Below are 72089 nucleotides of genomic sequence, written 5' to 3'. Positions count from 1 at the left end.
CCCATTAAATGATAAAAAATGCTGTTAACAAAATGTTGGAAGACGGCCGAAGCATTCATCAAACCAAAGGGCATAACCAAATTCTCGAAATGACCCTCAGGGGTATTGAAGGCCGTCTTCCATTTGTCCCCTTCCCTGACCCTGACTAGGTTGTATGCCCCTCTTGAATCCATCTTAGAAAAAGCTTTAGCACCGGGATCAGAGGAAGCGGATATGGGTCACGAATCGTGATACAGTTCAGCTCCCTGAAATCCAGACAAGGTCTTAAAGAAGCATCTTTTTTCTTAACAAAAAAAACTCAGCAGCAACAGGTGACTTCGAGGGTCAGATGTGTCCCCTTCTCAGGCTCTCAGAGATATAAGTACGCATAGCGACCCTTTCAGGTTGGGAGAGATTGTATAGTGCTGATTTTGGCAGCTTGGCGCCTGGGATGAGATAATTAGGGCAGTCATACTCCCGGTGAGGGGGCAACTCCTGGACACTAGTCTCGGAAAACACATCCGAAAATTCAGAGAGAAAAGATGGCACAGTCTTGGTAGAAACCTCTGAAAGAGATGCCGTGAAGCAATTCTCTCTGCAAAACTCACTCCAACCATTTATTTGCCTTGCTTGCCAATCAATGGTGGGGTTATGTTTAGTGAGCCAGGGTAGCCCCAACACTAGAGGAGTAGGTAATTCGCTTAAGACGAAACATGACATATCCTCAACATGAGCGTCAACCACAGTCAAACGGATATTGTGAACTATGCCCTTTAACGATCTTTGAGAAAGTGGAGCGGAATCAATAGCAAAAACAGGTATATCCTTTTCCAAAGTGCATACTTGGAAACCATGCGTTGTTGCAAATTGATTATAAATGAGATTGACAGCTGCTCCACTATCTCCAAAAATCTCACAATGTTCTTGCTGTCTTGCGCCACCCTGGCAGGTAGGAGAAAACGGGAATTACAAGCAAACGGCAAACGTTCAATTTCCGCATCAACCTTGCCAATAGTAGCAAATGGAAAGGTTTTAGAGTTTTTTTTTGTTTTGTTTTTATTACCCTCAGAAAACTTTATGAATCTCCTAGAGGGGCAAACATTAGCTAAATTATTTATACCCCCACAACAGAAACAAACCCTCCTCTGAGAGCTGAATCCTCTACTATCAGAGGCAAGCAAACTCAGCTGCATAGCCTCCTCCTCAGAGGGGATTGAGACAGACTGAGACCCCTGCGCACTGAATGAGACAGCCCCACTCTCCTTGGGCTGAATATGACAGGAAAGAGTAGTCTCCTCTCTCTCTCTAAAACGCCTGTCAATACGAACAGCTAGAGACATGGCTGACTCTAACGACGCTGGTCTCTTATGAAAAGCGAATGCATCTTTCAATCTTTCCGAAAGACCATGGCAAAATTGACTTCGGAGTGCAGCATCATTCCAACCAGTATCAGCTGCCCATCTCCGAAATTCAGAACAATATATCTCTGCGGAGTGTTTACCCTGGCATAAAAAACGCAGTTTAGATTCAGCCAGAGCAATACGATCCGGGTCATCATATATCTGCCCCAGGGCTACAAAAAATTAATCCACCGATCGGAGGGGCCGTGCCCCCAAGGGCAGCGAAAAGGCCCAAGACTGAGCGTTATCCCTGAGCAGCGAGATGATGATCCCCACCCTCTGCTCCTCATCACCAGAGGAATGGGGAAGTAGGCAAAAATGGAGTTTGCAAGCCTCTCTAAAACGAACAAAATTTTCACTACCCCTGGAGAACGTATCCGGAAACGAGATCTTAGGCTCGGAACAAACTCCATGAACGCCAGCAGAACTGGTCACCTGAAACTGAGACACAGTTTTACGGAGATTTGCTACCTCCAGCGAAAGACCTTGCATGCGGTCAATCAAGGCTGAAACCGGATCCATGCTTAAGACGGTTATGGCGGTTTATAATGTCACTGGTGAAGTTTGCAGATAGCTGGAACTTATGAATAAATGAGCGACTGGCTTGATCCCAAACTAAGGAGCTTATAGGTGAGCCCTATAAAACCCTAAGAGCTCTCCCTGACTGCTATGCACATGCAAGGGTCTCGATGGTAGACGATTGCATGCCCACGTACCTAAGTCTGTGTGACACCTGAAAACCCTATAATAGTGAGGGGACATGACCACCGGCTCCCTGCACTTAATACGGATGGAGTCAGGGTCACCTAGAATCAAGCCAACAAGGAAACACAATAAAGTAAAGGACTTATCTGAGCAAACAGCAGAAGCAGCCTCCAGCAGTGAACACTTTATCCAGGAAGTAGTATAAACTTGAGGCAAAGTGAGGCAGTATGGGAGGGAATATAAAGGAAGGGGATTAGTCTAAATAAGTGACACCTGGCAGAAGGAAAGGAGATGAGAAAGTGAAACCAAAACAAAGAACGAACATCATACAGGAGGTAGAGAAGAACGTCTGCCAGACCTTCTCACAGAACTGGCGGTGACACTTTTCTTCATATATAACACTGCCGCCTCCGCAACAGATAGTCCATGTACAAAACACGTGTTGAAAGGATATCACAAAATGGCGGTATGCATAAAATGGTGGTTCAACTGTTCAAACTTGTTATTCAACATAAAATGGTGGATATATTTCTCTCTTGAGTATCTGTACTCTCACTTTAAGTTATTTAAGCACTTTATGATCTCTCTGAGAGGTATATCTAAGATTTGACCGATAGTTCTACTGATCTGTATGCAATTTGTATGGATTGCTATTTGTATGCTACTTGTAGTTTGCAATTGGTGGAACTGTAAGTAAACACACATATAACTGATTTGGTATACAGTTCTAATCACTATATTAACAGTAGGAATATTATATAACTGTTTTAACTACCTATTTTGGCCTCTTGTTCCCATAAAACTCAGCTCTCAGTGGAGTGAATGTCTCTTCAGCTCAGAATAATGATTCTAGCAGCAGGAGCTGGAGGAATTCCCAGACAGGCTATGTGTGAGGCTGGCTGTGATTGGTGAAAACTCTTGCTGTGTGAGAAGCTGGCTGTGATTGATCTAGACTTCTGCCCAGCAACAACAGATTAACACTATGCTTTCTGTTGTTTCTTCTGTGTCACAGAGCTTACCTTACATTACAAAATGAATCTTAAAGGCATGTTATCTTTTCCTGCTTCTGTGAACACAAAATATAACAGTTATATAACATCCAAAACATGATGTCACAGTAAATAACTCTGCTTTTGTCTCTAACACATAAACATAGGAACTGTATTAAGGCTATTGGCAGGTTTAGCTGTATACACATATAAGCTATACTAGCAACCTAGGACAGGTACTAGCTGGTCAGCTACAGGTCCAGACCTGTGAGGTGTGGAGCACATGTAGTAGCTTCCTCCTCTAACTCTGCTAACACTCTACTAAACTAGACTGAGCTAGGGGTGAATCCAGGATCCACACCTAACTTCCTACAAGGGCTGGGTCAGGATCATTAACCCTGACCAATCCATACAAAGTTATGCTGGGTACAATACAAGATATGAACACATAAAATAATATTATGTAACATTAATAAGCATTATACTGTACAACAAAACAATCTGCAAATACCCGGTTCTTTGGCACTGCATATATAAGAGAATATAACATAGAAACCCCCCAAATGAATTGCATAAAAACCTGTCATTGCGTAAATGCATTATCTGCAGATGTTTCAATGCTGTCAGTAAACGTTAGTTATCCACTGATTTTTATCACATAGCAGAATACACATGTTCTGCAACATGAACATCTATTGCAAAAAGAAGCCAGAACATGAGATTTGATTTAAAGACTCTCTGACCCTGTCCCTGGACATTTCAAGGATCATGCAGGCAGTTCACACTCTTGAAGTAGCTATTAGCACAGATTCCCTGAATGTGTACAAGAGGCAAGTATTGTCTCGTAGCATTGGCATATGCATGTCTTGTCTTTCTAGGTGCTGATTTATTTCCTTATGTTATACAACAATGGCCTTTTATGTTGTTGTTTTGCTGTGTTCCTGCCCAATCATTCTATTTCATTCAGTTTACCCTAATTTGATAAGTTTCTGTTATGTCTTGCAGTATTTTCCTCGCTGCTTCTTACCCTTGGATTGATGCATCCATTAGTGTGCACTAATTTATTATCTTTGATTGAAAAAAGCTTGTGCATCATAATGAAAGTTGAACACATAAGGATTAAAGATTCCCTCTTTGGAATTTTAAAAGCAACAGAAACACATTATTATTAAGACATTCAGACTCCTAATTTACGGTTCAAGGAAAGGGGCAAAGCTTTAAATCATTTAATGCACACGTTGTATTGAGTTAGGGAATGCATTAAGGATAGTATTGGCACACTTAGAAGAAGTCAGGGCTGTTTGAAGCAAAAGAAAAAAATGATATCAAGTGTAGTGTTGAGCGAACACAAACTGTAAAGTTCGGGTCCGTACCGAACTTTGCGAGTTCGGGTACCCGGACCTGAACTTTGCCGGAAAAGTTAAAGTTCGGTGTTCGGGCATTTAATAAAGCTTTCAAAAGGCTGCAGGGCAGCCAATCAACAAGCTTATAAGCTGTGGGCACTTAGAAGCCATCACAGCCATGCCTAGTAATGCATCATGTGACCCAGCCTCTATACAAGCTGGATCACGTGTAGCAGCGCCCATTAGCTCTGAGTAGTGCAGGGACAGGAAGCAGGCAGCTGAAGCGAGGGAGAGTGTTAGGAATCTGGCTATTTGTTTTGTGAGTGACCTATAATGATTTTTTTGTGGGTGCAATACACCAGCTTTGCACCCCTGACACAGAAATATAATAATAAATCTGGCTGTTAATTCTGTGGGTGACCTATAGTGATTTTTTGTGGGTGCAATGCACCATTTTTGTACCCCTGACACAAAAATATAATAGTTAATCCGTCTGTTAGTTCGATGGGTGACTTATACCCATTTTTGGTGTGAGATACACGTGCACTTTATACGTGACAGGGAAATTAATACTGTTAGTTCAGTGGGTGGGTGACATATACCCAGTGGCGTAGCTAGAAATGACTGGGCTCCACAGCAAATTTTTAATGGGGCCCCCTCCCCCAGTAATTTTTTTGCAACCCCTTCCTTTCATGCCGCCCCCATTTTAGTGGCTAGTAAAGATCGCTCTCTCAGACCAGGCCCGGCAGCTGTTCTATCCGTTTTCTACACTGTCTATACTGTCACTGTATATAATTTCATTGTGTAAGGCCTCATGCACACGACCGTTTTTCGGGCCTGCATCCAAACCGCAGATTTTGCGGCTAGGCTGCGGACCCATTCACTTCAATGGGGCCGCAAAAGATGCGGACAGCACTCCGTGGCCCCGCCAAAAAAATATAGCATGTCCTATTTTTGTCAGTTTTGCGGACAAGAATAGGCATTTCTACAATGGGCCGCCTGTTCTGTTCCGCAAATTGTGGAAGGCACACGGGCGGCTTCCGTTTTTTGCGGATCCGCGGTTTGTGGACCTCAAAAACAAAACAGTCGTGTGCATGTAGCCTAATACTGTTGAGTGGGCCCAGACAAAATCTTTTAGTCCTTCTACTCCAGGATGGGCCCCTTCTGGGTCAGGGCCCAAAAGCAGCCGCTTCCCCTGCTTCCCCTATAGCTACACCCCTGGATATACACATTTTTGGTGTATGGTACACTTGCACTGCATACGTGGCAGGGAAATTAATATAGTTAATCCATCTGTTAGTTCGATGGGTGACATATACCCATTTTTGGTGTGAGATACGTGTGCACTTTATACGTAACAGGGAAATTAATATAGTTAATCTGTTAGTTTGGTCGGTGACATATACCCATTTTTGGTGTGAGGTACACCTGTACTGCATATGTGACAGGGAAATTAATATAGTTAATCTGTCTGTTAGTTCGATGGGTGACCTCAAAGAATGAGGAGAGCATCAAATAAGGGACGTGGACCTGGTCGTGGTGCTGCTGATGCTGGTGGAGCTCCTGTTGCAGGAAGAGGACGTGGTTGATCTGTGCCAGCTACAAGCCCAAATGAAACACCTTCCTCAGGTGCACGTAGGTGACAGGACGTTCAGCGTCATTTTGTAGGCCCGAATACCGGTGTACGAATGATGAGGCCAGAACAAGTAGAGGTGGTAGTAGATTGGATGGCTGACAGTGCCTCCAGTTCAGTCACATTGTCTCCCACCCGGTCCCATGCTGAAACCGCTGAGTTGGCACCTGCAGCCCATGGGCATCTATCTTTCACCTCACCCCCTTGCAAATCAATCAAAAAGTCTGAGCCCCAAGTCATGCAGCAGTCTATTATGCTTTTTGATAACTCTGCTGGCAGGGTTTTCCGTGGGCTATCCACCTAGCCCCTGATCCAGAAGGGGAAGAGATTGAGTGCACTGATGCCCAACCAATTATGTTTCAGGATGTGGACATGGGAGGACCACCGCAGCACGTCTCTGATCTGATGATGACAAAACACAGGTGGCAACTGCTGCGGCTTTCTGCCGTGTGCACACCGTCAAGGAGGGCAGGGGTGAAGAGTGGGTGGAGGATGATGTGGAGGATGATGAGGTCCTAGACCCCACATGGAATCAAGGTCATGTGTGTGACGTGCAGTTCGGAGGAAGAGGTGGTGGTCACACAGAGCCAGCCTCACAGCAAAAGAGGGAGCAGGGTGCAAAAGCAGATTGGCCTTCCCTTAGCCAGTATGCCTGCTACTGCCCACCGCACCCAGGGACTGAGCACACCAAAGCCAGCTCCAAGGAGTTCCCTGGCGTGGCAGTTCTTCAGACAATGTGCTGACGACAAGACGCAAGTGGTTTGCACGCTGTGCAATTAGAGCCTGAAGCGAGGAATAAATGCTCTAAACCTGAGCACCACCTGCATGACCAGACATCTACATGCAAAGCACGAGCTGCAGTGGAGTACACACCTGAAAAACCACAAAAGATCTCAGGCTCCTCTTGTTCCCTCTTCTGCTGCGGACTCCGCCTCTTCCTCCCTCTCTGGAGTGACAGTGGCACCTGCCACCCCGCAAACATAGGATGTGGCAGCAACACCCACACCACCATGGTGCACGCCGTAGATTCAGACTCCCTCATGTACAGCTTGAAGAAGGGCACCGAAATTGGGCCCGAAACGTTGCAATAAGTGTTAAGAATGTACCACTGGTGTTGAAACTTGAATGAATAAAAACTGAATTTTTGAACATCAACTCCTTGGCGTGCTGTCTCAAAACTTATTAGGAACGACTTATGCAGATTTCTATGGTGGAAGGAATCAATTGGGGACCCGCACCCATAAAAGCCATTTATTGAATAAGTGCTGTGGCCGTACTTTGTTTGCACCACCTCCACCACCGTCACCCAGCATGTCCACACTGTCCCATGGAAGCGTTCAGCTGTCCATCCCCCAAACACTGGAGAGAAAGAGGAAGTACCCCCCTGCCCACCCGCGATCCCTGGCCCTGAATGCCAGCATTTCAAAATTCCTGGACTTTGAAATGCTGTCATTCCATCTGATGGAGACAGAGACTTTTAAAAATGATGGCGGTGGTTGTCCCACAGTATGTGTTTTCCAGCCTCCACTACTTTTCCAGGCGAGCCATCCCTGCCCTGCACAACCAAGTAGCAGATAAAATCAGGTGTGCACTGCGCAACGCCATCTGTTGCAAGGTCGATATAACTACCGATATGTGGACTAGTAAGCACGGGCAGGGGCGTTATATCTCCCTAACTGCACACTGGGTAAATGCAGTGGCGGCTGGGCCTGAGGCGAATAGAAGTTTGGCACATGTCCTACCGCCACCGAGGATTGCAGGACATTTCTCGTTGCTCCTCCTCCTACTCCGCTTCCTCCTCTACCGCCTCCTCATCCATTCAGCGTAACACCTTCACCACCAACTTCAGCACAGCCAGGGGTAAACGACAGCTGTGGACGGGCTTGGAACAACAGACTGATGAGTGGTTGGGCCGCTGAGCCTCAAGCCTGGCCTGGTGGTGTGCGATAACAGGCCAAATCTTGTAGGAGCTCTGGGGCTAGCCGGTTTGACGCACATCCCTTGCCTGGCGCATGTGCTGAATTTGGTGGTGCAGAGGTTCCTGAAAAATTACCCCGATATGTCACAGCTGCTGCAGAAAGTGCGGGCCGTCTGTGCACGCTTTTGGCGTTCTCACCCTGCTGCTGCTCGCCTGTCTGCGCTGCAGCGTAACTTCGGCCTTCCCGCTCACCACCTCATATGCGACGTACCCACAAGGTGGAACTCCACCTTGCACATGCTGGAGAGACTGTGTGATCAGCAACAGGCGATAGTGGAGTTTCAGCTGCAGCACGCACGGGTGAGTCGCTCTGCAGAACAGCACCACTTCACCACCAACGAGTGGGCCTCCATGCAGGATGTGTGTGCTATATTGAGCTGTTGGCCAGTGCCAATGATGCAGTCCTCAGCATTACTATCCCACTTATATGTCTCCTTGAAAAAACACTTTGGGCAATGATGGAAGAGACGTGGCACAGGAGGAAGAGGAGGAGGAAGAGGGATTATTTCCACAGTTATCAGGCCAACCATTCACAAGTGGCTCGGAGGGTGGGTTCCTGCACCAACAGAGGCCAGGTACACAACTGTCCAGCCAGGGCACAGTTCTGCAAGATGAGGAGGAGGAGGATGATGATGATGAGGAACCGTGTTCACAGCAGGGTGGCACCCAAAGCAGCTTATGGGCATCAATGGAGCGTGGCTGGGGGGATACAGAGGACACAGACGATACACCTACCACAGAGGACAGCTTGTTGTTGCCTCTGGGCAGCTTGGCACACATGAGTGAGTACATGCTGCAGTGCCTGCGCAACAACTGCCAAGTTGCCCACATTCTAACCAGTGCTGATTACTGGATGGCCACCCTGCTGGATCCCCGTTACAAGGACAACGTGCTGTCCTTAATTACGTCACTGAAGCGTGATTGGAAGATGCGAGAGTACAAGCGCACCCTGATAGATGCGCTGCTGATGGCATTCACACCTGACAGCGGGGGCTCAGTGGAAGCACAAGGTGGAGGCAGAGGAGGAGAAGGAAGAAGTCGCCAATGCAGCTGGGGCACCGCCAGCACCTCAGAAGGGAGGGTTAGCATGGCTGAAATGTGGAAAAGCTTTGTCAGCACGCCACAACAACCAGCACCACCAGCTGATACGGAACGTCTCAGCAGGAGGCAGCATTTCAGCAACATGGTGGAGCAGTATATGTGCACACGCCTACACTGATGGGTCTGCCCTATTCAACTTCTGGGTTTCCAAATTGGGCACATGGCCTGAGCTTGCCCTTTATGCCTTGGAGGTGCTGTCCTGCCCTTCAGCAAGTGTATCGTGTGTTCAGCACGGCGGGGGGAAGGGGGGGGGTCACAGACAAGCGCAGCAGCCTGTCCACAGCCAACGTGGACAAGCTCACGTTCATTAAAATGAACCAGGCAAGGATCCCACAGGACTTGTCCGTACCTTGTGCTGAGTAGACAAGTATACTGCCTGCACCCAGCCATTGTTATATTACAGCGCACTTTCTCTGTGCATTCTCTTTTGTATTTCCCAATGTTTTGGAGTCTTCCCAAATTTATGTTAAAAAAAAACTCCACTTTGTCCTCCGCGTCCTAGTTCAAAATTATTATTTTTTATTTTTTTTTATTCTATGTTATTTTAAGTCATTTTCCTATCCACATTTGTTTGCGGGGCAATTGTCCTGCTCTTACCCCCATTTTGCTTCCTTTTGCAGCCCTCTAGCCCTTACTACGACCAAAGTTCAGGTTCCCATTGACTTCAATGGGGTTTGGGTTCGAGTTCGGATCAAGTTCAGGTCACGAAGCCGAACTTTGACCCGAAGTTCGTCCGAACCTGGCAAACCCAAACATCCACGGGTCTGCTCATCCCTAATCTGGTGTATGGCAAAAAAAAAAGAACAAAAATGATCTGGTCATTCAGACTAATAATGATGAAGGATATGTACTTCTGTTCTGCATAAAATACTATAATGAATATTATAATTGGGCTTTCTGTCATGCCCCGCTCTGACTATGTGCGGAGGTCGGCCAGAATAGCAGCACGAGTTTAGTGTTTTGTTTTGGAGCCGTGCTGGATCCGCCTCCCATCAGGTGCACTGGGTGGGGTCATTAGTTTAAATAGCACTCCAGCCCAGTGCTCTGAGCGGATTATAGGAATCACTTTGGTCTTGGAAGCTAGGAAGGAAGGTTGTCTGTTCCAGCTCAGAAAGATAAGTGTGGTTTCAAGTTTGATTGTTTTGTGTCATCTCTCCTATCCAGATTCTGTGCGAGCAGGCTGCTCCTATTTCCCCTCTTCACCATCTCAGGGAATTTAGGGTGTTTCAGCCCAGGCACGGGGACACATCATACCTACCACCAAGGTCTGCATGTGGGCTGAGCAGTGCAGGGAGAGAGGTCAGGGACTAGCTAGGAGGTGACCCTTCCCCTGTCTCTCGCCTAGAGCCTGGTTGGTGGTTTATCTGTTAGTCTGAGTGCACGTCCGCCGTGACACTTTCTTACTTGTGATGATGATGTGATCAACTCACATTGATATTTATTAGTTTTCTTTTCTATGGGGAATGAACAAAGAGGAAATTTAGACCTTGGAACTTCTCATAATTTTTCTACTATATAAAGCTGGTCATACATTTCAGATAGATGTCTTCTGCCTGTTCATTTGGCCAACAGCAATCTCTCCGGATCCCCCTACACATTCACACTCAACTCAACCAAACATGCAAGTGTTGTCAATGGGGAGAGCGGGTGGCGTTGCCAGACACCTCTGACGATGTCTTAAAAAGTTGAAATCTGATTGCCCGATCCATGTTCAAGGAGGAAAGTTTGGAGGCCCAATAGATGGTTGGCTGGTCCTAAAATCCAGGGGTTTTAGCCAATATAAATATAATATATAATGTGTGTCCCCTGCTTAAAGGGGTTGTCTCATCTCAGACAAAGGGTGCATATCGCTAGGATATGTCCGCATTGTCTGATAGATGCGGGCCCCACCAATGGAACCTGCATCTATATCGAGAACGGAGCCCTGAAAGTGTTGGAGGGCGCACTGCACATGCGCAACTGCCCTCCATTCATTCTCTATGGGGCCGCCGAAAATAGCTGAGCGCTGGCTCTGCTATTTCCGTCGGGCCCCTAGAAGTGAATGGGAGCGGTGGCGGTCATGCGCAGTGCGCTCCCATTCACTTTTATGGGGAGAGCACTTGGTGGTGGCCGGACCTGAGTCTCCAGCCACCACTTTGGGGGCTCCGTTCCTGATATATGTGCGGGTCCCAGCGGTGGGACCCACACCTATAAGACAATGGGGGCATATCCTAGCAATATGCCTCCATTGTCTGAAATGAGACAACCCCTTTAACTTGCCTTAGCCCAGCCATCTGTTTCAGTCTTCCTCTGGTATGGTACAGAAATGCTGGAGGGAAACTCATGTTAGAACTGATCCCACATTTTTCTATAGGATCTCGACATCCAGCGCATCATATGCTTATGGCACAGTTATTGGCAGCATACTGCATCTCAACAAGCCTATGTACATATAAAAACTGGGTAGATTATTTAACAAACTACCAAATTTATTATTATAGATGCATCAGATGGCTGGGATGACTTCTATGTACAGAGGCCGACAGCTAGTATCCTCTTTCCCGAGGAACCCGCCTTCTTGAAGTTGCTGCAGGGATCCCCATAATCAATCATCTTGAGCTTCTTGCTGTTGCCTGCCACTGTGTGAGCAGGTAGTATTTGCATGTAGCTGTACAGTGGGCCCCCAGATCTAATTTTACTGGTGGGGCCAAGGCACCCCCCAGTCCAACACTCTCTTCCTCATGTCACCTCTTTGATAGTTTACATTCAACCAAAATCTTGCCCCAAACTTTAATTGCTTATTTTGGTGCATTTTGGTACATTTAAAGTAGACACTTTTCAAAACTGTCTAGTAAGGAACAAAAGGTTATACAATCCAAACTAAATATATGGTGGGATTGCCCTGGAGTAGCCCCTTTGTGGAAAGATGTTTTCTCTCTATATAAACATCTTTACCGGACTACTATATCGCCGTCTCCTCTGATAGCATTGCTCTCTATTTTTCCAGGGCGAATAAAACATGTTAAGAAGGGTATCTTAAGATTTTTTGTACTTGCCATGAGGCAGAATATTCTCCGTAAGTGGAAGTCAACAGAGAGTCTGCAGACTATTACTTGGGCAACTGCTCTGGATGCCCTGGAGCGCCTAGAAGAGTTAAGTGCTGACTCAAGTTTATCCGGCCCGGTCCATACAGTAACTTGGGAGTCTTGGCTCCAGTTCCGTTCCTCTCCGCGCTTCTCGGCTAGAGATGGCCTTGCGGTTCGCCCGGCGGTTGTTTCGCGGCGAACTTTGCGTGTTCGCGATTTGCCGAACATGCGAACATATGGAGAAATTCGCGCCCGCCATATTCTTTTACATTGTGAAGAACTTTGACCTATGACACATCCATCAGGTGGTACAGGACAGCCAATTGAGACATTTCAGCACATGGACATACCCCCTACCTTATAAATAAACTTAATCTGGCTGCCATTTTACATTCAGTGTTTTGCCAGTGTAGAGAGAGGTTGCTGTGTGGAGTGGGGACAGGCTGTAAGGGACACCAAACGCTAGCTAATAGGGCCACAAAAGTCATTTTAAGGACTAGTATAGGTGTGCTATCGATATGTGTGATACACAGAGGGGTGCGATATACTTATAATATACTTTTATAATGAGTCAAAAACACATAGATCTATATAGTGATCACCTGGAAGTCAGGGGCCTAGGGGCTAGGGGCTTACTAGGGCCATTTTTATATAGGGTAAGGTTCCGGACGGGGTCGCTCTTATCAGGGCAGGTGGTCTGTGGTTAGGCTATCAGGGCCAGAATAGCACCCCCCTGTAGGGCAATATCAGGGACAGTTCTTTGCCCACCCTGTCCTTCAATACCACATCATCATCTAGCCCAGGGATGGATGTTTTTTTGCTTTCCCTCCTCGATTCATCGATGTGCACTGGAACCCCCCGGATTGTGGTAGGACATATGGTTTCTAATTTGGTGCCGCCGAGCACCTGATTTAGTGCCGCCGAGCACTTGTTATTGCCTACCACATCTATGCTTTTTGGTTAACTTTAATAATTTCATTTATTTTCATTTTTGAGGGATATCTTTTCCATTCACACGTCCGCAAAATGGGTCTGCATCCATTCCGCAATTTTGTGGAACGGGTACAGACCCATTCATTTTCAATGGGGCCGGAATGTGCTGTCCGCATCCGCGGATCCGTACTTCCGCATCTGTGCTTCTTTTTCCGCAAAAAATAGAACATGTCCTATTCTTGTCTGCAATTGCAGACAAGATTAGGCATTTTCTATTATAGTGCCGGCGATGTGCGGTCCAGAAATTGCGGAATGCACATTGCAAATTGCGGATCCGCAAAACACTTACGGACGTGTGAATGGACCCTCATAGTAAAATTATTAAAGGTTACGTTTTATCTTTATCTATATTCTAATGGATTGCCTTCCTTGTACAATGTTATAATATACTTTCTATGTTAGAAAGTATATTATAGTGCATTTGTATTGTGCGGCAGTTGTGTGCGGTTCTGCTGCGATACTGCAGGTATATAGAGGGACGAGCGTTATTGGAACAAATAATTTCTACTGGTGTGATATACCAGTCACCCCCCAAAAAAACTGATTGAAGCGGGGTGTTATATACCAATATACTTTCTTTATAGTGCATTTGGGTACTGTCTAGTGCATTTGCACATGCGCGTACGCGAAAATTATATTGCCGATATTTCGCATTGAAAACAAAAATGAATGGAGATCGCAAATTCGAATAATACATCTGGTATGTCAGTGTCCATGTTGTGGGACTATTTGTGCACTTCTAGTAATTATTTCTTGGCTGCAAATATGAGCTGAAGGTTTTTCAGGTTCGCCTGCAATTAAAATAAATGGGACCCGCCGCGAACTTGCGGTTCGCGAACATTTGATCGCGTTCGCGTTCGCGGACCGCCCCGGCAGATGTTCGTCCATCACTACCTGTCACCACCAAAACACATTTTAAACTGACATTACCTTACAGTAGCCACCAGTGTGTTCCTAATCATGTTTTTCATTCCTCCACTGGTTGTTGTACACTTTATAAAAATGCTGTTTTAATCTGTGTTTTCGCTATCCTCCAGAGTCAATTTGAAGTCAAGGGGGCAGCGGACTTCTTGCTTCAAGTCAAGCTAAGGACGCCCCTTACCCGTCCTCCCTTCACTGTGATTGGCATCCTGCTGTGAGGCTGGGATCGTGCAAGTCTCACGCATGCGCGGTGCGCTTCTTGTCACTGCGCGATCCCGTCTCCGTTTCCCGCACTCAGCCAGCCGCTTTGCTCTCTCTGCGCATGCGCCGGCTTTTCCATCGTGCGCGCGCGCCTGGGCAGACAGAGAAAAGCGGACGGCTGAGTGTGGGAGCCGGAGACAGGATCGCGCAGTGACAAGGAGCGCACCGCACATGTGCGAGACTTGCACGATCCCAGCCTCACAGCAGGATGTCAATCACAGTGAAGGGAGGACGGGTAAGGGGCGTCCTTATCTTGACTTGGAGCAAGGAGGCTGCTGCCCCCTTGACTTCAAGCTAATTCTGAGGATAGCAAAAACACAGATTAAAACAGCGTTTTTATAAAGTATACAACAACAAGTGGAGGAATGAAAAACATGATTAGGAACACACTGGGGGCTACTGTAAGGTAATGATGTCGGTTTAAAATGTGTTTTGGAGGTGGCAGGTTCCTTTTAAGGATCAATGTTGTACATATCTATTATATGGCACCCATAGCCTGCCAAGGGTCACTACAACACCTCATTGGGAATCTGTGACAAAGAACATTCATGGCATATTAATATCACTTGTGTCCAGCAGTTGCTTTATGCCGGAGCTGCAAACAATGCATGATGAAGTTGTGCACCTTGTGTAAAGAGCAGGTGCATCCATAGCTGAACATAGCCAGATAGATAAGCAATGCATGCAACTTTTTTCTGTCTGGTACAGGGAGACATCCCACCTCATTAGCGAATGTTGTAACTGCTCCCATGAAAAAGCATGGGATACAGTCAGGTATCAGTTTCACTCTGACGTTTCTGTGTCACACTTTTGGACTAGTGATTCAAGGGAAATAGCAAAGATTTCTGTAACATTCAGAAATACTATTGTATAAGGCTAAATTCACATATATCTGTTGTGCCTGGCCAGTTGTTTTATGCTGGAGTCGGACACAACTGATAGATGTGAAATGCTCTTCAGTGCACAGATCTGGTGTCTGTATACTGATTGCGCAAGACAGGAAAACTGAACATGCAGCGCGCTTCTGTCCGGCGCTATTTGACATCCGGCATCACAACTGATGCACCGGGTGTATAAAAACTATCCCATAGAAAACTATGGGATCAGTTCTGGCTCAGCGTTTTCTTCTTCACTGAGCCGGATAGCTGGACATATGTGCAGGGGGCCTAAGAATGATAGATATTCTTTTTATCAAATCTCATATTATATACTGTTGTATGCAGTAGATTTAGAATAGTTCTTGTTGCTAAAAGTAAAGTTCTATATACACTAAATAAAAAAATAAACTGTACATGTGGCTACATGTGAGTCTTGATGCTTTAAACAGATGCACATACATAGGACCACACACGACCCAACATGCTGTGACATGGGAACAAGAGAAAATTATATTATATATTTGAAAGCTTCAATTTGCATTTGGTGCCCATATAACTTTATTCCAACACAGCAGAAATCCATCTACTTGTGCTTATCCTGAACTATAGCATGTAATATAGTCCAGAGCTGAAGTCACAATTCTGGGGGCTGCAGAGCTGAGATCTCCCAGCTTTCCTTGTGACTCCATGTGTACACACTGAAGACACTTTGTCTGCAGCTGAAAAATCCCTTCCATGCATTTGCATGAGGTTGTGTTTTCAGCATGCACATGGATTCCTACAAAGCCCGATCAGATTGATTGTACAAGCCGCAGAAATTTTTGCCGCAAAACTCCAGCGTATGAATACTGTATTCCCAAAGTATAGTTTTGACACCAGTTACTGTGTTATCTAATGTTGGAAGAATTAACATTATAGTGGTTCAGCTACTAGTTTGTTGACTGTTCTCAATAACATAGATTGTAAGCTCTTGTGAGCAGGGCTGAGGGCCTGAGTGGTTCAGTTGTATGTTAGCCACTTACGTTGTGATTAGTGTTGAGCGCGAATATTCGAATTGCGAATTTTAATCGCGAATATCGCCACTTTGAAAATTCACAAATATTTAGAATATAGTGCTATATATTCGTATTCGCAAATAGTGTTGATCGCAAATATTCTAATCGCAAATTTTTCGTGAATATTGGCACTTGGCAACATCATTAGCAACCAATAGGAAAGTTGCCTAGCCCTAAGTGTTGATCGCAAATTTTTATCGTGAATATTTTACATTGCCAATTTTCGCAATCAAGTAAATAATAACTGGAGATCACAAATTCTCGAATTTGCAAATTTATGGCGAATATTCGGCCAAAAATTCGCGAAATATCGCAAATTCAAATATTGCCTATGCCGCTCATCACCAGTTGTGATGTCTTTGGTTTCGTATAGAGATGAGCAAATTTCATATTTAGAAATTCGTTCACGCTTCATTTACTGGTAAAAGCTGAATTGCATTATGAATTCCGTTACCACGGACCATAACGCAATTACTATGACGGAATGCATAACGGAATGCCTTTAGAGGGATTCTGTTATTCATTCCGTTATAATAGAAGTCTATGGCCTGCATAACGGATCCGTCCGGAAAGGAATCCCCTGCTTAATGGAAACGGGACGGATCCGTTTTGCAGCCCATAGACTTCTATTATGACGGAATGAATAACGGAATGTCTCTAAAGGCATTATGTCATAGAGCTGCGTTATGGTCCGTGGTAACAGAATCCATAACGCAATTCATCTTCTACCAGTAAACGAAGCGTGAACGAATTTCATAACCTGAAATTTGCTCATCTCTAGTTTTGTACATGAACCCGCTGAATTTGTAAAGCGCTGCGGAATATGGTGGCGCTATATAATAATAATAATAATTATTATTATTATAATAATAACATCCCACAGAATTATGAATGCTGCTCTGGATTATAGGTTATGACTTAGGATCAGTACAAGATAAGTAATTTAATGCATTTACAAAGTGACTTCTTATACAGATATGAATTGTGTATATATCAGTGAACTGTACCATGGTTAGGAGAGGTGGTCTTTAATGCTATAACACCATAGGATAAAATCAATAAATAGCATTACAACAAGTTATGCTGTTCTCCATTTGTGTTTCCACATTCACAATGAAATGTCCAAATAATGTAACCCCTTATATTTACAGTGGCAGTCCTGAGCCACCTTGAGAGCATGGGAATATCAGTATCATGAATCTTTCACTATCTGAGAACTGTTCTACATTAGTGATCAGATGGTATTGCAAGATAAATGATAAATCATTTCTATACTAGTATATGGAAACTGCTGCACTGATCATATGTACCATACACAGTAGTAGCATAGCAGCAGTCTGTATATAAGATACACAGACTGCTATACTGTACTGCATATCCATCAGTGCAGCAGTGTCTATATCCTATTATATACTCCTAGTTGTTCTTATACAATATAATAGAGAATTCTGCATTCAGAATTCTGCTGGCTTTAGAACTGAAATCTCTCAGCATTCACAGCTCTGTTACTGTCTGCCCAAAGCTGGCTGTTTATTAGCATTCTGTTAAGTCTTAAAAAAATAACATGCTTTTCAAATGTAAAAAGTGAATGAGATTTTGACACATGTCATCAGGCTGCTGCCTGTTTTTCTGCAGGATACAAAGAATCTCCCAGTGCAATACAGGAGCTCCTCTGTAGGAAGTGATATGGACACTCATCCCTGTATAATCCGTAGTTAATGACATCAAAATGTGATATATATACAGATATCATTTACAGACATACCAAGAGAATATTGGATTGAGGTTTATTGTCTGTATGAAATGTTCATTTAGTTATAGTTTCAACAGAACCAGTTTTATAAGGATTGGCTTTGGGTAGAAAAGTGGAGAAATGTTCCATACTTATAGTATGCCACCTGCCTAAATGAGTACATGCTTATAAATCAGGAAGAATGGGCAGGCTTTATTCTAATATTACCTGTATATGCTTGTTAAGGGCAGATCATCCCCACACCATTTACTCTGTCTTCACTCTGTGCTCAGAGGTTCTCACTCAGCACACCAGGGCTCATAATATATTTTTATTAATATAAATATGCAAAATTGTATTCAGAATGTTATTTTATTGGGATTATGGACAGTGACATTGGTTGTTAGTTACATCTATGGTCATTGTTTGAAGCAGATGCCAAAATATACATTTTCAGTTTGTACATATTTTCACTGAAACACTTAGCGATTATCGCAGATAGATGTAAGAACATAAGGAACTAATTCAGAAGATTGTACAAAAATAACGATATTTGCTCATGTGCATAGGATTTAGAACACCCTTACTATGATTCTGGCTCTTCAGATTAGTTGTCAAGGCTGTGTATGTACAGGCTATAGACGATATTCTATCTAAATAACCAAAAAGATGACATTTTGCCTCCCAATTTATGTGAGGCTGTTGGAAGCAGGGGTATAGATTTTTCTCTGCCCTGTGGATACATTGTAAATGTATCCCTCTTAAGTTTTGGATGTCCTAGGAAAGATTGGTTGAATATTTTTTGATATGTAAACCACCAGTGTGGTTTGGAAGCACTGTATTTAGTAAATACAATTTTCTGCATTTTATTAAAGAAGCTGGACAAGTGATCCTATGTGAAGGAAGTGTTGTGCCCTGCTTTACATGTCTCATCCACTCATACAGGAGCAGGGAGGTCTCTGACTTCTAGCAGATCTACAACCTGTGGCCAATGTATGGAATTGCAGTCTTGCACATTGCACCTCTCGACTGGCAGTGTTTCAACTACTGGGGGGCCAATGTTACATCGATTCGTAAAAAATCTAGTTGTTTCCCAATATAATTATTAATGCATCGATTTTTTTTTTTTAAATATATATATATTTGATATTTTATTCATTAAATATATTATAGAACTCAGCCTCCGTGTATACCATGCTAAATATCTAGGTTATGGCAAAGGCTAATAGTTACTATACCGCCTCCTCTTTTATTTTTTTTTATAAAATGAAAGGATATTCTAAACCTTAAAATCCTAACAGTGACTAGAAATAAGCTTCCAGGGTAATATTGTTTTAATATTTAGTTTTTTGAATAAAATTGATGGATCCTGCCTGAACATAATAGATTTAGTAGCAAATAAAATAGCGATTTTCTATACCTCCTGGCTGTCCGATTTTGCAGGAACTGCAGTAGATATGCGGTGCTGATGATGATGAGGGATTAGTAAGGATTCATGGATTAATAAGGACACAAGAAAATAAATCATTTAATGTATTTTCCCACCTGAGAAAATCAGCCACTATTATAATAATATAGATCCCCCCCAGCAATCAATGTCCAGATATGTGATATGTAATCTGGTCACCTCATACATTTGGTGGGGGACATATATAATATAGGCCCTCTGTTGTACATCCAGCTTCTTCTCACACATCTTATAGGCATTAAAATTAAATAAAAATCCACAGCATGCCTCCAGATTTTCTGCGAGGGGTGCATGAGGTTTTGTAAAACCCCATTCAATAATAGTGTAAAATGTAGCTTATTATTGGTTTGAACAATACAGCCAAATGCACGACTATACGGATATCTGTATTTGCAGTAAATAAATAATTTTATAGGAATTTTGGACTATATGGGGAAACATGTGTAAACTGTATACAAAACTGTGGAAATATGTGTGACTGTCAGGATGAGATTGTTTTAATAAATATATCATGCAGTCCTATCAATTTAAGCAAAAGCCACACATTGCAGTAAATAGTGGATTTCAATGCTCTAAACCCTGAGCCTGATTGCTGTCAAACCGCCTTAAAACTTAAAGGGGAGATCCATGACTCCACATCCGATAATAAATCCGCCTGGGATCTTGCGGTCTGGCTGTCTGATTCTATGAAAATGAGCAGTATTGAAAGCGTTCTCATCCCTCTAGCAGCGAGCCTCCCATAAATGATGTAAATGGCTCGGAGGTTTTTTTTTCAAGTGAACTGCGTGGATCTGTGAAAATAATATCAGGGTTTTCCGTCAGAATGAGCTTAGCACTGTACTGAGGCGTATCCTAATCCGACCCGACACCTCCAACCATCTGCGGTATCTATCTGCCTTCTTATTTACCAAATCTTCACGAGCAAAAGACAAATTGTTCTTGATACTAAATAAAAGACGCTGGCATACCTCGCTGCTAATGCTGCCTCCGTCCACAGAGAAGAGAGAGGGGGTGGCTTATTCCTTCCATAGCTTCTGCATCAGCAACTCTTCTGTCTTTATAGAATATTATATAAAAACAAACAAACAAACAAACCCCAGATCTGGGAGGCAGAAGGAAAGAATAGTCTTAACAATTGCTTTGGAAATAGCAAGAAGCATAATGCATATCGGATGCAAATAATATTAATAGGCTGGAATCCCTCCCTTCCCCTTTTGTAGGACGGAATGTGGCAATGGAGAGGGAGATGCTTCTGTACTTGTTGTCTTGACATAATCTTAGCAATTGCACTGAGAAGGACGAGCAGAAGTGTGTAAAGGCACATGGGGGAACAGACTACTACATGGCAGCTACCCTCCTGATAAAATCCATTGGCTTCATTGTGCATGTCACCTTCATTGTCACATGCTGCAACAACCAGTGCAATTAGCCAGCTTTTGTTTTAACCTTTCCATGCCAAGGAATCAGCATTTAAGGAAGGGGTTGTTTGTTTGTTATATTTTTTTATTTTATTTTTTTTATTTATTTCTGCCTGCTCCTTTCTGTGCACATTGACCTAGAAATGACTTCTCACCCTCTGCAGCTCTTCTCGGCTTTTCCTGTGCACCATGCAGCCATAGGACTGATAATATTTTTACATGAGTCAATGTGTCAGAAAGTAGGGAGGGGGGTAAGGGGGTAGATAGATATCTTCTAGATCCTGGGCTATGCCAGGTTAACCCTCACAGCCCCATTTGTCCACTGTGCCCATAGAATGGGGCATGGGGGGGGGGGGGGGTGCTTTATTATTTGTCATTCCGGTCCATTGCACTGCACCCTCTCTGCCTGGGTCCTCCAAGAGGATTTATTACAGAGAGGGAGTTTCATCGGTGCAGTCACCTTTCTAATTGGATGCCCGTCGCTCGTCTCTGATGGGAAATGTTCTAGGTGTTTTGTCTATACTCTCCTGCCCATGTGCAATGTGTGCGGGTCACAGACACTGTGCAGGCGGCTCGGATGGGATGCGCTGGGCGCTGTCGAGCCCTGGGAGGTGCTGAAACATCTCCCCTCTCCCTCTCCTTTGATTGGCAAAGGCTGACACTGATTGACAAGGAGCCATGGCAACCGAGCAGCCAATCTGCCAAGTCCAATAGAAAATCGTTTGTTGGCTCAGGGCAGCTTCTTTCCCTTTAACAGCAGATCGGCTGTGTGATACCTTTAGCTTGGCTCTTGGAGTTAGCAAGTGCATCCAAGAGATCATCATCGTCTCTGCGAAAGGGGAGGCTGCGCCTGGTGCGGTGTGTCCTCTTCTTGTCTCGTGTCGGATTCTGCGTCAAAGCCCCATTTCCATAAGCAGCTTCAATGTTTCAGCTGCCCATTTTGAACTTCAGCCCCCAGCAGGTCGCTGGGGTGTGCGAGACCCTGGAAGAGAGCGGGGATATCGAACGATTGGGTCGTTTTCTCTGGTCTTTGCCAGTAGCACCTGCAGCCTGCGAGGCCCTCAATAAAAATGAGTCTGTGCTGCGTGCCAGGGCCATCGTGGCTTTTCACACCGGCAACTTCAGAGAACTCTACCACATTTTGGAAAACCACAAATTCACCAAGGATTCTCACACCAAGCTGCAGGCTCTGTGGTTGGAAGCTCATTACCAAGAAGCTGAAAAACTAAGGGGGAGACCCCTGGGGCCGGTAGACAAGTACAGAGTCAGGAAGAAGTTCCCTCTGCCCAGAACTATTTGGGATGGAGAGCAGAAGACGCACTGCTTTAAGGAACGAACAAGGCATTTACTTAGGGAATGGTATCTACAAGACCCTTACCCAAACCCCAGCAAAAAGAGAGAACTGGCCCAGGCCACCGGACTTACCCCAACACAAGTAGGAAATTGGTTCAAAAACCGAAGGCAAAGAGACCGAGCAGCGGCAGCCAAGAACAGGTATGAACATGACCCCAGACACCTATGTACATGTACTGTATAAATATGTTATTATTGGACCTATTACACTATAGACATTGCATTACACTAAAATATAATAATTGATTTCCAGTATATTATTCTTACTGGTCTTTTTTAGCTACTTCATACATGCAGAATGGTTAAAGTATGTTTATTTTAGTGTTAACAGTATTGATTTATACACTGCGAGCTGGTGCATGCATTTTTCATAGTCATAGTATATATATATATATATATATGTACTTCCTAATTTGATTAGAATCTACTGACGACCAAATCGCATTGCATTTTCTATTACTTAAATACGACTCAGTTGTATAGCTATCTATCGATCTATATTATCTATATCTATTTATCTATCTATATTGTTTTGTATGCGGCTATGTCGGATACATTTTGGTAAAGTGGTTAAGGACTGAAGCTATTTGCTTGAAAAGAGATATGTGATATATACGATAGATAGATGGCTAGATAGATAGATAGATAGATAGATAGATAGATAGATATGAGATAGATGGATGTGAGAGATATTGATATGAGATACATAGATAGATAGATAGATAGATAGATAGATAGATAGATAGATAGATAGATAGATAGATAGATAGATAGATAGATAAATAGATAGATACAGATAGATATTGGATAGATAGATAGATAGATGATCGATAGATAGATAGATATTGGATAGATGGATAGATAGATATTGGATAGATAGATAGATAGATAGATACAAATAGATATTAGATAGATAGATAGATAGATACAGATAGATATTAGATAGATAGATAGATAGATAGATGCAATAACATAGTTAAACATATATTGAATTTGTATTTCCTTACACTTATGTCATTTACTTACAGAATTACACAGTGATCTATTAATCATGTAACATTTCAAATTACATATAAGCCTTAGCAGTGGTAACTAGTAGAGATGTACATGTATATAGTATGTGTATGTATGGAGGTCTCTGGCCGTGTAATCACTTGCTGTGTGCTCTGTGTGCAGCCCTGGTCCATGGCACTGTCTGTTGCAGCCATGTCTGGAGGATTTCCATGGCTCTCATGGCTCTGTGCACAGTGCACTATGGAGATGCTACCTCCTCACATTCGTCTATGAAAAATGCAAGACCCTCTTCTGAACGCTGCGCTCCTCTGTGTCAGGAATAGGACTCTAGCACACGTTATGATCTCCAGGTTATTATTAATCATTGATATCACAATATGCACACCTTATAGAATTTCCTTATAGAATGGGGGGTGTCTGCAGCCCATTCTGTAGGTGCCATCGATTAGCTCTGGTTGTAGGGGGGCACAAAGCAAGTGATGTACAATGAGACTCTGAATGCCTTCTCTGGCTTATGGTGACTGTCCTTTCCTGTTGTGTTTTGTCAGGCTGCAGCAGCAGGTCCTGTCCCAGGGATCTGGACGCTCATTGGGCTCAGACGAGAGAGGGGAACAGTTGGGCTCAGCATCAAGTCCTGCAGCTAGCCTGTCCAGCAAAGCGGCCACCTCTGCCATTTCCATCACATCCAGCGACAGTGAATGTGACATCTGACCTATGGGGCATACTTAACGCAGCAAAAACCAGGAGATTAAACTCAGAACAGTGCCTGACTAAGCAGAACAGCCGTGGCCACAGGGACAACACACTGGGGCTGTCACAACACCAGGGAGTGTCACACTACTCCTTACATTATTGATGAGAACTCACTGTCTAGAAGGAGACTGTAAGGCTTTCTCACCTTCATTTTGGGGACCTTGATGACGCCTCTAAATGCCAAGTTGCCAGGTGTGAACGCCTGCCCCATACACATCCTGTGGGTATTTCATGTTGGGAAAAAAAGACGCTGTTATATTATTATAATTTTTTTTTTTGCTTTGTTTTTTTTTTTTTTTTTTTTTTTTTTATATATTATATGATGGTGACTTATTTAAAGGATTGCCAATGTTAGACCTCCTTTGCTTGTCTGTATGTGCGCAGGTGGCTTGTAGACGCATGTGCACCAAATCTATGGATCTAATGAAGAAGAAGCTAAAATAAAATATGTGCTGAGAATTCTTTCCTACCTTTAGAGCATTATTTCTTCACTTCTACCAATTACGTTTCCCATTGTATGCCAGGGACTGCTTCTAACTAAACAGGTAGAAGCAGAATATCACCTGTATACATGGGGAGAGCCGCGGAACAGTCTGGAGGTTTACAGATATTATCTCGATATCATTTAATATTTGCACCACAAATTTCTCCAATGCATGTTTTTTTTTCTTTGTATGAATAAAAATCCCCCTGAAATGCTGAAATTAAATAGATACACCTGGAAGGAAAAGAAAATCTAATTTATTTTAATTGAAATAGACAAGTAGAAATTATTGATTGGATTTAATTTCCAATTTGATTTTACCATATAATAATAATAATAATAATAATAATAATACAAGTAGATTTTTTATTTTCACTACACCTTGACAGTGGGGTATGGATTTACCTCAGGTAATAATAATAATAATGATAATAATAATAATACATGCCATGCTGTATGATATATGATAATAATAATAATATTATTATTATTATTATTACTATTATTATTATTTTACTCTCTACATAGGTACATGTGTATACTATTTTTCTCTCCATCTTGTGACCATGAATGTTATAATAAGTATTAGAATGATGACAGTGATGTGTATTAATAATCTTGCACATTTTATTATTAGAATATAATGTTCCTTTTTTATTTTTTATTCTATATCATGCTGCTTGCCATTTGTTCATAGATACCTATAACTTAGTATTTCTAATCGCATTTTTCAGTGGACTGTAGGAACAGGTGCCTTTTTATTATTATTTATTTTATTAGATTTTTGCTGCATTTTGTTGCAAAAACGCCAGCAAGCACACTAAGGGTAGGATCACACAAAAAAAGGATTTAAACCCCAGGGTGCCAAATATGCGTCTGTCCTATGAGTAACTATATACTTCTATCTAAACAACTCTCAATTTTGCTTTGAGGCAGATTTTCTTGCAGTTTTTTTTTTAATTTTTTTTAGGCAGATTTTTCAGCCAGAAGTGGATCCAGCAGGAGAGATAAGTATTTTAAGTCTTTTATATTTCTCGATTCCTTTTGAATCTACTTATGGCTGTTGCTGAAAAATCTGCCTAAAGAAAAAAAAAATCTGTGAATCTACCCCCCCCCCAAATAAATAAATAAATAAAAGAAATAAAAATAAAATAAAATTGCCGCAGAAAAACACTACAGAAACAACAGGCGTGACTACAGCCTTTATTCCCATCTGCTCAGTGCTGTGTTGATTTCTATTTTGTTTTTATATATATTATATTATATACAGTGATCCCTCAGGATACAATATTTTTAACATACAATGGTCTTTTCTGACCCATCTTAAATTGAAACTAGACTCCACATACAATGCCTCAGATCCAACCAAACAAGGTCACTTCTCTGGTAAAATATCTGGATTAGTTACTAGTTAGCAGCTATTCCTGACTGTTATATATAAAGACTTGTTTTCTATGTCTTAGTTATCTGCTTATTTTTCTTAAATCTTCATTTTCTCTCATCTTGGAAGACATTTTGGGTCTTTGGAACCGATTACTCAACTTACAATGGTTTCAACATACAACGGTGGTCCTGGAACCAATTAATATTGTAACTTGAGGGACCACTGTACATTATAATACACCTGTCCTTGGGGTGTGAATTCCACTGGCACTTTTATTGGACTGTAGATGCGACAAATGATAGATAAATCCCTCCTGTGTCATGCTATTACAGTGGTAAAGGTTGTTAATATGGGCAGTGCCATGAGCTATCTGTCTGTGGCTGCAGGAATGCTTAGTCAGACGGAAAGACAAAGAGAATATACATCATTCAGTGCAGGATTCCTGCTTTCTGCAGGACCACATTCCTACAACTGTTTACATGGCCGCACCATATGTAGGACCCATGTAGAAGGAATTCCAGACTCAGGTGAAGGCTTCACAATGCATGAATTCTGGCAATTACAATATTTTAACCTGATAATAACCAGATTTCAATTAACCCCCAGGGTGCCAGATATGCGTCTGTCCTATGATTATCTATCTACAACTATCTAAACAACTCTCCATTTTGCTGACAAATCTAAAGGCGATGTGATCTATAGGTAAGAACAAACCCCCATGAAACATGCCATTGCCCTATTGTGGTGCAGCAGGAATATGGCTGTTGACAGTAAACAGTCCTGCAAATAGTCCAAAGGTACTCACAGTGTGTATTGTGCAGCCATTGTGAGTGTGTGTGTGTCTTTTTCACACAAAAAAAAAGAAAGAAAAAAAAATATTGTGTCAAAAGTAATGTGAACAAGAAGGAAGGGAGGGCGATTCCCCCCCCCCCCCCCCCCCCCCCCCTCCTCTATTCAGCTTGAAACATGGTGGAATATTTCCGTTTCTTTTCAATGCTGGGCAGATATGGGCAGACATGAATGGGACGTCTTGTAAGCAGGTCTATGAGGCTGTCAAACTGCTCAGGGTAATAAGCGCTAATGATGGGGTTTGGAGTCCTCTTCTGGACAAAAGGGGGCTCAGAGTGTTTTGTGAGGCTGAATGGCTAATAAGTTTTCAGGGGAAAATGAGTTAGCTGTCAACAGATTGATTTAGCCAAAGCAACAAAAAAAAAAAAAAAGAAAAGAAAGAAAAGGCAGTGTGACAGGTTGAGACCAGCCTGGTCCTATGGCAGCTGGGGACAGCAGAGCCCCCATCCCTCACACAAGTGTGAGCACACAATGGGAAAGGGCATTCACTGTGCAGTGGCTACAGCAGTGGTTACAGTGTACACTGTAAGCTGAATAACGCACAGGAAGGCGATTAGAGGTTTGTGTTCCCCTTTCTGCCAAACACTTCAACTGAGGACATCACTAATTACCTGAAAATGTAGGAAACTCTATAGGAAAGGCTTTGGGGGGGGGGGGGGGGGGGGGGGGGGGGGGGGGGTTAATAGCTCATTTAATATAGTCCATAAAAGTGGATTTTTCAACTATATTGGCTGTCTATCTTACAGTTTATTTATTTATTTTTGACAGTTCAATCTTCCTGGCTGTCTACCTATCTTCCCCTCATCTATCTGTCTTCTATCTATCTATCTATCTATCCATCCATCCCCCCTCTCTTGTCTATCTGTTTGTTTGTCAATCAATCAATCAATCAATCAATCAATCACATATCTATCTATCTATCTATCATTTATCTGGTGTTACTGTACAGGGCACAGAAAGGCGATTAGAGGATTGTGTTAATCTTTCTGCTATCTATCTATCTATCTATCTATCTATCTTATACCTATCGATCTCATATCTATCTATCTCTCATATCTATCTATCTATCTATCTATCTATCTATCTATCTATCTATCTATCTATCTATCTATCTATCAACCACATATCTATCCATCTATCTCATATCTATCTATCTATCTATCTATCTATCTATCTATCTATCTATCTATCTATCTATCTATTATCTATCTATCCATCCACCCCCCCCTTGTCTGTCTGTTTGTCAATCAATCAATTAATCACATATCTATCTATATATCTGTCTATTTATCTATCCATCCACCCCCCCTCTCTTGTCTATCAGTTTTTTTGTCAATCAATCAATCTATCAATCAATCACATATCTATCTATCTATTTATCTATCTATCATTTATCTGGTGTTACTGTACAGGGCACAGAAAGGCGATTAGAGGATTGTGTTAATCTTTCTGCTATCTATCTATCTATCTATCTATCTATCTTATACCTATCGATCTTATATCTATCTATCTCTCATATCTATCTATCTATCAACCACATATCTATCTCCTATCTATCTATCTATCTATCTATCTATCTATCTATCTCTCTCATATATATATATATATATATATATATATATATATATATATATATATATCTCATATCTATCTATCTATCTATCTATCTATCTATCTCATATCTATCTATCTATCTTTCTATCTTTCTATCTATCTATCTATTCATTTATCTTGTGTTACTGTACACAGCACAGAAAGGCAATTAGAGGTTTGTGTTCCCCTTTCTGCCAAACACTTCAACTGAGGACATCACTAATTACCTGAAAATGTAGGAAACTCTAGGAAAGGCTTTGGGGAGGGAGGTTAATAGCTCATTTAGTAACATTCATAATAAAGTGGCTCTTTCAATAATATTTGCTGCTTTTTTCCTGAGATAAAAATATTTGGTTCTCTGTCTGAGTGGAATATTTGCATAGAAAAAAAAATATTTTTTGGGGGAGAATTCTGTCAATCTTCTGGATATTTAGAGAGACAGCTGTTAAGCCTTTATAAATCTGCAGATGATTTGGATCTTAAAAAAAAAAGAAGGGAGCTTTTAATTTTGGACCATTGAGGCATCCAATTACTGCCTGGAAGGATCAGGCCTCCGTTAGCTTTCACCCAGTAGCCACTCACCATAAACACATTAGATACACTTTGTGGATTCTGCTGTGTTAATGGATTAGACATCACCTGTTTGTAATCTTTCAAAGAAATACAGTAAATGGGGGAAAATATATGCCCTGACCTGCACTAATAAGGAGATAAACCTCCATTGTGCTCTCACTGCTCCGGTTCTAAATGATTAGTTTAGGTGGGATTTAAAGCGCAAATTAAACACCTGATGTTGAAAACATTACACAATGAAGAGAAATACATGGTACTTACTGTATGTACCCAACAGGACATGCTGTCATAATTGATTTTTAGGGTTTAACATTAGCGCATGGGCAGCACGGTGTCTCAGTGGTTAGCACTGGTGCCCTGCAGTGCTGGGGTCCTAGGTTCAAATCTGACCAAGGACAACATCTGCATGGAGTTTGTAGGTTCTCCCTGTGTTTGTGTGGGTTTCCTCCGGGTACTCCAGTTTCCTCCCACACTCCAAAGACATACTGATAGAGAACTTAGATTGTGAGCCCCTTTGGGGACAGGTAGATGCTAATGTCTGTAAAGCGCTGCGGAATATGTCAGCGCTATATAAGTGCATAAAATAAATAAATAGTGCAATGGCAAAAGACAATTCTATCTATCTATTTAGTAAATTTCATATATCCAACATAATGCATATTGGACAAATAATTTGTCCAATATATATTGGATATAAGAAATGTAAAAATCTAGACAGATAGGCAGACAGTCAGATAGATAGATAGATAGATATGAAGGATAGATGAATGAATAGATCTATCTATTTATCTATCTATCTATCTATCTATCTATCTATCTATCTATCTTTCCTATATTTATTTATCTTTCTGCACCAGAACCCTTAGTGGATTTTTCCTTTAAAGGGGCTATCCAACCCCTAAAATGCCCGGGCATCTCATACAGGTTATACTTACCCCGCTCCCCGACACTCGCGTTGCTCCTGATGCCCGCACGGCTGCCACTGCATCTCCTCCTTGCACAGATCAAAACATCTGGCGATGGAAGGGGGAAACCAATAACAGGCCGCAATGGGAATGAGCCTTCCTAGCGTCACCCGCGTGAGATGCAGTGGCCACCGTACAGGCATCAGGAGCAATGGGGATGCTGGGGAGCGGGGTAAATATAACCTGTATGTGGTGACGGGGCATTTTGGGGGGCATTTTAGGGGTTGGATAACCCCTTTAATAATTATTAGGAGATAAGACCCTAACCTACTTTTGATTTAATTACCCTACAGCCTAGTCCTGCACTGGCACATAAGCAGTCACCCATTAAGCCCCACTTCACATAAATTGGGGCATCCAGCTCAGTTCCTCTTTGGTCTGGTGCAGAAAACACAGTAGGGAAACTGCAGCGAAAACTAGTTTTCAATGGGACCAGTCACATACATCTGATGCATCACTTATGACACCGGATGTCAAATAGAGTGGGACAGAAAAACTCTGCATGCTACCTTTTCCTGTCCAGCACTATCAGTCTATAGCATTGGATCTGTGCGCTGAAGTGCAGTACACATATATCAGTTGTATCTGGCTCCAGGCCTAAAACAATCGGTTAGGCACAACTGATATATGTGAAGTGGGCATAACTCTATAGATTGCTGTACAATATTACAAAAAGCATGGAAGTGCATATTTACTAAATTCTTGCTACAACCCAAATGCCTTTCTGTGACTGTTTCGTGCTTTGGGCAGTCCATATACTAAAGCCTGACACGTGCAAAATATCAGCGTAGTCTTCATCAAGGCCACTGAATCTTTTGATTAGTTTGCATGGTCATTCTATAGGAATAGTAACCTGAACCTCAACTAATCCTGGTATAGTGATCTGTACATTTATATATCAGTAATCTAAAGTAAAATAGACACCTAACACATAGTGCACCCTATACCAGCAGGATACAGCTGATTTATATAGCTTTATATAGTGTCACTTCTCAAGGTAGGTAAACCCATATGTAAAGTTTAGGCCCCCTTCACTTATGTCCACCGATCTGGCTCAGTTTTCCTCAGTCATGGTAGAAAAAACTCTGGAGAGAAACTGAAACCAGAACCAATCCCACAGTTTTCTATGGGATGGTTCATATACATCCAATGCACCACTCAAGATGCTAGATGTCAAATAGCGCCGGGCAGAAAAATGCTACACTTTTCTACGGAAACAGAAGGCATATGGAGTACCTTCCGTTTTTTTTGCAGATCCATTGAAATGAATGGATCCGAAGTCGATTCGCTCATCCCAAGTCACGATGATAGCCTGTTTTTAATGCACATTCTTTTTAGGGTTGCTTTCTAAATGACTTCCCTTAAAAATGGCCCCTTCAATTGTATGGGAGCCGTCGGTCCATGAAAACGGTCAAAATAGGACATATGTTATTTTTTGATGCCTGTTTTTTACAGGATGTTAAAAAGAACGGCCATGTGAATAGGCCAATAGACCTCAAAGAGGGGTCTGAAAACAGCCATGTGACCGCCATTAAAAAAGTGTCCGTCACACGGTCGTTTTTCACTGTGGTATGAATGTAGCCTTATGTGTCAAGGGTAGCGCCAAAACATAATCAACAACTTATATGTTATACAAACCAGAGTATAAAAGTGAAAGCTGGGTTCGCATCATGTTTTTCCCATCCGTTTAACATATACAAAAACGTATACGTTAAATGGATGCCCCAGACTGCAGTTCCATTGCAAAAAAAAAGTATATATATTTTTTTTACTGGACTCTGCAGGATACAAGATCGTGGTTTGCTGCATTTTTGTACTCTTTTTTTTTTCCTAACATATACGTGAAACGGAGGCATAAAACGTGATGTGAACCCAGCCTAGCAGAGCAATGCACAGGCTGCATTAGGTGATAACAACCTGATGCTTCCAGTTAGAAGACACAAATCATTTTTCCTGTTTCCACCAGATGCCAAATACAATGGGAGAAATTATTTATTTTTCTTAAAATTAAAATCTCAAACCTGGTAAATAAATTTGCCAATGTGTACAAATGGCTGTGATTCTGTGAAAAATTTGCATTGTCAAAGTAATGATTTAATTGCACATTTACCTGTTCATTTATTTAAAATAATTCAAAGTTATTACTGTCACTAGAACACTCAATTGGCATGTGAGTTAACCAGTAGACACTGCGTGTGCCTATCTATATGTGATGACATTGCTTGTTATAAAAAGCGAATAAATATTTCTTTCATGAAAAATTTCCATGCGACCAGGAGACCTATGTACAAGTAAATCAATGCGCTCTTCTTTGTGAGGAGGATATTTACATCAATCTCCTTTGCCTGTAATGTCAGTATCTCTTACCCTGTAGAAGAGCCCTGTGTGCCCTGACAACTAAGTTGATCTGGTCCCCAGCTGACAGCTCCTTTCTGCTTCATTTCATTTGCTCAATCTGAATTTGGTGATCCAGTCATCCTTTGTCAGAGCCTCTGTCACCTCCCCAACTATTATAACAACCTTTCCCCCCATAATGGTATAAAACAATGACAGGTCTGCGTCCTGGGCACAAAAGACCAGGGCCCCTCTTGAGTTAATGATAGAAACATTTTAACAACAGGTGACAAAACATTTTCATGTCTAAATAAAGGCTAATAGAGCTCATTTGGATTTGAATGCTCTCCTATTTTGATCTAATTGGAGGATATTTAGAGATTTGCTTTTGTTTTTTTTGTGTTAAATCTGGCTGCTAATAACATTTTAGTGACATGTAATTTTCAATATTGGTTCCCAAATATCTTTTGGGATTTGCTACATCAATAAACAAAACAAAACCAAGGACTAAAAATATATATACATTTTATGTCATCTATATAAATTTATGTTATGAAATACAATGTAACTTTGATGTTAAAGGAGTTTTCCAGGTTTTTAATATTAATGGCGTATCATCAGGGTATGTCATCAATATCAGATCAGCAGGGATCTAACTCCTGGCAGCCCGCCGATCATCTTTTGGAAGAGACCGTGGCTCGCCAATGAGGGCCATGACCTTCTCACAGCGCTTACCAAGTACAGCGCTGTCCATTGTATGCTGGCTGTGTTTGGTATTGCAGCTCAGCCGCATTCACTTGAATGGGACTGAGCAGCGCCTAGGCCATGTGACCGTTGAACACAACATCACATGACCTAGGAAGAAGCCTAAACGCTCCCTGTGTGGCCTCTTCAAATAGCTGACCAGCGGGGATGCCGGAAGTCTGATATTGTTGACCTATTCTGAATATAGGCAGTCATTACAAAAATCTCATTTTAATGGAAACGTAATGCACATTCTGCTTGGTAAAAATGTTAAGGCAGAACATATATCTTTTTAATCCATAAATGACTTCCCACTCAATGGCGTCCTAGGCAACTGCCTACTACATCTACTTCTCTCTCATTAAGGGCTCATGCACATGGCCGAATAAGGACTCATGCGGACATCGGCCGCGTGCACCCCGTATCACGGATGCTGACCTATTCACTTGAACGTATCTGCAATACAGAAAGTCGGTGAGGAACGGAGGCACGGAACCCCACAGGAGCACTATGTAGTGCTTTCGTGGGGATTCTGTCCGTGCCTAAGCACCGCAAAAATATAGAACATGTTCTATTTTTTTGTGGTGCGGACGGATGACGGCAAATAGCAGCCCCCAAAGCACGGAACGGCCGTGTGAACAAGCCCTAACCTAAATAAGTCAAGCTTGGCCCCTGTGAAGCCACGCCCTCTTTTCCCTACACATTTTTGGGCAGGAAAAGTTGTCACAGGTACTATATAAATATGGCATTTGACTCAGGCACAGCCATTTTTCAAAGTATTTACACCACATCATGTCTTTTGTGCTTCAATTTCACAGATCTATAAATGTACCCTGCAATGATACAATTGAGACAATGGGTATAACATGTTTCTTTTTATTCTGACTGCAAAAAATTTCGAAACAGAACCAGTGTGAACACAACCTTACAGTTACTTTTGTGGTTTTAAGTAGTTAAATAACCATATCCAGTGGAAGCAACACAAAGGAGCCCGGTATTAATATACTTGTTTCAGCATTCCCAAGAGCACTATTTCTGAGTTTATTTCTATTGTGTACTACTTAAAAAGCTACTGAGTGCATTCACATATGTCTGGCTTTCTATATAAAATGAGAAGGGTAACCGATGGCACAATGAATTTACTTTCAGTGGAAAGTAGCCATGCCCTTTCTCATAGCAAAGGAGTTTGGCATTAAGGGCTCATGCACAAATACGTTTTCTAGCCGAGTGCATGCCGCCATTTTTTTTTGGATCCTTGTCCGCAAAATGGCCAAGAATAGAACATGTTCTATATTTTTTTTTTTGGGGCCGCATAATGGACATGAAGATGATAACAACACACAGGTGTGATGAATGAGTCCGCATCTGATCCGCAAAAAAAGTGGATCAGATACGGACGAAACCACAGCCATGTGCATAAGTCCTAACGCTGAGCATTTTTTGACCCCTTATTAGTGCGGTCTTACTTTGGGCCTTCAAAACTGAGCAATATTTTTTATCAATGCATTCCAAGAACCATCATTGTTTACTTTCCCATTGTTGTGGCTGTTTGAGGGCTTATTGTCAGCAGGACACATTGTAGTTTGTATTGGCACCGTTTTGGGGTACATACAGGCTCGGACTGGCCCACAGGGGTACAGGGGAATCCCCCCGGTGGGCCCCTGAGCAAAGTTGGTCCCTAGTCTCCCACCCCCTGCACAAGTGGCATATAACACAGTAGACTTACTGGACTTCATACATATATTCGATGTACAGCTCCTCAACCAGCCTATGTTCATATAAAAAACTTGTTAGATTATTTATTATATTTGAATGTATCCGTATGGTGGGCCCCCAAAATAAATTTTACTGGTGGGCCCTAGGTACCCCAGTCCAACACTGGGTACATATAATATGTTTAACTTTTACTCCTTTTTCTGAAGGGGAAATGGCAAAAAATGACACTCATTTTTGTAAGGTACACATAACATTTATTCTATGGATCGTATTAATACACTAATACCAAAACTGTATATATTTTGTTTTATATTTTATGGAAGCATAACCTAAATTTTTCTGTTAGCACTGTATAATTGCTTGTTTTTTCTTTTTTTTTTAAAGAATGAGTTGTAGGTTTTATTGTTACCAAATTCAGGCACATAACATTTATTGACTATTTGTTAAAAAAAAATTCCGGATGGGAATGAAAGAAGGCAGCTTTTTCACTCGTACTGCGCTGTTTAACTCTACTAACTTTATTCAATGTATTGTAAATAAATTCATCTGTTCCCTGCAGGGGTGCACCTAGCCTTTTCTTAACCTAACCCCTTCCATCCAGCCCTACTGTTAAAGACATACTTGGAAAACATTACATACAGAGCTACAAAACATACCGGGTAATACAGTGCTACATACCTCTTACATTCAGGAAAGTATCCTCTGATGTAGACGTCTTTATCTTCTCCATGCAGACCAGACCGCTATGATGATTTCTTTCAGCCATCTCTGCAGAGTTTGACAACTACTTTTCCATCCTCCTCCTTACCTTCTGAACACCCAATCCTGCCACCTCTGATATTGTGCCCACTGTGCTTCCCACTACTATATTGCAGAAACAGATAATACTCCTGAAAATTTTATTACCACATAGTTCCCCTTCAATAATTATTGGCACACAGTGGCCTAAAAAAATCACTGTGCCCAGCAAATAGTGTCCCTGAAACTTATAGAGCTATAAACATAGTGCCCTCCAAAAATAATTGTGCTAAGCTGATACTATACCAGGGTACCTCCTAATGTAATAGTCCCCCCAAAAGTCCCACCAATAGTAATACTTCTCTGCCAGAGTGCACTATGTGATAACAGTGCACCCAATAATGATAATGTCTCTCATTTTGCCCCCATAATGCCCCCAGAAGTAATAATTCCCCATATAATGTGTGGCTGTACAATTAATGAACCCTTATAATGTTTGCCAGAAAAATAATTGCCCCTTGAAATATGTGCCAGTACAAAAATGCTCCCTTATAATGTGCGGCAGTACAAAAAAAGACCCCCTTTTAGTGTCCCCAGTACAACGAATGTCGCCATAGTGGCCCCCTTATGATGTGTGCCAGTACAAAAATGCTCGTTTTTAAAGCCGCAAGGTCCCAATAATGCTTTCTCCAGTTAGAAAATAATGACCACCACCACGATTGTGGCACAACACCATGCTGCCAAATAAAAATAATAAACTCAAATACTTTCCTCCATTCTGCTGTCAGCAATGCAAGACACAGACCTCTTCTAGTCTGTGACCTCAGCACTATGCAGCCTGGCTCAGGCAGCGCGATAATGATTACACAGGCCTCTGATAGACTACAGGAACTAGCACTAAAGCCTATTAGAGGAAACGGTGGGTCGGGGAGACATCACTCCCGTGCCCCGTCACAGAATTCAAATGCATTGCTGTCCTGAGTACAGAGATTCAGTTGAATATGTAGAGATGAGCGTTGCCACACTGGAAGCGCTCATTGACTATGGCCCTTCCGCTGCCCCCCTCTCGCCCTTACTTGTTGCTGCCTGAGGCAAACCTCGCCTCATTGGCGGTAAACCTCTGGTTCCATGGATCTTGACTTTGGTTTACTTAATTTTTTTTACAAGAGAAAATGGCCCTGATTTATCATGCCTTCACTCCAGAATTTTGGCTTCAAAAAGTCACAAAATTCGTTTTCTGCGACTTATTGAGTTCATTTGTGCAAAAATGTGACTTTTTGCATTTTTCACTACTTTAAAAGTTGCAAAAAAAGTCGCCATCTCGCTCAGATAGCAGGGTAGAGTAGGAAAACTGGAGTAGGTTTTCTAGACAAGTGTTAGGTTTAAGGATAAGACAAATGTATCAAACAACATCATGGAACATTTGATAAATGTGGCATAAAGTACTCCAACACAGATTGAAGCAAAACTGACTTTAAATATTCCCCTCATGATAAATGTATTTCAATATATTTTAAGGAAAAATGGGCTTGTATATTTATATAGACACTTTTTAAAACAAGATTTTATTTATTGAAATGAACTTCACTTTTGTGTCTGACTAGTTAACATTAGGGAAGCTGCAACCAGTTGATCACTTAAACAATACTTTGGAATATATAGTAATCCAAACCAATATCGCCTGTCAGTATTAGGCCTCATGTGCGTCCGTCAAAAAAAAACTGATGCGGCATCGTTTTTTTTTTGGAGGATCCGTTTTTCCCCACAGATCCCTTGTAATAAATGCCTATCCTTGTCCGCAAATGTGAAAAAAGTAGGACATGCACTATTTTTTTTTGCTGAAGGGAAACACGGACAACGGATGCGGAACACAAACGGATGAACTATCAGCATTTTTTTTAGGCCTTAAGCTATGCTTTAGGATTATAGATGTGTATGGCAGACCTGAGAGCCTTTTTCAGGCTGACAAGGAAAGCCATTGGCACCCGGCGATTGTATCATGGGGCACTGATGGACTGACAGAGGGCACCTCTTTCCTCTGTCATGCCACATAAATGCCAATGGTCACTATTGATTGTGTACTTTATGCAGAAAACTAGCCAGTATCAGAGGTTTCTCTGATCCCAGTTGTTACAACAGGATCCCCAATACAAATCAACACCAGGCTCCTGCTGTTTATAGCACGGGCATAGTTACTGTCCCTGGGCAACCATCCTAATGTAAGTGTATGTCATGGAGCCTTAAATGGTCACTGTCATTTCACACAACGTTGCGTAAATCAATAGTACAGGTGAATGTAAGATACTTTGTAATCTATCTTATCACAGAAAATGCTTTTTTCTAGAGTTATCAGCTGTTTACTACACTCTTTTTTGTCTGAAACTTGTCATACATATATCTTGTTAAATACAAGATGGGCTTGTGCAGAACCCCAGAATAGGTTCCCTGCAAAGGGCAAATTGTTGTAATTTAAAAATACTTAGAAATTTTGTGATTTACTGTATTTGTATAATAATAGCACGTTATGGACTGTTTAGGGTTAACATCTTGGCTTATTCACTTAGGTTGCCAGGAGATGGACCTTGGTTCTCCCCTAGACTAAAGAGTATAGCAGTGGTTCTCAACCTTTCTAAAGCCGTGACCCCTTAATACAGTTCCTCATGTTGTGGTGACCCCCAACCATTAAATTTTTGCTACTGTTATGAATTGTAATGTAAATATCTGATATGCAGGATGTATTTTTATTGCTACAAATTGAACATAATTAAAGCAGAGTAATTAATCACAAAGACATCCACAGATCCCTCCCTAAACAGTGCCATCCACAGATCCCCCCTAAACAGTGCCATCCACAGATCCCCCTCCCTAAACAGTGCCATCCACAGATCTCCCCCCTAAACAGTGCCATCCACAGATCCCTCCTCCCCTAAACAGTGCCATCCACAGATCCCCCCCCTAAACAGTGCCATCCACAGATCCCCCTCCCCTAAACAGTTCCATCCACAGATCCCTCCTCTCCTAAACAGTGCCATCCACAGATCCCTCCTCCCCTAAACAGTGCCATCCACAGATCCCTCCTCCCCTAAACAGTGCCATCCACAGATCCCCCCTCCCCTAAACAGTGCCATCCACAGATCTCCCCCCTAAACAGTGCCATCCACAGACCCCCCTAAACAGTGCCATCCACAGATCCCCCTCCCCTAAACAGTGCCATCCACAGATCCCCCTCCCCTAAACAGTGCCATCCACAGATCCCCCTCCCCTAAACAGTGCCATCCACAGATCCCCCCTAAACAGTGGCATCCACAGATCCCCCCTAAACAGTGCCATCCACAGATCTCCCCCCTAAACAGTGCCATCCACAGATCTCCCCCCTAAACAGTGCCATCCACAGATCCCCCTCCCTAAACAGTGCCATCCACAGATCCCCCTCCCTAAACAGTGCCATCTACAGATCCCCCCTCCCCTAAACAGTGCCATCCACAGATCCCCCCTAAACAGTGCCATCCACAGATCCCCCCCTAAACAGTGCCATCCACAGATCCCCCCTCCCCTAAACAGTGCCATCCACAGATCTCCCCCCTAAACAGTGCCATCCACAGATCCCCCTCCCCTAAACAGTGCCATCCACAGATCTCCCCCCTAAACATGATGGCACTGTTTAGGGGAGGGGGATGTGTGGATGGCACTGTTTAGGGGGGGGGATCTGTGGATGGCACTGTTTAGGGGGGGGATCTGTGGATGGCACTGTTTAGGGGGGATTTGTGGATGGCACTGTTTAGGGGGGAGATCTGTGGATGGCACTGTTTAGGGGAGGGGGGATCTGTGGATGGCACTGTAGGCAGATCTGTGGATGGCACTGCTATCCACAGATCCCCCTACAGTGCCATCCACAGATCTCCCTCCCCGACGCTCACAGCAGTATATTTATAAACTAATCAGTAACTACTTTAACTTTAATCATTGCTCATTGCTGAGCTCTTTACTTGGATTATAATTTATTTGGATATGGGATATCTTACTTTGTCTTAGCTCCGGTAATAGCAGGCAGTGCGGGGGGCGGCGCTCACTCACTGACGTCACGCACCTGCGCCGCCTAGTGGGAGGAGCAGGCGCGTGACGTCAGTGAGCGAGCGCCGCTCCCCGCACTGCCTGCTATTACCGGAGCTAAGAAAGTAAGATATCCCATATCCAAATAAATTATAATCCAAGTAAAGAGCTCAGCAATGAGCAATGATTAAAGTTAAAGTAGTTACTGATTAGTTTATAAATATACTGCTGTGAGCGGCGTGGCCCTGTATATTCTAACCCCCAGGCAAGCGTCCCTGTCACCATGGGAACGCCTGGGGGTTAGAATATACCATCGGATTTGAGTTTTTACGATAAGCCTCAGACGACCCCCCGGAAAGGGCCGACCCCTAGGTTGAGAACCGCTGGAGTATAGAGACTTACTTGCGCAAGCTCCTCAGGACTAGGCCCAAGTTTAGAGAGCCTTAATCTTTGAGACAATCTACGGCCAAGGAAGCAACTTTATCAAAAGTGCTCCAGAGAGAAAGAATTTACAAGGTCCAGAATCAGCAAGGCTGTGGACTGGAGTCAGACAGCAAAGGTACTGTGCATGTTAGGGCTAATAATAATATAGGGAATAATTCTAATCAAGGCTATTGCAAAATTGGAGCCAACAAACGAAACAAACCAATAACCCCATAAAATTGAGAAAACGCACATATAAAATATATGTAATTTATTGAAGCATGATCAAAATAACATACAGTATAACACAAGGCACACAGGTAGAGGAGGGTGGGACGCCCCATGTGGTGGGGTCATAAACAACCACCCTCACAGATACCCAACTGACAGGAAATATCCTATCATAGTATATGTATTGATACTATTTTATTTTATTTTACTACTTCCCGGGCTATATTAGTATGGGGTATATATATATATAGGGAATTTACATGTATTTACAATGGAGAGCGATATAATGTATTTGAAATGGGTTATGGGACCTTTGTGGCACTGTATTGCTCATCGAACACTACCCTGGTATGCTGTACCCCTGAGTAGAGATTCTGCATTATTCTTTGATCCTTTTGTTCTCCATGCCTTATCTCCACCTGGCATATGCGCATCGTGGAGGCACTCCCATACCTGGCCTTCTGTGAGCCGGCTGACGTGCGCCCGCGTGTCATGTGATCGGACTGGAGGGGGGTGTGGCTGCGCGATGTTTGGTTCGGCTCCCTCCTCCCGGCCTGGTCATGTGACGCGGTGGGCGTGCCTCGCCCGGCTTTGGACGCTGGGTGGTGTGCCTCTATGATGTCACGCCCTGCATCACTGGGCGTATGCGCTAATTATTTGCCGGCTGTGGACCACACTATTTAAAGACGAACTTTGTTGGTTACCTCTACCTCCTGACGAAGCCTCTCCAGGCGAAACGTGCGTCGAGGTGCAGCTCCGGTCTCGGTCTCTGGGTTCCAGCATACCATGGGTAATTTATGCTTTGGTGTCATGCTTGTTTAGCTAGTTATCTCAGTGTCACTGCTTACACATAGCACTCTTGCCCTGCCTTACCCATTTACATTTGGCTACCCGCATTGTCAGGCGGCCTTCTAGCCATCTTGGGCGGGCAAGTCTGCTATGTGCGACCATACTTACCTCTCATGTGCATGCAGCACACATATGTTCATATGTTACTTTGGGTGAACTTACAGTTTCCCTATATTTATGCAGCCTTACACCCAGGGCTGTGACCCCTTTTTCCTGTCAGTTGGGTATCTGTGAGGGTGGTTGTTTATGACCCCACCACATGGGGCGTCCCACCCTCCTCTACCTGTGTGCCTTGTGTTATACTCTATGTTATTTTGATCATGCTTCAATAAATTGCATATATTTTATATGTGCGTTTTCTCAATTTTATGGGGTTATTGGTTTGTTTTGTTTGTTGGCTCCGTATAGTATAATTTACTAGACCCCAGTGTAATTTGTACACCCAATTCGAGTTTGTCTTATAGGTTGGTCTAACTATTTGCAAAATTGGCACACAGTGCTCGGGTCTTTTCGTAACTCCCTTAGCATAACATTTTCCAGGGACGTACAGAATATTTACAGAAAAAAACCCACACATTTAAAATGCCCAAAATGTAGAAATACAGTTCTAAACATACTTGCCTCACTGCTGCTGTAAGTTCACCAACTGCATCTTAGTTTAAGCTCCTCCATAACGACTTGTCATCGAAAGAACAGTAGTCAAATTTGTACAATTTTTTACTTTAGAATTTTTAATTTTAGATGCATTGAATCGATTAACCAAGTGGTTTTAAATGTAGTTTCCTACATGTGGGACCGTAATACCCATGTCCCACTGGTTTAAAAGGATGGACCCAACATATGGGTGTCAGGCTTTTTACAGGCAATCTAACTGATTACATACTTGATATATGTGATTGCCTCTTAAAGGGAACCTCTCAGTATGAAATGAAGAGCAATCTGTAGGCAGCCTTTTATAGGTCAGGAGGAGCGGAGCAGATTAATATATCATTTTATAGGAAAAGATTCAGTAAAACCTGTAATTTGTTCCTTTAAACATCTGCCTTTTCTATGATAGAAGTCATATGGGTGGTCCTACTCATTGACTGCCAGCCTTCCCAGTATGCTAAGTCATGCAGAATTCGCTGTCAATCACAGATAGAACGGCTCACATGTCTCCTAATCATAGAAGGACCAAAGGTTTAAATGAACAAATTACAAGTGTTACTGAATCTTTTTCCAGAAAACATTTTATCAATCTGATCAGCTCCTCCTGACCTATAACAGGCTGCCTACAGATTGCACTGTATGTTCATGTTGTCATGTCCCCTTTAATATTATTTATATGTATGTGTATATCTATCTATCTATCTTTATTATACTTGTTAAATAAATAATTATAACAGACTATATGCTGGGGCACATTCATAAAAAACACATACATTTATTTGGATCTGGAGTCTAAAATCATGGAAATGTGCTCTACATTTATATTGCAAATTTTTTCTAAGATGTAAATAACATAGGCTAAAAATTTTGCAGCATGACACTATTTTTTTTAAATAAATGGGCCCTAACAAATTACCTTATTTATAGCCATTTTGTCTCCAATCGCCTATAATGTGAATATTCATCAGTCTCCAATGACAATAATTTTTTAATCAATCCATTATAATGCATCCATGTGTAAACAAGGGTCTCTCCACCCTCAGTTCCAGATGCTTTTCCCGCTCCTGCAGCTTCTCCACATGGATGTATACTGTTATGGATTATATGAATTGACTACTTGCAAACCACTGCTGGACTGCCGCACTATGGGGGAATATTACATGATGTAATATATGTGTTTTGCTTCCCTTTGAGTAAATATGTGTAAGAGTGAATTGCAACATACAGTTGAAACCAGAAGTTTACATACACTATATAAAAAGACACATTTGCATGTTTTTCTCAATATCTGACATGATATCAGAATAAACCTTTCCTGTTTTTTGTCAATTAGGATTACCATAATTATTATTTGCCAAATGGCAGAATAATGAGAGTGAGAATGTTTTAAGGCATTTTTATTACTTTCTGCAAAGTCAAAAGTTTACATACATTTCATTAATATTTGGTACCATTGCCCTTAACGACCTGCGCCGTACATGTACGGCGCAACCAGACGTGACTTAACGTCCAGCCCCGTACATGTACATGCTCCTGCACTCACCCGATCCACGGCAGGGGTCCGGCAGTCAGTGATAGCCGGACCCCTGCTGTATGTGCCGGCCTCGGTGATTTCAGCGCTGACCGCGGCACGTGCTGGCTTCAGACATGTGCGGGGTGGCCATCAGGTACCCGCGCTGCTGTGACAGGGATCCGATGGCAGGGAAGGCAGCCTGATGCCTTCCTTAGGCATCGTGACTGCCTTCCATAACAGCCTGTGAGATCCAGCCCCTGGATCTCACAGGCAAGCTGGCTGAAGTGTATTATAGAAGTATTGTCATGCATTATAAAGCGGATCAGACCCCAAAAGTTGAAGTCCCAGGGTGGGACAAAAAAGTAAAGTGAAAAAAAAGTAAAAAAATTAAGTTTTACAAAAAAATTTAAAGTTTCAAGTAAAAAAAAAAGCTTCCTTTTCCCCAAAAAAGTTAAAAATATTGTAAAAAATAGGTAAAAAAAAAAAAGTTTACATATTAGGTATCGCTGCGTCCATATCGACCAGCTCTATAAAAATATCACATGACCTAACCCCTCAGGTGAACACCGTCAAAAAATAAAAATAAAAACTGTGCTAAAAAAACATTTTTGTCACCTTACATCACAAAAAGTGCAACACCAAGTGATCAAAAAGGCGTATGTCCCACAAAATGGTATGAATCTAACCGTCACCTCATCCCGCAAAAAAATGCGCCCCTACCGAAGACAATCGCCCAAAAAATTAAAAAAAAACAGGGCTCTCAGAATATGGAGACACTGAAACATTATTTTTTTTATTCAAACATGCTGTTATTGTGTAAAACATAAATAAATAAAAAAAGTATACATATTAGGTATCGCCGCTTCTGTGAGAACCTGCTGTATAAAAATATCACATGAACTAACCCCTTAGGTGAACACTATAAAAAAAAAAACGTGTAAAAAAAGCAATTTTTTTGTCACCTTACATCACAAAAAGTGTAAGGGCCCGACCGTATGCCCTCCGAGATATACGGTCCGTGAGCGGGCCATATGTTCCGGAGTGGCATTGATCGTGCGCACGGGAGAGCACAGCATCATAGATTACAATGATGCTGTGCACGTCGGGCCGCCCGCGGGACTATTGTCCCACACTCATATGATTTTATGAGTGCAGAACAATAGCCCCGCGGGCAGCCCGACCTACACAGCATCATAGTAATCTTTGATGCTGTGTGCTCCCGTGCGCAAGATCAATGCCGCTCCGGGACATGTGGCCTGCTCACGGACCGTATGTCTCGGAGGGCATACGGTCGTGTGCAAGGGCCCTAATAGCAAGCAATCAGAAAGTCATACGCACCCCAAAATCGGCCCAATCAAACCATAATCTCATCCGGCAAAAAATGAGACTCTACCTAAGACAATGGCCCCAAAAAATAAAAAATAACTATGGCTCTCAGAATATGAAGACACTAAAACATGATTTTTTATTCAAAATTGCTGTTATGTAAAACTTAAATAAAAAAAAATAATTATACATATTAGGCCTCATGCACACGACCGTTTTTTTTTGCGGTCCGCAAAACGGATTTCCGTTGTTTCGTGATCTGTGACCGTTTTTTCTTCCGTGGGTCTTCCTTGATTTTTGGAGGATCCACGGACATGAAAAGTGAAAAAAAAAAACAAGTTTGCATTGAAAATGATAAGAAAAACGGACACGGATCACGGACACGGATCACGGACGCGGATGACTATCTTGTGTGCATCCATGATTTTTCACGGACCCATTGACTTGAATGGGTCCGTGAACCGTTGTCAGTGAAAAAAATAGGACAGGTCATATTTTTTTCACGGACTGGAAAAACGGATCACGGACGCGGAAGCCAAACGGTGCATTTTCCGATTTTTCCACGGACCCATTGAAAGTCAATGGGTCCGCGAAAAAAAACGGAAAACGGAACAACGGCCGCGGATGCACACAACGGTCGTGTGCATGAGGCCTTAGTTATCGACTTGTCCGTAAGAACCTGCTGTATAAAAATGTCACATGACCTAATCCCTCAGGTGAACACTGTAAAAAAATAAAAATAAAAAGTGTGTCAAAAAAGCCATTTTGTTGTCACCTTACATCACAAAAAGTGTAAAACCAAGTGATCATAAAGTCATATGCACCCTAAAATAGTACCAAACCGTCATCTCATACCGAAAAAAATTAGCCCCTACATAAGACAGTTGCCCAAAAAACTAAAAAAAACGATGGCTTTCAGAATATGGAGACACTAAAAAATTATTTTTTTCAAAAATGCTTTATTATGTAAAACTGAAACAAACAACAAAAAAGTCAAATTTTGTATTGTCGCATCCGTAACAACCTTCTCTATAAAAATACCACATGATCTAACCTGTCAGAGGAACTTTGTAAATAACAAAAAAAAAAACTGTGCCAAAACAGCTATTTTTTGTTACCTTGCCTCACAAAAGGTGTAATATAGAGAAACAAAAAATCATATGCACCATAAAATAGCACCAACAAAACTGCCACCTTATCCCGTAGTTTCCAAAATGGGGTATTTTTTTGGAGTTTCTACTCTAGGGGTGCATCAGGGGATCTTCAAATGTGACATGGCTGCTTAAAATTATCCCAGTGAAATCTGCCTTCCAAAAACCATATGGCATTCCTTTCCTTCTGTGCCCTGCCGTGTGCCCGTACAGCAGTTTATGACCACATATGGGGTGTTTCTGTAAACTACAGAATCAGTGAAATGAATATTAAGTTTTGTTTGGCTGTTAACCCTTGCTTTGTTAGTGGAAAAAAATGGATTAAAATGGAAAATCTGCCAAAAAAGTGAAATTCTGAAATTTCATCTCCATTCTCCATTAATTCTTGTAGAACACCTAAAGGGTTATCAAAGTTTGTAAAATCAGTTTTGAATACCTTGAGGGGTGTAGTTTATAAAATGGGATAATTTTTGGGTGGTTTTCATTATGTAAGCCTCACAATGTGTGGCAGGCGAAGCACTATGAAGTGCCTTTTTCCGCTGTGGCATTAGGCCTCATGCACACGACCGTTGTGTGCATCCGTGGCCGTTGTTCCGTTTTCCGTGATTTTCTGCGGACCCATTGACTTTCAATGGGTCCGTTGAAAACTCGGAAAATGCACCGTTGTTCATCCGCGGCCGTGATCCGTGTTTCCTGTCCGTCAAAAAAATACTGTCCTATTTTTTTGACGGACAACGGTTCACAGACCCATTCAAGTCAATGGGTCCGTGAAAACACACGGATGCACACAAGATTGGCATCCGCGTCCGTGATCCGTGGCCGTAGGCTGTTTTCACACAGACGGATCGCAGATCGAATATACTAAGAACTTTGTACATGACTGCCCCCTGCTGCCTGGCAGCACCCAATCTCTTACAGGGGGCTGTGATCAGCACAATTAACCCCTCAGGTACAGCACCTGAGGGGTTAATTGTGCGTATCATAGCCCCCTGTAAGACCCCCCTCCCCTGTATTTAACTCATTGGTGGCCAGTGCGGCCCCCCTCCCTCCCTCCCCTGTATTTAACTCATTGGTGGCCAGTGCGGCCCCCCTCCCTCCCCTGTATTTAACTCATTGATGGCCAGTGCGGCCCCCCTCCCTCCCCAGTATTATATTCATTGGTGGCCAGTGCGGCCCCCCTCCCTCCCCAGTATTATATTCATTGGTGGCCAGTGCGGCCTACCCTCCCCCCCACCTAATTAAAATCACCTTTCCGCCATCATTGGTGGCCAGTGCGGCCTCCCCTCTCCCCCCCCTAATTAAAATCACCTTCCCCCATCATTGGTGGCCAGTGCGGCCTCCCCTCTTCCCCCCCCCTAATTAAAATCACCCCCTCATCATTGTTGGCAGCGGAGAGTTCCGATCGGAGTCCCAGTTTAATCGCTGGGGCTCCGATCGGTAACCATGGCAACCAGGACGCTACTGCAGTCCTGTGTCACAACCAGACAGCTGAGAAGCTCTGACAGAAGCCTTTCAGAACCTCCTCTTTGAGCAGTCAGGGAGAGTGACAGTTCTCATGCAGGGGTCTCCCTTTTGTTCCTTAGTTTTGGATCCAGTGAGTCATAGATTCTTTTGCTTTGTCTTGTTTCCTGTACACCATCCGTGACATTATAAGCCGCCAAAACCGTCTCAAGCATGGATCCGGTTTCACTTTTGGCTGAACGCTTCCAGGGTCTTTCATTGGAGGTAGCTGATCTCCGTAAGACTTTTTCTCAGTTTCAAGTGACCGGTTCAGCTTGCGTTCATGGAGTTTGTTCTGAGCCTAAGATCTCGCTCCCGGATACGTTCTCCGGGGGTAGTGAGAATTTTGTGCGTTTTAGAGAGGCTTGCAAACTCCATTTTCGCCTTCTTCCCCATTCCTCTGGTGATGAGGAACGGAGGGTGGGGATCATTATATCGCTGCTCAGGGGTAACGCTCAGTCCTGGGCCTTTTCGCTGCCGGAGGGGGCACGGCCCCTCCGGTCAGTGGATGAATTCTTTTTAGCCCTGGGTCAGATATATGATGATCCGGATCGTATTGCTCTGGCTGAGTCTAGACTACGTCTGTTATGCCAGGGTAAACAATCCGCAGAGATATACTGCTCAGAATTTCGGAGATGGGCAGCTGATACTGGTTGGAATGATGCTGCACTCCGAAGTCAATTTTGCCATGGTCTTTCAGAGGGATTGAAAGATGCATTTTCCTTTCATGAGAGACCTATCTCCTTGGACTCTGCTATGTCTCAGGCCGTTCGTATTGACAGGCGTCTTAGAGAGAGAGGAGAGATCTCTCCTTCCTGTCATACTCAGTCCCGGGACAGTGCAGCGGTCTCATTCTGTGCGCAGGGGTCTCAGTCGCTGTCAGCCCCTTCTGAGCAGGAGCCCATGCAACTGGGGTTGATTGCCTCTGACAATAGAAGATTCAGCCCTCATGGGAGGGTTTGTTTTTGTTGTGGAGGTATAAATCATTTGGCAAATGTTTGTCCCTCTAGGAGATACAGGCAGTTTTCTGGGAGTAATAAAGAAACAAAAAGGAAAAAATCTTTTAAAAATGTTCCGTCTGTTACTATTGGCAGGGTTGAGGCGGAAATTGAAGGTTTTCCGTTTGCTTGTAGTTCCCGTTTTGTCCTGCCTGCTAGGGTGGCGCTAGAGAGCAAGAGCATTTTTTGTGAGATTTTTGTGGATAGTGGAGCAGCTGTCAATCTCATTGATAATCAATTTGCAATAACTCATGGTTTCCAGGTATGCACTTTGGGAAAGGATATTCCTGTTTTTGCTATTGATTCCGCTCCACTTTCTCAGAAATCATTAAAGGACATAGTTCACAATATCCGTTTAATTGTGAGTGATGCTCATGTTGAGGATGTGTCATGTTTCGTCCTTAGCGGTTTGCCTACTCCTCTAATGTTGGGGCTACCCTGGCTCACTAAACATAACCCCACCATTGATTGGCAAGCTAGGCAAATAAATGGTTGGAGTGACTTTTGCAGAGAGAATTGCCTCACGACATCTGTTTCTGAGGTTTCTACTAAGACTGTACCACCTTTCCTCTCTGAATTTTCGGATATCTTCTCTGAGAGTGGAGTTCAGGATTTGCCCCCGCACAGGGAGTACGACCTTGTCTGGATTTCAGGGAGCTGAACAGTATCACTATTCGTGACCCTTATCCGCTTCCTCTGATCCCGGACCTGTTTAACCAGGTTGTTGGGGCTAAAGTCTTTTCCAAATTAGACCTAAGAGGGCCACACAACTGGGTCAGGGTCAGAGAAGGAGACGAATGGAAGACGGCCTTCAATACCCCTGAGGGCCATTTTGAGAATTTGGTTATGCCTTTTGGTTTGATTAATGCCCCAGCCGTTTTTCAGCATTTCGTGAACAGCATTTTTTATCATTTGATGGGAAAATTTGTATTAGTGTATTTGGATGACATTTTGATTTTTTCTCCTGATTTCAAAACTCATAAGGAACACTTACGTCAGGTCTTGCTCATCCTGCGGGAGAATAAATTATACGCGAAACTGGAAAAATGTGTGTTTGCGGTTCCAGAGGTTCAATTTCTGGGGTTTCTTCTCTCCGCTTCTGGTTTTCGCATGAACCCCGAGAAGGTTCGCGCTGTGCTTGAGTGGGAGCTTCCTGAGAATCAGAAGGCGCTGATGCGTTTTTTGGGCTTTGCCAATTATTACAGGAAGTTTATTTTGAATTATTCCTCTGTTGTTAAACCACTCACTGATATGACCAGAAAGGGGGTTGATTTTTCTTCCTGGTCGGTAGAGGCGCGTAAGGCCTTTTCTAATATCAAGGAGAGTTTTGCTTCCGCTCCCATCCTGGTACAACCTGATATTTCTTTACCCTTCATAGTTGAGGTTGATGCTTCAGAGGTAGGTGTGGGTGCGGTCTTGTCTCAGGGTTCCTCTCCTGCCAAATGGCGACCGTGTGCCTTTTTCTCGAAGAAACTCTCCTCCGCAGAGAGAAATTACGATGTGGGAGATAGGGAATTGTTGGCCATCAAGTTGGCTTTTGAGGAGTGGCGCCATTGGCTAGAGGGAGCCAGACACCCTATTACCGTGTTTACTGACCATAAAAATCTGGCCTACTTGGAGTCAGCCAAGAGTCTGAACCCGAGACAGGCCAGATGGTCTTTGTTCTTTTCAAGGTTTAATTTTGTTGTCACGTTCCGCCCTGGGGTTAAGAATGTGAAGGCAGATGCCCTGTCACGTTGTTTTCCGGGAGGTGGGAATTTTGAAGACCCGGGTCCCATTTTGGCTGAAGGTGTGGTGGTCTCTGCTCTTTTTCCTGAATTGGAGGCAGAGGTGCAGGCAGCCCAGTCGGAGGCTCCTGATCTTTGTCCTCCTGGGAGGTTGTTTGTGCCTCTTGCTTTGAGGCACAAGATTTTTAAGGAACACCGCGATACGGTCCTTGCTGGGCGCCCGGGGGCAAGAGCCACACTGGATCTCATCGCTCGGAGATTCTGGTGGCCTGCGCTTCGTAAGTCGGTTGAGGGTTTTGTGGCAGCCTGCGAGACTTGCGCTCGTGCCAAAGTCCCTCATTCACGGCCATCAGGTCCTCTCCTTCCCTTACCCATTCCTTCCCGTCCTTGGACACATCTGTCCATGGACTTCATAACGGACCTGCCTCGTTCCTTGGGGAAGACTGTGATTCTGGTGGTGGTGGACCGTTTTAGCAAAATGGTGCATTTCATCTCTTTTCTTGGTTTGCCCAATGCTAAGACGCTGGCGCAGGCATTTATTGATCACATCGTCAAATTGCATGGTATTCCTTCAGACATAGTCTCTGATAGGGGCACGCAGTTTGTTTCCAGATTCTGGAAGGCTTTCTGTTCTCGCTTGGGGGTTCGGTTGTCATTCTCTTCTGCTTTCCACCCGCAGTCGAATGGCCAGACAGAGCGCGTCAATCAGAATCTGGAGACATATCTGCGCTGTTTTGTGGCGGAGAATCAGGAGGATTGGTGTTCTTTTTGTCCCTTGCTGAGTTTGCTTTAAATAACCGTCGTCAGGAGTCCTCTGATAAGTCACCAATTTTTGGTGCATATGGGTTTCATCCGCAGTTTGGGACTTTCTCGGGAGAGGGGTCTTCTGGTTTACCTGATGAGGACAGATTCTCCTCGTCTTTGTCATCTATTTGGCAAAAGATTCAGGATAATCTAAAGAGCATGAGTGAGAGATATAAGCGTGTGGCAGATAAGAGACGTGTGCCTGGTCCGGACCTGAATGTTGGTGATCTGGTGTGGTTGTCTACCAAGAATATCAAGTTGAAGGTTCCCTCCTGGAAGTTGGGTCCTAGGTTTATTGGGCCTTACAAGATCCTGTCTGTCATCAATCCTGTTGCCTACCGTCTTGATCTTCCTCAGACTTGGAAGATCCATAATGTTTTTCATAAGTCCTTATTGAAACCTTATGTTCAACCCATTGTACCCGCGCCTTTGCCTCCTCCTCTGATTATGGTTGATGGGAATCTTGAATTTCAGGTCTCTAGGATTGTGGATTCTCGTCTTGTCCGCAGTTCTCTCCAGTACCTCGTTCATTGGGAGGGTTATGGTCCTGAGGAGAGGATGTGGGTCCCAGTGACTGACATTAAGGCCACTCGTCTCATCAGGGCTTTCCATAGGTCCCATCCTGAGAAGGTGGGCTCTGAGTGTCCGGAGTCCACTCGTAGAGGGAGGGGTACTGTCACAACCAGACAGCTGAGAAGCTCTGACAGAAGCCTTTCAGAACCTCCTCCTTGAGTTTTCTTTGTTTTGGTTTTCAGTTCCTCATCTCGTTAGCCTCTCTCAGCTGTCATGTGTTTGGACTGATTGCATCCCTTTATATTCCTCCCCATTATGCAATAGTGTGCGGCTTATACAACTTCCTGGAGTGTGTGTGCATGCTGTTCCTATTGCCCAGTCTTCTACAAAGATAAGTGCTGTTCTTTTATCTGTGATTCTCTGTTTGCTGGATCTCAGTTGACCCTGACTCCCTCCGTGTCTAGTGTAGGGAGCCGGTGGTCGTGTCCCCTCACTATTGTAGGGTGTTCAGGTGGTAGATAGTCGAGGTACATGGATATGCGACCATCCACCATTGGGGTGTTCGCATAGGCTGAACAGTCAGGGAGAGTGACAGTTCTCATGCAGGGGTCTCCCTTTTGTTCCTTAGTTTTGGATCCAGTGAGTCATAGATTCTTTTGCTTTGTCTTGTTTCCTGTACACCATCCGTGACATCCTGGTTGCCATGGTTACTTAGCAATTTTTAGAAGCATTATACTTACCTGCGATGTCTGTGACCGGCCGGACGCTCCTCCTACTGATGCGCGACAGGTCTATGCTATAGGCAATGAGCCGCACAGACCTTTCACTTACCAGTAGGAGGAGCGCCTGGCCGGTCACAGACAGCGAAGGTAAGTATAATGCTTCTAAAATTGCTAAGTAACCATGGCAACCAGGACTGCAGTAGCGCCCTGGTTGCCATGGTTACCGATCGGAGCCCCAGCGATTAAACTGGGACTCCGATCGGAACTCTCCGCTGCCACCAATGATGGGGGAAGGTGATTTTAATTAGGGGGGGGGGGAGAGGGGAGGCCGCACTGGCCACCAATGATGGGGGGTGATTTTAATTAGGGAGGGGGGGGAGAGGGGAGGCCACACTGGCCACCAATGATGGGGGGGTGATTTTAATTAGAGGGGGAAGAGGGGAGGCCGCACTGGCCACCAATGCTGGGGGAAGGTGATTTTAATTAGGTGGGGGGAGAGGGTAGGCTGCACTGGCCACCAATAAATATAATACTGGGGAGGGAGGGGGGCCGCACTGGCCACCATTGAGTTAAATACAGGGGAGGGAGGGAGGGGGGCCGCACTGGCCACCAATGAGTTAAATACAGGGGAGGGGGTTCTGCCCCCTCCTGCCTGGCAGCACCCAATCTCTTACAGGGGGCTATGATACGCACAATTAACCCCTGAGGTGCTGTACCTGAGGGGTTAATTGTGCTGATCACAGACACCTGTAAGAGATCGGGTGCTGCCAGGCAGCAGGGGGCAGTCATGTACACAGTTCTTAGTATATTCTAACTTGAAGCGTCCCCATCACTATGGGAACGCCTCTGTGTTAGAATATACTGTCGGATCTGAGTTTTGACAATCTAACTCAAATCCGATGGTATATTCTAACATAGAGGCGTTCCCATGGTGATGGGGACGCTTCAAGTTAAAATATACCATCGGATTGGAGAAAACTCCGATCCTATGGTATATTAACTCCTGACTTTACATTGAAAGTCAATGGGGGACGGATCTGTTTGCAATTGCACCATATTGTGTCAACGTCAAACGAATCTGTCCCCATTGACTTGCATTGTAAGTCAGGACAGATCCGTTTGGCTCCGCACGGCCAGGCGGACACCAAAACGACTTTTTCTTCATGTCCGTGGATCCTCCAAAAATCAAGGAAGACCCACGGAAGAAAAAACAGACACGGATCACGGACCTTAAAAAAAAAAAACGGTCGTGTGCATGAGGCCTTAGAAGAATTTTAATATCTCTGACTTTTAGTCCAACCAGACTTCTATTACTCTGTAAATCCTCTGTAATTGCAATGGTATGCTTGCAATTGTAGCTTGCAATTTGATACTTGCAATTGAATTTGTATGCAATTGTATGGCTCAGTATGCTTGCAATTTGGTGGAACTGTATGTAAACACATATATAACTGGTTCAGTATATAACTGGTTCAGTATACAGTTCTAATCACAACAATAACAACATGAACATTGTATAACTGTTTTAAATACCCATATTGGCCTCTTGTTCCCATAAAACTCAGCTCTCAGTAAAGTGAATGTTTCTTCAGCTACTGTCTCTGGTGAATAATGATTCATCGAATTCCAATAACTATGACTTTTTAATTTTTTTCTATCACTGTGGCCGTATGAGGGCTGTTTTTTCATGACAAATTGTAGTTTTTAATGCCATCATTTTGGGGTACATTAACATTTATTTACTTTTTCCGGGGGGTAGTGACAGAGAAACGGCACACGGCAAGAAAAACATGCTCAGAAATTGTTATGGTGATTACAACTATTTACTGATACATTTTAAATTCCACATCTCTAAGGTCTCATTCACATGATCATATTGTGTTCCATTCATATTTTTGTTAGGCCTCTTGCAGACGACCGTATGGTTTTGCGGTCCATTTTAAACTGATCCGTTTTTTCCGTTTTTTTTGTTTCAGTAGTGTTTGTTTCCGTTCTGTTTTGCTGTTACGTTTTTCCATTTGGTTTCCGTTTGTGATCCGTTTTTTGCAGATCGCAAATGGAAACGGAAGCATACAATAATGTAAGTACATTAAAAAATTGGGCTGGGCATAAAATTTTCAATAGATGGTTCCGCAAAAATGGAACGTATACAGAAGACATATGGATGCATTCCGTATGCATTCCGTTTTTTTGCGGAACCATTGATTTGAATGGAGCCACGGAACGTGATTTGCGGGCAATAATAGGACATGCTATATCTGTACAGAGTACCTTCCGTTTTTTGTTTTTTTGGAGGATCCATTGAAATGAATGCGGAACGTAAACGAAAAAAAAACGTGTGATGCCCGTTGCCGTATTGCGGACCGCACTACGAAGTGCATTCTGGGGTTCCGTTCCGTGCCTCCGTACCGCAAAAAGATAGAACATGCTCTATCTTTTTGTGGAACATAGGGATCGCGGACCCATTCAAGTGAATGGGTCTGCGATCCCCATGCGCCTGCCCCATGGATGGTGCCCGTGCATTGCGGACCGCAATTTGCAGTCCACAGCACGGGCTTCAGACGTTCGTGTGAACGAGCCCTTACAGTCAGGTTTTTAGGCGGAGTCTGCTTTAAAAAACAAAAAAAACTCATGCAATATACTGTACAAAATACTAAACAGCATGGATTTCAGTACAGTGGAGAAGAGGTTCGTGCCATAATATAGCAGTGGGATATTTATTTATGACTGGCAAACTGTGAGCTTTATAGCTAAGGCCTATTCAAGGTTTGTGCATCAACCCTATTGTGTCAAAATTTTACGTGCGCGTTCCATACATTATGTTGTCTTTGTGAATGCCGCTACTCTAAGGCCCCCTGCACACGATCAGGATTGCGTGCGGATTTTCCGCGCGGATTTGCGTGCGGAAAATCCGCACCGTAGGTCATGTCCATTGTATTCTATGAGAATTTGAAATTCTCAATGCACACGATGCGGATTTTTTCCACGCGGATTTTGACCTGCGGTGCGGATTTTAAAATCCGCGACATGTCAATTATTTATTTTTTTCCTGACCGGATTTTCTTCATTCACTTAGTAAAATCCGCATGTGAAAAATCCGCACCGAAACCGCACCAAATCCGCACGCAAATCCGCATGCAAATCTGCACCAATTGATGCGGATTGACCGCACAGATTTGCCTGCGAACACCTGCGGATTTCAGTGCGGATGCTCCGCACATGAATCCTGAACGTGTGCATGTACCCTAAATGTTAAAATTTGAAGACTGAAATAGGCGACTGTTTTTTTCCACCAAGACATTAAAGGTTATTCTAGAGTATATTGCACAGCGGCTGTCTCTGTGTCATCTTCAATGCCTTTAGTGTTGGATAAAGATCTTTCTTTGTGTAGTAGACCCTCAAAATCAAGGTTATTTTTTTAAGTAACATATATATGGAGGTGTTTTCCTGATTACATAGAAATCAAATGCTTCCCTGCATTAGGGCAGAGGAGAAAAGCAAAAATGTAATACACATCAGTGTTTTCTACAAATACACAATGGGGACTTATTACTGGAGCATGGTGTGCGGGTGAACGCAGGAATTTTCTTGCGGATTTATATGCGTTTCTGCAGCATGTCCGCATGAAATCGCAGCTAAAACCGCAAACATAATTGACATGCTATTTATTTTGAAATCTGCACAGCCGGTCATATTCCACACAGAAAAAATCGCCAAAGTGTACAGGAGATTTGACTAATCTCATGCACTTTGCCGGTGATATATTATGCTGCGGTTGTTCCACACAGGAATCCGCTCTGAAAAACTGCACGTATTCCTCAACGCGTCCAGTTGGCCTAAGGCCCCTTTCACACAAGCGAGTTTTCCACTCGGGAGCAATGCGTGATGCGAACGCATTGCGCCTGCACTGAATCCAGACCCATTCATTTTAATGGGTCTGTGTACATGAGCGTTGTTTTTCACGCATCACTTGTGCGTTGCGTGAAAATCGCAGCATGTTCTATATTCTGCGTTTTTCACGCAACGCTGGCCCCATAGAAGTGAATGGGGCTGCGTGAAAAACGCATTGCATCCGCAAGCAAGTGTGGATGCGATGCATTTTTCACTGATGGTTGCGAAGAGATGTTGTTTGTAAACATTCCGTTTTTTATCACACGCGTGAAAAACGCATCAATGTGCATTTCACCCGCGCGAAAAAAAACTGAACCACTGAATGCAATCGCAGACAAAACTGACTGAAATTGCTTGCGAAATGGTATGAGTTTTCCTGAACGAATCCGGACCTAATCCTTACCGTTCGTGTGAAAGATGCCTAAATGTGGTGAGCCAGAATGTCACTTCTGGAGCACATTCATCAGCAAGCCACATACGATATTGATAAATGTTTTGCGGGCTAGAAACAAGCCAAAATGCAGTATGACCCAGGTATCGTTTTTTTTCTTTTCTACTACAGACTTTTGTATAGGATTTGAAAAACAGCAGAAAAAATGCATGTTTCGACTTTCACACACACAGGTTTTTTTGGGGCTGAATTTCAGGGTTGTAAGAAAAAAATATATGGAAATTTTATGTTTTTTTTATAAGCATTTTTGGGTCACACTTTTTTTTACATGCATTCCCCCCACCCCCCCCCCCAGCCCATTCTAAGGGCCCTTTCACACGGGCGATAATTCTGCACGGGTGCAATGTGTGAGGTGAACGCATTGCACCCTGCACTGAATCCGGACCCATTCACTTCAATGGGGCTACTCAGATGAGCGGTGATTTTCACGCATCACTTGTGCGTTGCGTGAAAATCACAGCATGTTCTATATTCTGTGTTTTTCACTCAACGCAGAACCCATAGAAATGAATGGGTCTGCTTGAAAATCGCAAGCATCCGCAAGAAAGTGCGGATGTGGTGCAATTTTCACGCATGGTTGATAGGAGATGATAGGGATGAAAGCAACCCCGGACCCCATTAAAGTGTATTCATTTTATTATTTTCCCTCATAACATGGTTTTCATTACAAGGCTATCCATAACCATTTGCATTGTATATAAAGATATGGGTGAGGCTTGCCCAGCAGAGATATTATGCAAAACATGTCACCCCCTGGCCAGAAGATTATTTATTTTATTTATTTATTTATGTATTTATCTATTTATTCCTACATTATTCGATTACTCTGAACACTTTTAATCGAATGTTCTATTCGATTTCTTGTATTTCGATTTTTATCTTGATTTTTATTTCTTGATTTTTATTTATATGTATTGTGTCATGGGCTATAAATGAACAGAGACAACTATCACTGTGAGACAAATATAGGATTGGCAAATGAATCAGAGAACAACGAAAAGGAGCGATCACGTGACACCTGACGTCACTAAATACAATGACCGCCCCTTAACAACCAACACGCAAGCGCAATATACATACTAGGCACCGGGCACTGTGAGCCTCTCTCCCCCTAGCGACGGGAGAGGAATAGAAAACACTAGAGGCTGCTTCTACTTCCTGTCTCTTATGTCACGTGACCTCTTGTTTTTGCGATCACGTGACAGGGAGTCTTTTCTTAATAACAAACCAGCTATGAATAAAGTGATCTTTATAAAAACACCAGCGGTTTTAGCCTTAACCCCTTAGGAATATTCATACATTCACAATACTGTTTGCTTGTACAGAAACTGAAGCTGCACATAAGATGACACCTGGGGGTGGCCCCTCCCCTTAGGGGGCGTCACCCAGGTGCATCTTTTTGGCGGTTTTTTTGATATGCTGTATCTATAAATATGTACCTTTTTGTTTTTTTATTGTATCATTATGAAACCTGATGAAGGGGAGTTTTTAATCCCCGAAACACGTTGTTTCTATTAAATCAAGAATAGCTTTTGCATTAAGATCGTCTTCTCCAGTGATTTTGCGCCGAGGCAGAAACCTTTTCTTTCTCCTTTTTTTTAAATCGAAATATTCTTCTTTTTTGGGGGATTGGACACCTTACCAAAAAGAACAAACAGATCTGCGGCTGCAATCCTGACTAAAAGACTCTATTACTACCAAGTCTACAGTAGAGTTGTGCCTATTTAAGCACAACCCTACAAGGTGAGTGTGGATAATTCCCACTATTCTTTATCTGTTGTTTTAACAATATTACCCTATTGTGCGCTTCTTTTCTATTTTTTCCTCCCTCACTTGGGAGAGAAATACAGATTTGTCCCTGACAAAAGATAAGGGAAATAATAGCATTCTTAATACAGAATGCTTACTAAAATGTGGATTGAGGGGTTAAAAAATAAAGAAAAATAACTCATCCAATTGATCGTGCAGCTGGCATCGTCTTCTTGCTTCTTCTTTCAGGACCTGCAAAATGACCTTTGATGACGTAATCGCACTCACCATGTGGTAAGTGGCAAGTACTAAGCATTCTGTATTAAGAATGCTATTATTTTCCTTTATAACCATGTTATAAGGGAAAATAATAAAATGAATAGAACACCTAACCCAAACCCGAACTTCAGTGAAGAAGTCCGGGTTCGGGTCTGGGTACCACATTCAGTTTTTTCTCACGCGCGTGCAAAACGCATTGCACTCGCGTGGAAAACACTGAACATCGGAACGCAATCGCAGTCAAAACTGACTCGCGCGGGTTTCCCACAATGCACACGCAACACATCCAGTCAAATCCGGAACGCCCATGTGAAAGAGGCCTAAGACTCCAAGCACATGATATATCCGCCGTACAAAGGTGCCACCGTACAGCTCGTTTACATTGATCAGCATTTATGTAGGGACCTAAATCATCATTTGTGGGAAGCAGATCATGTTGTGTAATGCAAAAAAAAAGCTAGACAAGCACCTCTAAACAATACGAAATAAACTACAGGTGCACGCTACCATGGCTGACATGTAATAAAAATCAAACACTATGGGGGCATCTACTAGCCAAACTATATAGGGGCATTATATACTGACAACACATTATGGGAGCACTGTGGTGGAAGGGGGATGACGAGCATTATGGGGGCATCCACTGGGGGCACTATATAGGGGTATTTTGTACTGGGACAATAGGGGACATTAGCTTAACTGGGGGCACTAAGAGGGGATATTTTTTGTACTAACACACACATGGGGGCATTGGCACACGTTATGGGGCACTATGGGGACATTGGCTCTACTGGGGGCACTAAGAGGAGGTATTTTTTGTACTGGCCACAACGGGGCATTTTTTGTAATGGCACACATTATAAGGAGGTATTTTTTGTACTAGTGCACATCATAAGGGGGTATTTTCTGTACTGGCTCACATTATAAGGGGCCATTTTTTTGTTCTGGCACACAGTAGGTGACATTTTTCTACTGTTACACATTATAAGGACAATTATTACTACGGTGGGGGGGGGCATTATGGTGAGCTTTATTACTACTGAGGGGACTATAGAGAACATGATTACTAGTATGGGCACATTATTTCTTCTGGGGTACAGTGGGGACATTAGAACTGGCTAGGTGCACATCTGGTGATTGCTACATGTAAATGCAGCTCTTACCGCCGCTAACGAGCAGGCAATTATCAGGTAGGAAAGGTTTCTTTAGGCCTCTTGTGTCCCCCGTGGCTGTATTGCGGCCTGCATACAGCAGGTCAGCAATAGACGGGACACCGGCCATGTGCATTCCGCATCACGGATGCGGACCCATTCACTTCAATGGGTCAGCAAATCCGGAGATGCGCTGCGGAACAGAACGGAATCACGGAACGGAAGCACTACGAAGTGCTTCTGTAGTGTTCCGTTCCATGCTTCCATTCTGCATAAAGATAGAACTTGTCCTATCTTTTTGCGGAATGGACGGATCGTGGACCCCATTCAAGGGAATGGGGTCGCGAGTTGCATGCGGCAGCACACATTCATGCAGTAATAGAAAGAAAGACCAAAGCTAGCCATACACATTTAACGCCCAACAGTTCATTTTATAGTGTCTGTTTTTACTCCGAAACCTGGATGTGTTTAATAAATACATATGCTTCTATAGAAAAAAAAATGCATGCCAAATATACAAACATTTTGTCTAGTTTGATTTCCTGCCTGTTTTTATTTAACTGGATGGAAAAGCACAGATGTCTGCATTATTCCATCTGGCAAAAAGAGAAAGAAAGAAAGAGAACAAAAATGCCACAAAAAACAAAAACAAATGCAGTGTTTTCTATCATTAACTGGCAAAAATATTAATTGAAAGTAACAGCAGGATCCATTAAACGGATTGCATACAATAGTATCTGTTTTTTCCATCCATTTAAATGATCCTTTTTAAAAACAACAAATGCCTCCCATTGACACAACTGTGTCCAAAAAAAGTTTCAGCCAGTCACAGCTTACACATTGCAAACTCCACTTTAACCTTGTTTCTGGATATACAGTCAGGTCCATAAATATTGGGACATCGACACAATTCTAACATTTTTGGCTCTATACACCACAACAATGGATTTAAAATGAAACGAACAAGATGTGCTTTAACTGCAGACTGTCAGCTTTAATTTGAGGGTATTTACATCCAAATCAGGTGAACAGTGTAAGAATTACAACAGTTTGCAGATGTGCCTCCCACTTGTTAAGGAACCAAAAGTAATAGGACATAATAATAATCATAAATCAAACCTTCACTTTTTAATACTAGGTTGCAAATCCTTTGCAGTCAATTACAGCCTGAAGTCTGGAACGCATAGACATCACCAGACACTGGGTTTCATCCCTGGTGATGCTCTGCCAGGCCTCTACTGCAACTGTCTTCAGTTCCTGCTTGTTCTTGGGGCATTTTCCCTTCAGTTTTGTCTTCAGCATGCTCAATCGGATTCAGGTCAGGTGATTGACTTGGCCATTGCATAACATTCCTCTTCTGTCCCTTAAAAAACTCTTTGGTTGCTTTTGCAGTATGCTTTGGGTCATTGTCCATCTGCACTGTGAAGCGCCATCCAATGAGTTCTGAAGCATTTAGCTGAATATGAGCAGATAATATTGCCCGAAACACTTCAGAAGTCATCCTGCTGCTTTTGTCAGCAGTCACATCATCAATAAATACAAGAGAACCAGTTCCATTGGCAGCCATACATGCCCACGCCATGACACTACCACCACCATGCTTCACTGATGAGGTGGTATGTTTAGGATCATGAGCAGTTCCTTTTCTTCTCCATACTCTTCTCTTCCCATCACTCTGGTACAAGTTGATCTTGGTCTTATCTGTCCATAGGATGTTGTTCCAGAACTGTGAAGGCTTTTTTAGATGTCGTTTGTGTAATGGTCGCGTACACACACACACAGGGGGAAGGGAAGTGACCACTGCGCTCCACCCTTACCCCTGGCCCTGCCTACTTGCCTCGCGAGTCCTAATGACAGGGGACAACTGGACGGCAATCCCTAACTTGGAGTAAGTGCAGGGATGACAGACAGACAAACAACAGGACGTGAACAGACCGAGTCAATACCAGGAAAGCTGCAAAGTACAAATGGAGCAAGCAGAGAATTGTCAGGAGAAGCCGGGGTCATAAATACCAGGAGAGCAGAGAAGTACAAGAGGAGTCCTAAGAGAGTAGTCAGGTGGGAGCCGAGGTCACAATACCAGGACGGATGCGCAGTACAGGAGGATCAGGCAAAAGGATGGTCAAGGAACAGGATCAGGTAAGTATTCAGCAGCCCAACAAATACCAGGAACCTAGAAATTAACAGGCAACCTGTAGCCAGCAGGCTGCCTGTATTTATAGTGGGGAGTGAGGGTCATGTGACGTGGCCAGCGTCACATGACCGACAGACCAACCAGTCGAGCACCGAGTGATCAGCTCGGCGCTCAAGGCAGACTTAGGAGCAAGGAGCCACCCAGCTAGTAAGGCCGCCCTGGGAATGAGGTCAAACACAGAACCTCACTCCAAAAGCTAAGCAACAGTTCTGCGGGCAATGGGGGACCGAGTGCACCTTCGGAACCCCGTGACAGTTTGGCAAACTCTAATCTGGCCTTCCTGTTTTTGAAGCTCACTAATGGTTTACATCTTGTGGTGAACCCTCTGTATTCACCCTGGTAAAGTCTTCTCTTGATTGTTGACTTTGACACACATACACCTACCTCCTGGAGAGTGTTCTTGATCTGGCCAACTGTTGTGAAGGGTGTTTTCTTCACCAGGGAAAGAATTCTTCTGTCATCCACCACAGTTGTTTTCCCTGGTCTTCCAGGTCTTTTGGTGTTGCTGAGCTCACCGATGCGTTCCTTCTTTTTAAGAATGTTCCAAACAGTTGTTTTGGCCACACCTAATGTTTTTGCTATCTCTCTGATGGGTTTGTTTTGTTTTTTCACCCTAATGATGGCTTGCTTCACTGATAGTGACAGCTCTTTGGATCTCATCTTGAGAGTTGACAGCAACAGATTCCAAATGCAAATAGCAGACTTGAAATGAACTCTGGAACTTTTATCGAATTGTGTCGATGTCCCAATATTTATGGACCTGACTGTAAATGGAAAAAATTAATTTGATCATAAAAATTGACAACAGTTTTCATACATTTTTGGAATGTCTCCAGTTTTTCTAAAAACAAAACCAAAAAAGACCCAAACAGATCCCTCACTGGATATAAAAATATGTTATGAAAGAACCCTTAATTGTGCATACCACAATATCTATGTGTCATAAACTTACCTGTCTGAGCTCCAGCGGCGCAATCCTCAGCCTCAGCACAGCCGCGCCGGAAGAGACGCGCTGCAGAACCACGACCCCTGGTGATGCGACAGCAGGATGCAATGCTTTGTTTCTCCCTGCAGCGGGCGTGTGCTGGGGAAGATTAGCAGTGGGCTGATTGCTCTCCTGCTCTGTTCCTCTGTTCTGCTCTGTTGGCCACTCTCCTTCTCACATGATTTTTACTGTGCATCCTGTCTGGTTCTGACCTTGGCTCGTCTTTTGACCACTCTGTCTCTCATTTTTGTACTGCATTGTCCTCCTGGTATTGATCCATTTACATACAAATCTGTCTTTGTGTCGTTTGTCTCTAGGTGTTTGTCTGTCTCTGCACCTTACTAGCATAGGGACTGTCACCAGTTGCTACCTAGGTCTTGCACTGCAAGTAGTTAGGGGAAGCGGTCTGGGTTCTAGGGCTCACTGTCCATGCCTGTCACTACCTATAGACTTTACACTTAGTTTACGTTGATTCTGTTATGCTTAAAGTAGCTGGACACCTCTGGATAACCTTCCCTCTCACTGGGAGGCAGCTTATTGCAACAGCAACCTTCCCCAATGTTTGATCAGCAATATTTTTCCATTTCTTTTTGGATGGTGACGTTCAAGTCCATTGCCGATAAAAAATAACTTTATTTCAGTATTTTTTTCTAGGTTTCGACTATAGTCAGCCCTGACATTTTTCTAAGACTGTGCTAGCAGACAGCCGCAACTACAATCCAGGCTGTAGTCATCTGGATGGTTATTTCTGACTACTGCTTCCCTTCAGTGGTAACATGAGAGAATTGGTAGTCTACGACTCTGTTTGGACCTGACTTGTTGCGTCAACCGATGGAACCTATTGACCTACAATGGAGTCGGCTGGATTCTACTATCAGATCCTCAGCTTTGACACAAAAATTAGCGCTGCAATAGGAAATGATGGGATCTGTCCTATCTGCAGTGGCCGCTGCAAAAACAGAAATCATGATAACAATGTAAACAGACCTTGTACACATCAGCAAAATGTGACAGAATGGAGTAGGCATACACAGCTGGTCACGTCCATCTTCAACATCTGCCCTCTCATTCCATATTAAAGCAGGGGGGCGTAAGACAGGCTGGTGGAGACTGGAAGCTAGAGGAGTATTGTTAACATCAATATCAGTTCATTCCACACCTTATCATGGATGTCCAGTCAGGTGATGGGAAGGTCCTTTTAAAGGAAATATGTCACAAAAAGTTTTATCTGGCAGTTAAAACCAGATAGCGACACATAACTTTTTTTTTTTTATCGAATCTGTTTTTATTTTCTGATTGCAGATTTTTTTTTTTATTCTATTTCCTGAACAGGATTATGGGGGTGGCCATCTTGCTTGAACTGTTCTTAATAGCATTTAGAAAGCATTAACCTGTTAGTGACCAATCATACTCCTTTTTATGGCGGTCACTAAGGGGCCGTAGGCTGGGCCTCCCGCGCAGCGGAAAGGAGTGACTTGGCACTCACATGAGAGCAGCGCTCCTGTGTCTAACAGCCCAGACCAGCAGGAGGGCCAATCAGGCTATTTAACCCCTTACATGCCACAGGCAATGGCGCCCGCCGCATGTAATCTGTTACAGAGGAAATGGATTGTTAGCGGACACTTTCTGTTTTAAATTTACCCACAGATAAAAATCGCATGTGAACATGTGAACGTGGTGGCCAATAACCCCTTGCTCACAGTTCGCTCCTCAGTAAACAGTTCATGAACCCATGCCAGTCAGTGCTGTGAGGTGCGGCATGTTGCCCCATCTTGTTGGAAAAAGCAGTACATTTCTTCTTCTGCAGCATTACTGTTGAAGAGCTGCAAGCAGTTACAGCCAACATAATCCAACGTGTCCAAAGATACATAGACGTGAGCGGGGACCACTTTCAGCATCTTTTGTGACTTGTGGGTAATTAAAAAAAAACAATCCACTTGCTCCATACTATCGATGGAGGCCGGCTACTTTTTCCTGAGCCACCCTATGCCAGTTATCCCGCAAAAATCAAGCCCTCACACAGCTCTGTAAAAAGAAAAAGAAAAAAGTTACGGGTCTTAGGATGTGGTGATGCAAAAAGATTTTCTTCTTTTAAAAAAAAGGATTTTCATTGAGCAAAAGTAGAAAAAGTAAAAAAAAAAACAACTATATGTTTTTGGCATTGCTGTAATTGTACTGACTAAGAGGATAAAGTTATCATGTTATTTATGCCGAAAAATGAACACTGCAAAATTTATAACATTAAAAACTCAGTGGCAGTACTGCATTTTTTTCTCATTTCCCTCCCAGAAAGAGTTAGGGCTTGTTCACACGGCCGTTGTGCGGCCGTTCTGTGCATTGGGGACCGCACATTCAAATTGAATGGGTCTGTGATCCGTCCGCACCGCAAAAAAATAGAACATGTTCTATTGTTTTTTCGCGGTGCAGAGGCACGGACAGAAACACCCCAGAAGCACTCCGTAGTGCTTCCGTGGGGTTCCGATCTGTGCTTCCGTTCCGCATCTCCGTGATTGCGGACCCATTCAAGTGAATTGGTCCGCATCCGTGATGCGGAAAGCACATGGGCACTTGCCCGTGTATTGTGGGCCCACCGTACGAGGGCCGCAATACGGCCACGGGCACACAACGGGCGTGTGAACAAGCCCTTAATAAAAGTTAATCAGTAAGTTATGTGTACCCCAAAATGGCACCACTAAATATTAAATAGGATAAGAGGGGCACACCTACATCTAATTCACATCGACCACTACACAGTATTATGTTAAAAATTTTTATTAAATATAACTACGGTACCTGATAAATTAATAATACATCTAAAATACATAAATCTATACTGTAAATAAATAAATGAATAAATATATATCAATACAGATAGAATGTGATCGTACTAAGGGTTAATGACCTCATGCATTGGATTGTTGGTAGTGAATGTCTCTAGTGGAATCGCTGAATTACAGGATAAGGAAACAGTCACTATATTGGTCCGCGATATGCGATTCTTCCAAGAAGGAAAAAAATGTATGGATGCGTTAATCTTTCAATATAGGAACAATGAACTGTCCTTGGCGTATAAGTACATGCATTCCTTTTTATAGAGGTAACTTCGTCTCACAGTTATAGCTCCGCTATTGCACTGTGATACAATATAGCAAGTACTCACTGTTTGTAGAGGCGGTAAAGTGTTCGGATAGTTGCGCTTAGCGTGGCGTCCCACGTGTTGTCAGCGCAGATGATTATAACTCCAATCTACTTTATCGTGAGTTGTAAACTTGCATTGAATGAACTTGCACAAAAGGGGAGAAACAGTCCGTTTGGTGAACTAGGGTCAATGTAAATACGGCCCTACTTGAGATTCGCCATTGCTTTGTGTCTTTTTTGCACGGCAGGACTTTCATTTCTTTCCAGATTGGCTGCAAATTTTTAGTTAAGATGCGCAAATAATGTTGCGGTTTCCTTCCTTATGTTGCGGTTTCCTTCCTTCTGTTGAGACTTGTCTACACCATACGCGTTTCGGAGTTAGCACGACTCCTTCCTCAGTGGAGGAAAAACTACAACTTATCCTCCAAAAAACAAGCCTACTAGACAGACGGAAAAATAAAAAAAGTTATAGCTCTTGGAAGGCGACTGACAAAATTAATAAAATAAAAAAAGGCTTGGTCAGTAAGGGCCAAAACAGACTGTCACTAAGGGGTTATGAAAATTGCTTTACGGCAAACACATGGGCCAGGAAGGGACCTCACTGACTTCTATGAGTTTTCTGGGCATGTTAGGTGCCCTGTGCAGAGGTCATTGTATAGGGGAAGTATAGCTTTATGAATAACCGATTAAAAATAATATCACCAGATACTATTTAAAAATGTTAACTTCTCCTCTGCCACACACAGAAACTCTAAAAATCTTATTAATGTTAACTGCACATCCTCTCCAGTCTCTTTTAACTGTGCACTCTGGAACGCACGGTCAGTTCGTAACAAACTACCCACAATCCACGATTTCTTCCTCTCACACTCTCTGAACTTGCTAGCCCTTACAGAAACCTGGCTTCAACCCTCTGAAACTGCTTCCCCTGCTGCCCTATCTTATGGTGGACTTCACTTCTCCAATACCCCCAGACCTGATGACAGGCACGGTGGAGGAGTAGGCATACTACTTTCTCCACAGTGCACATTTCAGGTCATTCCCCCTGTACCCTCTCTTACATTCCACTCTTTTGAGGTTCACACCATTAAACTCTTCCATCCATTCCCCCTGAGAGTTGCAGTTATCTATCGTCCCCCAGGCTCCCCTAACCAATTTCTGGATCACTTTGCAGCTTGGCTTCCTCACTAGAGATGTCCCGAATAGTTCGCCGGCGAATAGTTCCCGGCAAACATAGATTGTTCGCGTTCGCCGCGGCGGGCGAACATATGCGATGTTCGGTCCGCCCCCTATACATCATCATTGAGTAAACTTTGACCCTGTACCTCACAGTCAGCAGTCACATTCCAGCCAATTAGCAGCAGACCCTCCCTCCCAGACCCTCCCACCTCCTGGACAGCATCCATTTTAGATTAATTCGGAAGCTGCATTCTTAGTGAGAGGAGGGACAGTGCTGCTGCTGCGGATCTAATAGGGAAAGCGTTAGCTAGGGCAGTGTTCTGTGTCCACAGACTCATCTGCTGTAAGGACAGCGTCCTGACAGCACCCCAAAAAGCCCTTTTCAGGGCTGGTACATCAGTCTGCTTTTTTAAATTTTTATATATTTATATATATATTGCAGTTGCCTGCCCGTGTTGTGTGAGAGGCTGCAGGCTCATTTACAGACAGTACTGTGTGCACACCATTCATACAGGGTGTGACAGAAAATACCTTGCAGATAAAAAAAATTATATTTATTATTTCTCTGTGATATAATAGCAGTTGCAAGCCAGTGAGGGACTGTCTGGCCTACAGACAGTACTGTGTGCACACCATTCATACAGGGTCACTCACACATACCTTTTAGATAAAATAAATTCAATTTAATATTTTTCTGTGATATAATCCCAGTTGCAAGCCAGTGTGTGTCTGGCCCATAGACTGTACTGTGGCCACTGGCTAGCCCACCACTCATACCGTTAAAGGGTGTCACTTACTCACAAATACCTTGCAGATAAAAAAAATTCAATTTAAGATGAAGGAGTAAAACAAAGTGAAGGGGGAAAACAAAGATCACGCAAATATCAAGACAATAGGATCCTATGGAACTAATTGAAATTGTGCATTTATGGTACAAATACTCCCTCTAGTGGATTTATCTTTCACATGACGTAATTGGCTTTTCTTATCGTAGTGGAGTGCAGCATAAAAACAAGCCCAGGGTTGGAAACAGTTTTATATAGAGGTCGCTGGTGACGGATTCCCTTTAAACTCCACATCACCTGTCAGTTTCTATAGTGTGTGGATGAGATGTGTTTAAATCTCATCCACTGTGCAGCTACTGTAAAATGCTTCAAATTTTCTACCCACATTTCCGTGACGGAATATCCGCAGCGTATAATCCCATATGGACATACCGTAATAGTGCATGGCTTATGGGATGTAGATCTATATTTGTGCAATTGTACATTACTTAAAAAGTGAACAAAACTTGAATTCCCATCCCATCCCATTGCCCGCTGGACATCATGTCCTATCACATCAGCAAAATCAAAAGACAATTGGCAGCCAATAGTTTTTGTTAGTTATTAGTTTAATTGTCAGATATTTTATGACATAATATATGCTAAGAAAACACACGAATGTAAAGATTTAAAGGGTTTCTATCACTTCGTATGCCATAATTAGCTCTCAGACACTAGCGATCCGCTAGTGTCTGCTCTGGCCAACCATCCTAATATAAGAGCTTTTTGGGCAGCCGTTTTGCTAAAAAAATAACTTTTATAAATATGCTAATGAGCCTCTAGGTGCTATGTGGGCGTCATTAGCACCTAGAGGCTCCGTCTACCTTCATACACAGCCACCGCCCAGCGCGTCCCTCCAGCCCGCCCATCTCCTGATGAATGCGATCCTCCGTGTGACGCAACGGACGAATTCTCGCGCATGCGCCGTGCGCGGCTGTATTCGGCGCATGCGCAGAGAATGTCTGACCGCTTCCCTGCTCAGACATCTCCACTGCGCCTGCGCCGATGATGCACTATGACATCATCGGCGCAGGCGCAGTGGAGATGTCTGAGCAGGGAAGCGGTCAGACATTCTCTGCGCATGCGCCGAATACAGCCGCGCACGGCGCGTGCGCGAGAATTCGTCCGTTGCGTCACACGGAGGATCGCATTCATCAGGAGATGGGCGGGCTGGAGGGACGCGCTGGGCGGTGGCTGTGTATGAAGGTAGACGGAGCCTCTAGGTGCTAATGACGCCCACATAGCACCTAGAGGCTCATTAGCATATTTATAAAAGTTATTTTTTTAGCAAAACGGCTGCCCAAAAAGCTCTTATATTAGGATGGTTGGCCAGAGCAGACACTAGCGGATCGCTAGTGTCTGAGAGCTAATTATGGCATACGAAGTGATAGAAACCCTTTAAACAGTCGCAATGTTATTATTATTATTTTTTATGTTTTTTTACTTTTTCCTTTATTTCTGACGTACCTGTTTGGTTGATACATGTCTCCTTTCTCTTTTGATACTATTGCTAGGAGTCAGGGGCGGACACAGACAGCAGAGGGCCCCTGTGTGAAGAATGTGCCCCCCCAGCCAAATTTGCAACCTAACCTATTCCGTCCTAACATCACTTATAGCAATACAAAACATACAGGGTAAGGTTACCTTCACACCTGCGGCACTACGCTCCGGCTGAAAATGCAAGAAATCGTCCGGACACAAACCGCCGCACGCGGTCCCGCTGATTCTCTTCATTTTTGCCAGATTGTGGCTGGATCTCTGCCGTACCCCATTATAGTTAATGGGGCCGGCGGACATTCTGTCTGCATCCAGCAGTGCTGAATCCAATTAATTCCATCAGGCTTTTCTCTGCTGGAACAGCCTGCCAGAATCACTAACGCAGATGTGAAAGTAGCCTAATACAGCACCACATACCTCTTCCATCCAGTGACGTCTCCTTTGATGTAGATGTTCTCTGTTCCTCATCTTCTCCTTTCAGACCAGACCACCATGATGATTTCTTTCAGCAATCTCTTCTCTCTGCAGAGTTTGACAGACAGACATCTTAGTTTCCTACTTTTCCATCATCCTCCCACCTTCTGAACACCCCATCCTGCCACCCCCTAATACTGTGCCCGCTGTGCTCCCTATACAGGTTACACACAGATAGTTCCCCTTCATTAATTATTGGCACACAGTGTCCTAAAAAATAACTGTGCCCAGGAAACAGTGTCCCTGACACTAATAGTGTGAACATAATGTTCCCCAAAAATAATTGTGCTAAGCTGATATTGTGCCAGGGTGCCCCCCACAGTAATACTGCTCCCCAAAGTCCCACTAATAATAATTATTATCTACCAGACAACACGTAGTAGTAATAGTGCCCCCACAGTAATAATTTTCACTGTGTCTCAGAAGTAATAATGCTCCCCTAGTCCTCATACTAGTATTCATGTTCCTCATAGTCCCTCAACTGTAATAAAACCCACCATAATGCCCCTGGTAGTAATAATTCTCTTTATAATGTGTTACAGTAAAAATAAAAGTGCCATGTTGTGTTGCAGTATAAAAAATACCTCCTCTTAGTGCCCCCTGTAGAGCCAATGTCCCCATAATACCCTCATAATGTGTGCCAATGCCCCTTACTGTGTGCCCAAAAAACTTTTAGTGCCCCCAGTTGAGACAAGGTCCCCATAGTGCCCTATAATTTGCGCCAGTATAAAATACTCCTATATCGTGCCCCAATAGTGCGCCTCCCCTTATCCCCATGGTGCCTGACAATGTGCCAGAATAAAATGCCCCCATAATGTGTGCCAGTATAATTTCCCTATATAATGACCCCAATAGTGTTCCTCTCCTCCCTTATCCATAGTGCCCCCCCTGTGTGCCAGTATATAAGATAGGGCCCTCAAAGTGCTCCTCCCCTCCATTGTGCCCCCATGTCTGCCAGTATATAAGATAGGGCCCTCAAAGTGCTCCTCCCCTCCATTGTGCCCCCCAAGTCTGCCAGTATATAAGATAGGGCCCCAGAAGATGCCCCCATAGTGCTCCTTTCCCCCTTCTCCATATTGCCCCCATGTGTGCCAGTATATAAGATAGGGCCCCCATATTGCTCCCGCCTCCATAGTGCCCCACATGTGTGCCAGTATACAAGATAGGGCCCCCATATTGCCCCCCCCTCCATAGTGCCCCCCATGTGTGCCAGTATACAAGATAGGGCCCCCCCATAGTGCTCCTTCCCCTCCATAGTGCCCCCCATGTCTGCCAGCATATAAAACAGTTATTTTGCATATTATAGTATATAAAATAGGCAGCCCCCCCGCTAATATGTCAATTGCTCCCCCCCCCAATATGTCACTTGCTTAGATAAGCCCCCATATATGTTGCTCAGGACCCCCCCATCAGATGCCCATTCACACCCCCATATCAGTTGCTCAGACCCCCCCATATGTCAGTTGCCCAGCTCCCCCCCCCCCATATCAGTTACTCGTCGATCTCTTGCATACTAGTGAGTGCTTCTGGATGCGCTCACTAGTATGAATGGGCCCCCTCATACTCTGGGCCCCTGTGCAGCTGAACCGGCTGCACCGGCTTATGTCCGCCCCTGCTAGGAGTGCATGACTAACTTGTATTGTGACAAAAAAATTCAATGAAAACAATAAAAAAAAAGTCTAATATGTTTCTATAAACTCCTTAATATAATTTCCTTCACAGTTCTTCATCATTCCACTGTTGCTGATGTTCATGTCCCCCTCAGCAGCTCTGATCATTCTCCTGTAATATGCTGTCTAGGGATGAGCGAATCGACTTTAGATAAAATATACATAAATCGATTTGCATAAAACTTTGTTTGAATACTGTACGGAGCGAGCGCTCCATAAAGTATTAGAATGTATTGGCTCCGATGAGCCGAAGTTATTACTTCGCGAAGTCTCACGATACTTCACATAATAACTTCATAAATCAATTTCTACTGTAAAAAAAAACATTTCCAGAACTCGGGTTAAGTTCCAAGTGGTACCTAATGCTGTCCATAGGGAATGAGCCGGCCAGACAGTCATAGTCACCATGGTCAACATGTCACTGCAGCAAGCCTTGATCTTTTCCGAAACCAGACCTATGATAGCACTAAAACCCGCTAACAGTTTATTTTTTTTATTTTTTTTGCAGCAATTTTCAGTTCTAGTGACAGAATTACATTAATGCAACCTATAATAGTAACTTAGTTAAATTATGCAAGTAGTGATTTTTATTTTATTTTATATATGAGGAAGAGCTTAGAATTTGACTGTGAAATATATAAAGGATAAAACATCCCCACTAATAGAAATAATTAGTTTGTTCATTTATTGGTGATAATTTTTCAAAATTGATAATTTCTTGTCAAATTCTAGA

General features: G+C 43.1%; 1 protein-coding gene across 1 annotated transcript; it reads left to right on the top strand.

The window, feature by feature from the left end:
* Positions 1 to 21841: 21841 nt before the first annotated feature.
* On the top strand, positions 21842 to 23997 carry SIX6 (SIX homeobox 6). The gene is made up of 2 exons (XM_040411203.1): positions 21842 to 22413; positions 23835 to 23997. Exons 1-2 carry the CDS (start codon positions 21842 to 21844, stop codon positions 23995 to 23997), a joined length of 735 nt encoding a protein of 244 aa, XP_040267137.1.
* The last annotated feature ends 48092 nt before the right edge of the window (positions 23998 to 72089 follow it).

This window comes from Bufo bufo, chromosome 11 (assembly GCF_905171765.1).
Source record: "Bufo bufo chromosome 11, aBufBuf1.1, whole genome shotgun sequence".
Taxonomy (NCBI): domain Eukaryota; kingdom Metazoa; phylum Chordata; class Amphibia; order Anura; family Bufonidae; genus Bufo; species Bufo bufo.
Note: the sequence above shows the minus strand (reverse complement) of the source record. Positions and strands in the feature narration are given on the sequence as shown.

What these genes read in the sequence shown, in the direction of transcription:
- SIX6 (XM_040411203.1), top strand. Translation starts at nt 21,842, where the DNA reads ATGTTTCAGCTGCCCATTTTGAACTTCAGCCCCCAGCAGGTCGCTGGG. An exon ending in GCAGCGGCAGCCAAGAACAG is followed by an intron (nt 22,414 to 23,834) that starts GTATGAACATGA and finishes GTGTTTTGTCAG; the next exon opens with GCTGCAGCAGCAGGTCCTGT.